Below are 72,089 nucleotides of genomic sequence, written 5' to 3' on the forward strand. Positions count from 1 at the left end.
TGTTTAGTTGTTGAGCTCTCACACACTTTTTTGAGGCTTGAGTTATCTGAACTCCCTAATTTAAAAAACAAAGCAAACCTTTAATTTCATTTTAACAGTGCACAGGTATATGGATATTTAAGCAATTAAGAATTTCATATTCTTAACTCTGTGGGCACTTCACTGGAAAAACTGGTTATTTACTGGTTGCAGGGAGATTTACTCTTAGGGTTAAACCCTGTTATAAAGCCTGACCTCATTACATAAATTACTAATTCACATTAAGCTGAGCATGTTATCTGTTTGCTTGGTGGAGGCAGTTTGCTGAAAACCTTCTTTAGCTCCTTTTGGTGAGAGCGTGGAGCAGTACTTGACACCTTGGCATGGTTTGGAGCCCAGATGCAATGGATCCTTGGTCAGTGCATGCCACCAACAGGAGCTGCATCCACTTGGACTCACTGCTAAATCTAGTTCCCACTCAGCTACCAAGGGTCACCATGGAGACATTTTGTCCTAGAACAGCTCATTTTAAATATTAGATTTCAGCCTTTGAGTGCATATTGGACGTTTGCCGTTGCAGTTGCTTTAGAACATCTGCTTTTTCATAGGCGGGGAAAAAACACTTCAAGGAAGTTAAAAAGCCTAGATTTGGCATTGCATGTTTGTTTCAGTAGTAACCAGTTGCTTAGCAAAGAAGGGTCCATCTACAAATACTTTAATACTATTTATTAAATTATGGTGAATTTTAAAACATACCTAATAATAACATTGAATGTTTCAGTGTTTAACAAGTATACATATTGTTTTAACAATATCTACAAGTTATGTGCTTTGCAACAGCTTGTTATGGCTTCATCTGTTAGGCATTTGGTATGCATTCACTTTATTTATTTCTTCAAGAAAAAAGGAATTCTCTCTAGTAAGATGCAAAGCAATGTAGCTGCATCTAATGACCAGTTAACAAATAGGATCAAGCATTTATGAAAGAAATCGAAATTTAAAGCTGTACTCACATATAGGCATAACTCACTAGGGCTTGTCTTTTGCCACCTTGCTCCAAGCTCTCCTAGCAGCGTGACCTCCTTCAGTCATCATTGCCTGCTGCATGAGGGTGGTGCTGCCAGCTGGGCTCCTGCTCTGACTGGGCTGATAGCACAGCTTTAATGAAGAAATAGAGAAATAGCCTGGGTCCATGGTACCAGGAGTGGTTGGGACTGGCAAGGAATGCATTAAAATGAAGTAATGCATTAAAATGAAGAATTTTGTGTTAGGACACAGCCTATTTGGGTAAGTAATAACTTTTCCAAAGCAGACCCCTACCTTCCTCCTCTCCAACAGGCACTGTGCTCACCAGGCTATGAAGGAAACCCTTCAGTTCCTCTTTGGGAAGCAGCTTTGGGAAGGATTGTAAGGATGTGTTTTCTGGTAAGCTCCACCTCATGAGTGTCAGGCACTGGCTGGCTTCAGCATCTGTTTGTTTCAAAGGAATTTGAGAGTAGAGTTCATTATTCTGTTATCAGCAGATAACCTGCCTTTATTGATATATTGATATATTTATTATAAATATATAAATCTGATGCTCATGAACAGTTCTGTGCATCTAGAGAAAACTCTGCCTGGGGGATTTGTTTCTTGTTTTCTCTCACAAGGCAGAGGCTCACATTTGACATACATTGTTAAACCCAGGTAAAAACACTAATGCTTTCAGAAAAGGGAAAAGTTAGGGAAGTGATTGTTCTTCTTTAGGGGAGTGATTGTGCCCCTGTAGTCAACAGTGGTGAAGCTGTACCACCTCATGTCTGGAGTCCAGTTTGGGGCCTTTTACTTCTTGAAAGAAGTAAAAGAGGTGCTGGAGCATGTCCAGAGAAGGGCAACAGAGAGTCAGGGGGAGAGTCTGTAGCACAAGTCTGATGAGGAGCAGTTGAGGGAGCTGGGGGAGCACAGCCTGCAGAAAAGGAGGCTCAGGTGAGATCTTTTCACTCTCTACAACTCCCTGGTGGGATGGTGGAGCCAAGTGGAGATTGACCTCTTCTCCTAGGTAGCCAGCCACAGGACAAGAGGAAATGGCCTCAAGCTGCACTAAGGAAGGTTCAGGTTGAATATCAGGAAGAGTTTCTTCATTGAAACTCTTGTCAAGCATTGGATCAGACTGCCCAGGGAGGTAGTGGGGTCACCATCCCTGGAAGTGTTCAAGCAATGACCTGAGCTAGTGCCATGGTCTTGTTGACACGGTGATCAGTCAAAGATTGGACTTGATGACCTTGGAGGTCTTTTCCAACCTTAGTGGTGCTATGATTCTTTGAAAAGGCAAAAATTATTTCTGAACATTTAGGACAAGAGTTTAATTGCAGATTATTTTTGCTGAAGTCTTTCCTTTGGGAACATGAAACTACAAGACATTTCATTCTGATGCTTAAATAGGAGATACCAGCCAAAGATTCCCAGATCATGGCAGACAGCAATTTCTCTTGCTTTTAATCCCACTGTGATTGGTGGGACTCCCAGTGCAATGCTGAAGGAGGAGTGCACCTGTGTGAGGAGCTACGGCTAACCAAGCCTTACAACACCTGAAACATCTGATTCCTCCTCTAGCAATCACTGTCTACGCCGTCAAGGTGGGGATATTTGTCTGGGAACTCTTAACCCAGGTATGTGCTACACACTGGCAGGTTTCTGCCCCACCATGGCTGCTAAATAGGGAATTGGCTCTTTCCACGGCCAAGTGTTAAGTGAGGAGGAAACCTTTGGCCAGTAGAAAGGCATAGAGAGGCTAATTGAGGTTTTGTCCAATTTTTCCCTCCCCATATATTTCCACAAGTGGAACACTGTTAACAGGACACCAAGACACCAAACAGTTAAGGCAGAGATTTGTGGAGCAGGGGTAACTGATACTGGCCTTGCAAGGCTGTTGCATTCAAGAGTCCGTGTTTAAGTGCCTGAATATGGATGTTGGTGCCTTGCTTCAGGCGTTTGGTTTGCAAATGCTGGTGTTGGGTATTTGCCAGGAATGGAATTGGAATCTTTTTACTTTGTGGTTTAACTCCTAGGCAGCATTTCTTCTTCTCAGTATACTGTATCCTGTGCTTATTCAGTTGGAGAACAAGCATGATACTTCCAGAGGGAAAATGATTTTTAATGATGAATGAGAATATGTGGAATTTGGGATTCTTGCATTGGACTTTTTTTGATTGCTGTTGAAGAAGGAGTGTTTTATTTTCTCAATTCATCCCGTTCTTGGTTAATGCCCTTTGGAAGAGAGCTCCCTAGCATGGCTCCTTTTGCTGAGTTAATGGATGACTTTAGGGTTTCCGAGCCAGAGAGTGTAACTGCCCAGCCTGGTTTAGGACCTCCTTGAGCTGAAGAGAAGAGCAGTTTCTGCTCTCCAGGGGAAGGCTAGCATCTTGCCATCCCAAAACACAGCATGTCAGCTAGTCTTCTCTGTCTCTGAAGTGGCAAGGAGCACATAGGAACAACTATATAGCAGGAAAGGGCTCCTCATGTCTCTGCCTCTCTTCTGATCTCCTTGGTTTTAGCATGATTTGGTGAGAAGAAGAAAGGAAATAAATTGGACTTCTGGAAAATGACTCTTGTGCCTGGGATAGGCAGTTGCCTGGCAGAGATGCTCCTGGAAAGTTATCTGTGAGAGCTCTGTGAATCTGGAGCATATTCGGAGCAGACTTACCTTGAGAGAATTTTGCTGGAATAAGTGCCTGGAAAATATGCCTGAGCTGAGGGTCTTCTGCAGAATTAGAAGTCCACCAAAAGGAAAAATTGTCCAAAAAGGAAAGGGAGGGCAGCAACAGCAACATTGATACAGGCAATCCTTCCCCAGTGCTATAAATTCTTGCTTCAGAGCATATGGTTGTGAGAACCTCTCCATTAAATGGTTATTGCTTTTTTTTTTTTTTTTTTTTTTTTTTTTTCTATACAGACAAATTGTTTTTCCCCCCTCACTTCATTCTGGGAGACAGCCAAACTGTTCTAACTGAAACTTTCCCAAATAACTCAGCCCAAGACAGAGACATTGGCTAGGAAAATATAGTACCAAGCACAGAGAGTTTGGCAATGTCTTTAGTAAATGAAAGCCGAATTTCTTAATGGAAAGTGTCAGGCATCCTTAACCATAAGTAGTATTAAAATGCAGCCTATAATTATGCAAATGAAGAGGGGGCATCTTTGCCAACTGAGCCCATTTCCCAAACCTTGCATTTACTTTTAAGAATCTGGAGTAGTTGCATGATATATAACAAGGTGGTTATAAAATGACATTTTGAATGTGACATGAGCTGCCACTTACAACAGTGAATAAAGTCTTTGTTGGAAGACAGTAGGTCAAAGTCAGCCACAGCAAGTCCTGGAGATCTGGGACTGTGTGGGGCTTCAGAAAGTTTGGCAAGAATTTTTTTACTGGTAGTAGAAACCAATGATCTGTCATAGTTTTTGTAAGCAAGGTAGGAGTTAACAACTAATGTGTTGTGAAAGGCAACCTTGATAAATGGAGATCAAAAGGGGTAATCACTGCTGCTGGGATTGGGATTTTGTGCTGTGTGCAATGAGCAGGCTAGGAAATACTTTTTTTTTTTTTTTTTTTTTGTCTCTCCTATAAATATAATTTGATCTCTGGGGTGTTTCCTTCTCTTCTAAAGGAGTGGACACAAGTAGTTCTAATGCAGATGGTGAGCTGAGAATAGCCGTTCATACGTCTCACTTATAGGCTCAAAATTAAGGAGCTAAGAAGAACAACTGTGTTCTTACATCCTCCATGCCTTCTTGGGCATGGCGACTGTCAAGGTCCATCTAGACATTTTCTCTTAACTAGGTTTTGGTGATTCCCTTGTTCTGTTCTGCTCTCTTCCTTTGGCACACTTGGATGCATTAGATGTGGAAAAACTAATGCTATTTAGGTTTGTTCCATGCTCTTGGGATCATCTTGCTTAGGGTTTACAGAGCTGCTCAGAATAAACCCTCTGGGCCGTGTGTCACATGGCAGTCGGCCATACACCGTGACACAGATGGTTCCTGCCAGTCTTTTTTTTTTTTCTACAGAAGAAAGATGCCAGCATTAACTAATCCATAAAGCTCCCTCATGCTGGGCATCCACCCAGTTAGAGCAGTTTAAACCTCCATGGTGTCTTAAACGCTCTTGTTGATGTTGTTGCCTTGGTGCTCCGTTTCCTCCCGGCGCTGACTCCAAGCCTTTATTGGAGCGCGGGCAGACGGCGCAGCACCGGGCGATCAGCAGAGATCACGGGGACAGTTTTGTGTTTGGAGTACAGTTTTTGCTCTGGGAAACAACCTGCCTCAGTGGAAGGGCTTCTCTCAGATCTGTTGCTCTGTTTTTTTTTTTTGGGATATGATCCTTGCTAGTGAAACAAAGAGTATCTTTCTTAGTAGTTTTCCGTCTGGGATATGGTGGTGCAGGCTATGCAATGGTTTTTTCAGAGTAGGTAAAGCTAGGATATGGCCTTATGGCTTCTATCTGGAAGAAAAGCCAGCCAAAATCCTTTGGGAATAAGTGTCTTGTGGCAATTGATCCCTGGACAGGAGGCATTAATACTCTGAGCTTGCTGATGGTGGGGAATAACCAGAGCACTAAGCAAGTCAATCACTTGGATTTCTAGAGGGGCAAGATAGAAATTACTGAGCAATTATAAGAGGTGGCAGATGACAAATAGAAATGCCTTTCTCTTAATTTTTCAGCAGATGATCTCATTTTACACCAGATCCTCAGCTGCTGTAGATCAGACTACTCCCTTGAAGCCTGTGCTGATTTGCACCTGCTACAGAGCTGGCAGTGGCATGCTTGATTTAAAAAAGAAAATAATTGCGGTTGTAGTGTAAAATCAGCTTAGTTTTGGATTAGAGAAGCTTTCAGCATTTCAGTCACTCTGGAGGTTGCATGCACCACATGTTTGTGAAGTTGCAGGCTGACACACACAAACTCTTTTCCTGTCTTTCAGGTGAATATATATGTTCATCTGCTTCAGTGGCTGCTTTGGAAAATTCTCAGACTTCTCCCTAAGTGTTTTTCTGCATTATTTATTTTGAAAGCAGGGGCTTTAAAAAGAGCTCTTACCAGACCCATTTGGCCCCATACCCTGTCCTTGAGTTTAAGTCATTCAAGTCTAATTCTGTGAAATCAGGTAGGAATATGAATATTGTGAGACATTGGATATGTTGTCTAATTAAGTTGCAGTTTGAAATCTGCAAAAAGAACATTTTTTTCCCCAGATTAGCTCCTCAAAAATTCATTTATTATCTGGTACAGGGAATGTAATATGGACCCCTGTATTCTGTGATCCCAAGGTAATATTTTGTCTTCTCTCTTCTCTCTCTTTGCCTGTCATAACCCACCATTATTATTTTTTTTTCTATATGCAGCTGAGGAGTCAGAAATGCTGCTGTTAAGACCACATCAGTTGTTCCTGGGGTGCAGGCATATGCATAGACAGAATACATTCAGCACATCATGCTGAGGGTTGCTTAAAACATCCCTGTAATGCAGCTGATTTACACTGGCCCAGGGGAAGAGGTGAACTGGAATCATGAGGAAGCTCTTAAACTTAACCATGTCTTGTTCAAGGCAGAGAAAAATATCCATCCCATCAGATAGGAGAGTGGTGGTTCAACTCCTCCGGCTTTTTAAGAAGGCAAAAACAATGCACTGAATATTTACATGGAATCCCCTTAAGGACATCTGTCATGCTGGAGATTAAACTAAAAGTCTCTCCCCAGTTTAATGTTATGCCTTCAGGCAGTCTAAACCCAATAGATTTAGTTACTCTGCTCCAGATCCTAGATTACTAGCACAGGCAATTTTTATTCTCGCCCTTATTTTCCAGAAGCATAGAACCTTTGCTTGTAAATGACTGGCTTTGTGTGGGTTTTCTAGGCCACTTCCACTTACATTTTGGAACCTGGCCCTATCCTGGATTTGTGGTTAGTGTTTTTTACATTAACCTCTAGCAGCCACGCTTTTCTTGCTTCTATCTCCATGTGGTGCATTAGGTAAGTTATTGAACTAATTTCCTCCCCTTCATTGTGGCACACATCATAGGAGCTACGTTTCCATCCATCACCTTTTATCCAGGAGTTTGCATTGCCTTTAGGACTTGAACTCCAACTACCAGCAAAAAAAAAAAAAACAAAAACCAAAAAACCAAAAAACAACCCAACAACAAAACCCCAACAAAAAAACCCCAAGAAACCCAAACCCTATCCTCCAAAAAAAAAAAAAAAACAACAACAAAAAAAAAAAAAAAACAAACAAAAAACCACCAACAAACCAAACCAACAACAACAACAACAACAACAAAAAATCAAACAAAAACCCCCCAAAAGCTGGCCAAAGAACAGAGAGGAAAGCAACTATTTGAATGTTATTATTTTGACTTCTAAAACCAAGTTTGCTTTCCTTACTCACTCTTGCTGCCCTGCCACCACTGAGTCTACTTGCTGTCTGCAGCAGAGACTCATTTTGCTCAGCCTGTTTGCTTGTTTGTTCACTGTGTGGCCTGAATGTGGGAAGCTTGGCCGCAGCATTTGAAAATACATGTTGATTTGTGGAAGAAGAGAGGATTCCTTTAAAGGAGGAAGCTGCAGAGGTTCAGAGGTTTCCCCAGCAGAGGCATCACCTGGCTGGTTGACTTCACAGCCATAGATGTGTCTCCATTAATGTAATTGAAGGAATACAAAAAAACAGATATTTAGGACACCTTCTGCAGGATGAAATTTCCAGTTCTCAGTTTTCACCAGCTGGTTACAAATAAGCCAGAATTGAGCAGTAACTCTGTCACCAATGTCAAAATTCTCCCCACTAGAAGAAGAGGGTTTTCATCAGGAGCCTGTTGGCAGGTGTTTCACAGAGAGCAAAGGATTATCTCCTTAAAGTGACCATTTATAAATCCAGCTTTACTCATTAGATGTAAAGTTCAGTATTCTGCCAGCAACTTTCACATTTGTGAGCTGAATGTCCCATCTTGTGGCAACTCCTGCATTCTACAGTGTTCCACTTGCCCTTATCCTTAAGGCAATCCCAATAAGTGAGGCAAGTGTGACCCCCCCCCCTTCTCTCACTGTTTATCCTTGATGCTTTTAAGATACTGTATATTTGCAAATCTGATGCATTATTTTGCAGTTCCTGTGCACGTTGCTACGTCCACAAATCTTAGATCAGACACAACAATCTCAGATCAGGCTTACCCAGGTAATTACTTGACTTCAGTCATTAATAATGACAGATGAGCATTGCTCATAACCTGTCTTCCAAGATGCTTCCAGACGAGCAGCCCCTGGTCAGTGTTACAGCTCTGCCATATATACTGTCATTCTTTCCCCTTGCTGTCTGGTTCAGCTATGAAACTTGAACCTCATCAGGCAAGCAGAGAATTTGCTGGGGGACTTGAAACACCTCGTTAGCTATATAAGGGCTTTCAAGGCTCTTAACAGATTTCTCCATTAAACTCATAAATTTCTCCATAAATTCCATTTTATATTTGAATCCTAGTCAGTACCACCAACTGTGGCATCATCAAGGAATAAATTAAGATTGCTAGGAGGCTGTCCTTGCCAGTGTTTCCTATTAAAGCTCAGATGGACTGGATTGCAGTAGGATAGGTGCCCATGCACATGTCCAGAACCACTCTCCTGCATTCTGGCCATATTTCAAAGGGAGTTGCATTCTGTTGGTCCAGCTGTCCCCACACATCTGAAGGGCCCTGTCCTTCCATCATTTTCCTGTACAATGCTACAGTGTGGCTGATTATACTGCTGTCCACGGCATGTATGCATTAACCTCAAAATGGTTAAACTGCATTGGGTTTGAGTTAAAATAAAAACAGCAGCAGCAAAGCTGTGTGTGATGACTCTTCCTGAATGAGCACCCAGAAACCACCCAAAACTCGAGTATGAGAGCAGCCAGTGGGAGTCTGTCCAGTGCAGAGACCAGAGGAAAGGCTTCAGGGGTGAAAATGCTGTCCATGTGATTTGTGCCAGAGGATCCTGGGCTCCATGAAGGTTGTGATCACAGAACTATGAGGACACGTAATCCTGCATAAAGGATGAACTGAGCAGAATTGCCCTGGTTCTGCAGGCCATTTACCTGGATGGTGGGTCCTTCTCTGCATGAGCTATGCCTTGGATAGAAGGACAAACTCAACCTACCTTTCCCCTCTCAATTATTCATAAATTGCACAGAAACAAAGTTTAGTATGTTTAGCAAGAAGGAAACAGAAGTAGAAGGATAATGAGAGCAATGTCTCCCTCATGGGTATCAGCCCACAGAGCTTGTGGGCTGCTTAGGGGAAGAATAAGGTATCTTTTAAGATATATATCAGGACAGCTGCACTCAGCCCCCTCATCCTTTCCAGTCTGGTGTTTTTTTTTTTTTTTTGGTTCCACACTAACTTTTTAATCTTCAAATTCTCCTGTGGCAAGGCATTCCCCAGTTCAGCTAAGCCTTGTCACAGCACTGCAGCTCCAGATACACCTGACAGCTCTGAAAGATGTCTGGCTTTTTGGGAGGGCTGTACTTTCAGGGCACCTACATTTCCCAGGTGTGACCAAGGGAAGTGGTCCAAGTTATAAGGACCTAGCCTTGAGAACAAAGGTAAGGTCTTTAATTTGTAACTGGAAATGCTGAAGATGCTCAGCAAACGGTCTCAAAACTAAAAAGCTGTGACAAGAAGTCTTGATAACTAAAGAGAGATAATTCAGTGGTCCTGAATTGAGAGTAATGCAAACATGGTGCTACATCAGAAATGAGCTGTGTAAATTCCTTGTGGGGATGGGGGTGGCCCTCACCAAATCTGCTTGTATGAACTGTAGAATTTATTCTGTGTGACACAAAGGGATATGGGCAGTATTTTAAGGAGGGAAAGAAAAATTTCAAGGGTTGGAGCCTGCATTTAAACTCAGCCTGCAGGAACAGTTTACATAAACAAAGCTGTGACTGTGCCATTAAGGTGGCCCCTCATGAGTTCCTCCAGTTCTAACTATAAAGCCATGTTATTACACTCTGTGGAAATGTCAGATACAGAATAGGAACTCAAGAGCAGTCCTAGAGGTTTCAGTCTTCACAGTTAGGTATTTCCTTGTTCTGGAATTCTAAAGAGAATGAGTCAGGTAAACAGAAAGGACCTGGCTCTGAATTAAACTCTGTAGCTCTCAAAGTTACGGTGCTTTCATTTCTCTCTTCCTTTCCAATTACTCTAAGACTTTTTTTTTTTTTTCCTTTGAGAAAGATTTAAATATACCAAAGAAGCACTATTTTCAAATTCCAATAGGTGATTTCGAAACCTCATTAGCACAGCCAAGATGTGGAGAGCACATGCTTCATGAGGGGGGTCCGGATCACTGCTCAGTTCAAATCTGCAGAGCTCCTGTGCGTTTGGGAACGCTGCAGATTTGCACCAGCTGGATGTGCAGACTTGCCTTTCCATCAGCACATATGCTAACCCTGGCAGAGAATTGAAGCCCAGATTGTGAACTGCTTCCTCACAAGGATGAGCAGCTACTCGTAAGCAGTTAAATTGACTTCACTGGGCCTCTTAGGTGAAGAGCTCCTTACTGGGGAAGAGTGCAGGGTTCACAATGCAGCCCTTAATTTTTTATCCTGTAAATAGCTGCTGGGTTTGCTCAGTGCTGTGAATGATCATCATTTTGCAATGGATGAGAGTGGATGATGAGATCTGAGACTAAAGGAATCGATACCTGCTAGCACAAAAAGGAGAAAGAAAAATTCCTTTAACCTCAATTCCATTACCTCCCTCTAAAGAGATGTTCCTTCAGCTACACAGCAGCAAAAGCAGATATGTGGTTCTGTTTCACCAAGCCATCAAACATTATAAAAGTCAGTTATATAAACATTTGAAGCTGGTGACATTTGATTCCAGGGCTGTGTGGGCAGCCTCCTTTACAGCAGAGTTTTCTAAACAGGCAATCCAGTTTTCCAGGTAATTAAAAATGTTTGCACAGGCTAGTAGATTTATCTTTTGAAACCATTTTAGCACTAGTGCTCTCCAGAGTGGTATCAGTTGACACAGTGCATAATCTAGAAGAGACTAATTGCTGCATGATTTCTAATTTTTCTGCAGTCATGTAAATGAGCTGGAGCCTGCACAGGTGGAGCCTATTAGAGTGAATGATTTTGCTCTCATGTTGTTATCTTCATTTGCTGTTGTCTTATCAACTCAGAGTAGGGAATCTGCTGTCATGAAAAGCAGGCGAGGGAACAATGTCTGACTGAAAAGTCTTGTTTCATTATTTTTTAATTCATACAGTACTACCTGCCTAATGCAGTTTTCTGATTACCATGAGAGGCAGCCAGTAATGCAGTTTTATTCAAATAAGGGAAGCAGTGCTTTAATTTAAGTTAAGAAATCATCCACATTTCTTACCAGGCAACAAGGATTGTGATTCAATAATACATGAATTTAATAATGCATAATGGTAGACTTTGCAGGTACTAAATAGCAAGATCAGAATGAATTAGTATGCTATGTTGTTCTACGGGAGCCCATCTCCTTTGCGCATGTGCTCTTCCTCTGTCCCTGTTTTGCTTGAGCTGTTTCCCTAAGAGATAGGATAAACAAATTGAGTGTTAGTTCCTGAAACCCTCATTACAGATCTCCTAAAACCCTTTTTAGGCTGTGTAGGAAAGATTAGTAAGATACTGTGTGCAGCTGTCCCGTGTTATGCAGAAACCCAGATCTACAGCAAGAACATCAAGCAATGCAGTTTTCCATGAAGGCAGTCCTCAGGAGACCTGAGCAGTAGGGCACTGCTGTGGCTCCTCTTAGGTGATCATCCCAAGATATGAGTGCTCTTCTAGTTATGGATTTGGTGCTTGTTCCAAGTCTAAATAAACTCATAGCTTTGTGCCATTGTTATCTGTTAATATGAGAAGATGTTCTCTTTCCTTGGGCTTCTACCCCCGTGGATTTCAGATAGCAATCACACTTTCATTGTGTGATGACACTATGTAGCTCTACTCAAGTTAATTTAAATTGATCTGCCTTGGGTATTAATAATATTACATGCAGGTTTCATGAGCCTTTTAAACTCTCTAGAGAAGGGGGAGATGAAAGATGAGAGGAGAATCTGTATTTACATCTTCTAACTCGTGTGGCTCAGTTAGGACACGAATCCCTCAGGGCTTCCCCTTCCATTCTTTAGCACCTGAAGCTGGCAGGACTTTTTCCCTCTCACAGTTAGGACAGTCCTTGTCCTCCACCTCCATTCATCAGGTATGACCTCCAACAAGCTGTCTCTGCACACAGACCTCCTGAGCATCTACTCTTTTCTGCTCCTTGAAAAAGGAGGCACAAGATCCTAGCAAGAATACAAAGTGGGGGTACACCTTCTCACTCAGATTCTCCTATTTTGTGGTCCTTGTCTTCACGTGTCTTCCCTCAGAGACATTGCCCCCAGTTCCTCACCATCTCAATGCCTCTGTCTCACCCAGGCTGCCTTTTGGAAGGGTTTGAGATTGCATTATTTTGCATTTTTTGACAGTTCAATGAGTCCTGCATTCCAGCTGGCTGGCTTTGCTGGTAGCTATCTTTGTTTTAAGTGAGAGGGATGTTGTCACCACAGGAGCACCCAGACCTGAGCTCATCTGGAGGGCTGGCAGTTCAAGAAAAGAGTTTTCTGTAAGAGGACATAAGCAACTGTGGAGCAAAGAGGGAAAAAAAAAAAAAAAAAAAAAAGAACCATGGTCCCCATTCTGCTCTCATCAAAAGGGTATGTTGAACTCAGTTAGTTTCCATTCTGCAGCCCTCAAAAATGTTTCCTCAGTGCAATCCCATTGGTTTAAATAGACTTATTCCTGATTCACACTGTCCTCATATGCTTATAATAAAAATTCTTACCAGAGAGTAAGTGTCATTAATACTCTGCAGATTATTCAAACTGAAATAATTTTTCAGAACAAATTCAACTTTCATCATTTATGCTTTTTGTACAGTCCTTGTATTTCACTCATCACAAGCAATAAAAACTTACTGATCAGTTTCACTTTTATTTACAATCCAATTAATTCCCTGGCACAACGACATCCTGTTTAGGTCCATGACATTGGAATGAATTGGTCTGAATTTTTTTTTTAAAGCAACCTAGTTCCATTACTATTTTTGCCTTTTTGGTTTGTTGGTTTGGTTTTTTTTTTGGTTTTTTTTTTTTTTTTTTAAGTTGATTGTCTCCTTTTATTGGCAGTTTAGGAAATAGAACATTTGTATTCCTTAATAGCATTCCTCCTAATTCTAAAATGCCTCTGGGAAGGCTCTGATTAACTGTACTACATTCAAATGTAGAATTATCTAATTACTGTTCCCATACCAAGAACTTCCAGAGGACAGGATTATGTTGTTTTTTTAGCTCCTTTGTGTTTGAAGAGTGCTTCTGTGTAACATCTGTGTGTACATGCTACATAGAGACGTGTGTAGGGCAGGGTGCACACATACAACAAATACATGGGTGACGAACTGCAAAAGGTGACATTTTCTTGCTTTTTTATCTAGGCTCTTTTGCTTAGTATTAGTTTTCTTTTCAGCAACAAATTTTGTTCGTCCTCTGCGGACAGAAGCTTGCTTGAAGTTGTAAAATAGATTTCCTCTCACATTGTCCCGTTCAATAAACCTCTTGTTCCATTGTGGAATCTGTGGAAGCCTTCTCTGGGGACAAAGCTAGAGTGTGGAATTCATTACGTATCGCCCAGTGCTCCATGTGAAGCACTCCTCTGGATTCCTTCGACACAAAAACGTGCTTTATACCATTGCAGGGGCTTTTGAAAATTTTGAAGTAAATCCATCTCAGAGCTGGTATATCAATGGCAAATCCTCTTAGCTCTGGTTACAGGAGATCAGGATGTTATTTCAGCATTCATATTTGGGAGCTGTTCCATTAACACCTACAACAGTGGATGTGGATATATATTTGGCTGCTGTTTAGGAGGATCTGTTTGATGACTTATCCTGACGACAGGGTTTCAAATTCTGTTCTTACTTGCAGCTATGTATCTCCACGGAGGTTGCTAGTTTAATATTTCCAGCATACCATCATCTCTCTGCCAAGGCAGGGACACTCAGCTCAAAGGAGGCACTCACTGTCTTAAATCATTGGCGCCATATCCTCTTAACATCCTCGTATCCCTAAAATGTCCTTATTCAGAGGTGCAGCCTTTAGATGTGGGTTTATTGCAGGGACTAGTCCTGCTCATTAGCATCAACCCATGCAGTGCCATGTGGCCCTTCTTCTTCCCCAGGTAGCTCGTGGCCAGGCCAAGTAGTCCTTTTCCTAGGGCACTGTCCACAGGGAAAGATGTGAGTAGGGTTTGAGAGCCACCACTCCTTCCTGCTTTGTACAAAGGGTTTGTAGGGTGCCCTCTAAGCAAAGAGCTGCTCAGCTGCTGCTGGGCTCAGGGATGTGGGTAGTGGAGGGGTAACTTGGAAGCCATCAAGGAAATGAGTGGTACAAACGACATCAACAGAGACACAGCTCACGAGTGGAGGGACCCAGAGAGATGGTTTTCCTTGGGAAACCCTGTTTAGAGGATTGTCAAAGCTGAATTATGTCCGTGGTGAAAGTGGTATGTCGTATTTTCTCCCAGTGTGTATGGAATGTGGGACAACTTTCCAGGCATTTTAGTTATAGCTCAGCAGTTTAAACAGTTTAATATTTATCAATTTGTCATTCTTTCCCACTGCCACTGTCCTCTATCAGCTCATCTAAAAGGCTTGAAGGGCATGGAAATTTCAGCTGGTTTCAAAGCTGGCTCCGTGGTGAAGTGCAAGTTCTGCCAGCCCATTTCTTGCTTTGGGTCTGCACTGAGCTTTTCAAAGGTCTGTGTTCTGGGTAGCAGCAGAGATGAGAAAGACTTCTGTGTGTCCAAGCCTCTTGTGGCATGCAGTGATGGAAAGAGCTTTTACAAGGGTGATATTTGGCCAAGTAACAATATTACAGAGCAGAAGAGGTGGCAGGGAATAATGTCGCTTGTGTGATTAGCCATTTATATACTTTAACCACTTCTTAAATATGGGCATCTCTTTTTAAACACCCAAAATAATATGTAGTTTAATTGAAGCTGATATTTTCCTGGTTTTCTGGAGAAAAAAATTCCCTCGTTTTATAGCTTCCCTAATGAGCTGACCTTCTGTCCTCATTGTCAGCTCATCCTTCTTCTCTAACCACGACTCTTCTGATACTTGATGTTTTGCATTTGCTTTCATTTTTTCCCTTGATCTTGCAAATCCTGAAGGCATGCATTCAAAGGAAATCCTCAGTTTTCCCTTAAAGAGCCAGGCCTTCTGTCTATGGAAAAGACCGTGAAGATGTGGCCATTAGAGAGTATCACATCCATGAAAGCGTAAAAAATGAGTTTTTAACTAGAATATTTTCAGTATATCACTCATTCTCAGCTTATCCTATGATTTCTGGGTGACTGTTCTATGATTCTGAGGTGCAAGAGGCTGCAAGTTTGGCTTGTTGTGTGTGTGTGTTAGGGAATGGACAGTGCAACTTAAAGTACTGAATATTTTAAATGGGCTTAAGCACAAATGGTTTGAAGTTTTCTGGTTTTGTACTCTAAAGGAGCTTAATCAGTGTCATTAAAATGCAAAGCGTTGTTTCATTGAGCTTTGAAAGTGGGAGCTGTCATGAATTGTGTTTATTACTGTAGGGCATTTGAGGTCAACGCAGACATCCTTCGCTGCATGAACGTGGAGCCGTAGGTGTCCCTTGTCTTCAGAGATATTCCAGTGGAAACAGGAAAGGGAGCACAGTCAGGGTGGGTGGCAGATGCCCTCAGGGAGCAGCGTGGAGCCCTTTCACTTCCCCACTGTGGGGGAACGTGCTGGATTTTGTGAAGAAGAGGTCAGTTTGAGTTTGTCTACAAGGGAAAAGGTAACAGGGGAGAGGGCAGAAGAAATGAAGGCATAAGGTGGAGGTGAAGATAGGCTGCGGTCAAAGCAGCTTTGGAGGGGGAAGGAGTATTTGGAGGATGTTTCTGTGTGCCCAGAAACCTCTCTCTTGGCAGTGTCTACAGTTGCTCTGCAAGGTTTCTTCTCTGGAATTAACCTTCTGGAGGAGAGGGGCCCCATCTGGAGCTTGGGGGCTTGGAAAGCGGTAAAGCAGCGGCTGTCTCTGGGACTTTTCTGAATCTGTGGGGACAATTAGGCTGTTTGTCTGGGTTTTGATATTCACTTTCCTAATGTATATTTCTTCTGCACCTGTTAATTCTTCTTTCCTTCGTTAGTGTCACAGCAGTGAAATTATGTGATCATGAGCTACTCCTGTCTCAGGTGCTCCTTGGGTACACCAGGAGTGCTCTGGAACAACTTTAAGGATAAAGCAGTCTGGAAGAAGGATGAAGCAGAGCATTATAAAATCAGTGTTAGCAATCTTTTTTAAAGACAAAGGTTTGAGTGACAAGATTCCTTCTTACAGCACAAGTCTCCATTTTATAATTTGCTCTCCAGATGGCTGTAATTATTCTCAATCTGGAAAAAGTATATTAATGAAAAATTTGGGTTTTTAAATTGTATATGATATGAACTCTCTTTTAATTGAAACAATCCTTTTTTTTTTTTTTTTTTTCCATTTTGTTCAACAATAAATTCAATAGGGAATTGTAGACCCTTCCTACCAGAGAGGACTGATGTCATAATCTCAGCTAGGTAACTGCATCATTTGGAAATGTAGGGCAATTTTTTTTTCTTTCAATATCAAGGTAGAAAAGAGAAAGACTTGCTGAAGTTGGTCAGAGCACAAACTCCACAATGGGAGAATTAGACAGTCCTCCATGAGAAGAAGACTCTTTTGTACTGTGTAGAATAGTTGCAGGAAAGTGAAAACCAGGAATACTGGTGTATTGAGGCACATGCTGGACAAGCAGAGACTCTCCTGTCCTGACATCAAGGGAGAGGAAGCCACAGGAAGGAGGCTGGCCTGTTTTGGTAGGAGGGAACAAGAAAAGAACAAGAGTGATTACTCTAAATCTAGAATTCCTTTTCCCTCCTAATAAAGTAGACTATCTCTTACTTCCTTTTTTTTTTCTTTTGTGTGGCTGGGACTTGCTTGATTTTGGTGCCTCCTAACTCTGTCTTCTTGGGAGACAAGAAGATGAGAAAATAAGAATTGCCCAGCTCTCTCTTGTTCTTCCCTCAGCATCTGCTCTAACAAGCCATCCAGAGGGTTCTTCTTTTCAATCTGGCAGGTCACAAAGCTTCTTTGTGGCAAGGCAGGCCCAGTGTCCTGATCTAACTGCTGCAATTCTGCATTTTCCGTCAAATTTGTCAGGGCTTGCATGCACCATGCTCTTCAGCCAGCACCCTCAATGCAAGATGAACTTTTTTTAGTGAGGAAATTCTGTATCATAGCACATCACCCTTGTATCTAGGAGAAACAAGACTTTGGTTTTTTTGTTACATTTTGTCATTTCAGGTGGAAAGAAAGAGAAAATCGTGTAAAGCACATGTTCTTTCCATAAGTGATAATGATGGTGGATTTTAACATCTCATTTAAAAACTTCTCCTCTCTCAAGGCACCTCCTTTATGATGAGACTGAATGTCAGAACAGCACATTTACTGTTTGTTGGGGCAGTACTACTCCCAGACAACTTCAGGAGTTCTGCTTCAGGGACTCATAGGTAAAGGTGCTTTCTGGCTTTTGTGAAAAGGAATTTTGTGAAAAGGAATCCAGCTAGTCCTGTAGGTCAGCCAGTCATCGGGAGCAGAATGACTGTGCAGGTCCAGGAGATAAAAAATTAGTTGCACAACATGGAAACACATGGCTGCTCTTGCAATGGCGATGGATCTGCCTGGAAATGTAACAACTCGTAAGACATGTAACTGAAATTGTATTGTTCAAGAGTGGAACAAATTAATTAGGCTAAATGGAGACTTTGGCTGTCATGACTCCAGTGAGAGAATTCACAGGCTTCCTTTTCCCAACAGCTTTCCTGCTTCTGCCTGTGTGGACTGGGATTTTCTGTGCCTTTTTTGCTCTCTGCCTCTTCGTTCAAGCCTCTGTCCCCCAGCCCCAGGAGCTGAGGGGCTCCTGCTCCTTCCCTGGGTAAAGGACTAGCCGTGAGGAGGAGCTGAAGTCGAGCATGTGCCTTTCCAACCCCTGTGATTACTCACAGAGTCACAGTTTCACCTCCCCGTTGAACTTAATCCCTCCTTTGAGGTCTTTTCAAGCTATTCTTGCTGTGCTGCTCCCTCTTCCATCCCTGCAGTGATGGATGCCTGCAACTAGCATGGTTCTGGAGGGGGGAGAGACCCTCTTAGTTGCTTTCAGGAGCAGAGCTCAGTTTCACTGCTGTGCTGACTGTGATTCTGATGATTTCCTCATGTTAAATTGCCAGGTGGTTGGAGGAATCTTGGCTGTGCTGCTTTTTCTCTTTTTTTTTTTTTTTTTTTTTTTTTTTTTTTTTTTTATTATTATTATTATTTTAAGTTTCTGACTCTTTTGCAAACAGGAATTTATCAAGGGAAGATGAAGGACGTGAAGAAGTAGCACCATTGAGATTAAAGGACCAAATTTTACCAGCAATCACAGCAAATATCAGACTTGCTTAAGTGAAGCCAATTACTGTATTATTGCCTCCTTTTGCACTATGCACAGTAGGGATGTCACTGGATAATGGTTTGCATGTAGAGTTAATCACTTTGATGCATTTCTGACTGATCCCAGCAAATTATGTTTTGGTTCCACTATATTAAACACAAGAGCAGGGGATTATCATTAATAAATCTAAGGCACAGCATGCATAAATCTTGAATAAATCAAATATCAATTACATAGGCAGTATCTGCTGACATCTGCTTTCATCAAATAATATATTTGAAATAGATTTTATTCCACTTTGTTGGAGTCAAAGGAATGTAAGATTGGTGTGCAAAGACCCTTACTCTAAAGAGTTGGGTTATGTAGGAGTGCTATTGCTTGCTGAGCAACATAAAACAGTTCTTTTTTTTTATTATTGCCTTTCATTTTTAGACATAAATAGCACATTGGTTTCATAGAGTAGCTCATACAGTAAAGGAAGGACTTGTACCTTTTGGGAGAAGCTCTTCTGCATGTTCTCTTTTCAAGTATTTTATGAGGGTTGGTTCTGATGAGGCTGCCGAGTACTTGCAACCTTTTCATGTCACAGCTGGCTGGGTGGGCTGAATCTGGCCTGGGGTTTCCCCGTGGGTTGTGACAGGTAGGAAGAAAGTTAGTTAATGCCTGATTTCAAGGGAATTACAGCAAGGGAGGATTAGGTGTGGGCAGAGCTCAGTAGCTGTGGGTGTTGGAAGGCCCGTGGGCAGGGTGAGTATTTATCTCTGAACACATCATCTCCCTGCCAGGGGCAGGTGGGTGTTTCTCTGGCTTGTGGGAACACGCAAAGCAGGAGTTTAAGGCGATGCTGAGTCCTCTTCAGCTCTCCTTCCTCTTCCTGGTTGCAGAAGTGACTCCCTCTATTGTGAGCCCTCCCTGCCTCCCTCCCCTGACTCTGAAGGTACTTGGGACCGAGTCTGCACCCGTTCCTGCTCCTGCATTGCCCCAGGGCGAGGAAGGGCTCCTCCTGGCTCCCTCCCATGGCTGAGCCACTCCTCCACCAGGGCATGGAGCAAGCAAGCAATACGATGTTGGTATATCGGTGTAGTGTCTTCAAACATTTTGTCTTCCCCTTTAATCTCCTTTTCTTATCAACTACCTCTTCACCTCATTTCCAGATTAATGGAGACTGATGTGGTCACCACAGTGACAGGACCCCAGGGAATGGCATAAAGTTGGGTCGGGAGGTTTACGCTGGATATTAGGAAAGGGTTTTTCACCAGAAGGCGGCTGGGCACTGGAACAGGACCCCCAGGGAAGATGTCACAGCACCAAGCTTGACAGAGCTCAAGAAGCATTTGGACAGTGCTCTCAGGCACAGGATGTCACTCTTGGGGTGTCCTGTGCAGGGCCAGGAGCTGGGCTTGATGATCCTGATGGGTCCCTCCCAACTCAGCATTTTTTGTGATCCTGTGACTATGGGCACCCCATAACATGAGAGCACACCCTCCTCTTGAAGAGAAAAACCAAACAAGATGAAACAAGTGTGCTCTGAATACTTCCATTTCCATCTCTTCTCAGCCTGCTGAAGTCCCACGTTGGCCTCAGCTCCATGGAAGCACTCCAGATGTTGGAAATGCTGCTTGACAAGGCCAGTGGATCTACAAGTCCATTTCATGGACTCTGTGGATAGAAAAAAAATCATCTGAAGACCATGGGGACATACCAGAATCTTCTCCAGGCTTTTCTGTAATACAATTAAACTTACACACAGATGTTCTCAAATATGTGCATACACCATATGAAGTTTGAGTACATGTAGGTGGATCTAGTTTTCTAATGTTGGTTCACCATTTGTACAGTGTGCTTCTTTGTGAACAAAATTATTTCTTTTCTGTCTGGACATCTGTTGAGTGTGTTAATTCTCAGAAAATGTGCATATATCAAAACTATATTATGTGATCACCAAGCCAGAAGGAAAGTAATAGATTTTCTTAGATTTTTTTTTGAAAGATCTGTCAGCCTCTAAATTAGTAATTTCAACAACTATAAAATTGCTTTATCTTATGCATTCACAAAAGCAAAAAAGTTGCTATCCTATGGATTTGTATATTTAAATACAGCCTGCTTTCTCTTCTCTTGTGCACAATCCTGAAAGGCACTGGGAGTCTTGTCCAACTTGCAGCCAGTGCAAATCTTTACCCTGATTCCTGTGGTAACACCAGCAGCTCTGTGGACACGCAGCACTCAGAGTGTACAAAATTAAATGTATGTGTGAAGAATTTATAGGACTACTGTCCCTTGGGAAATGTTTTGAAAATCTCTGACACTTGATATAATCTACTGCATTCCAAATGCAAAAAAAAAAAAAAAGTCTTTAGAAGTGTTTTTCTGAGCCCCAGGGATGTCCTCTGGCAGAGATGGTCCAGCTGTAACAAGAGAGGGAGGGACTCCACTGCAACTAGGAAAAATAAATGCAATAAAATGAAAAGCGACATACCTGCTGCTTTTGTTTTTGTGGTGGGAATATTTAACATATTAGGCAAGCACATTTCAGTCTTGTGTTCAAGTCTGATTCCTTTCTTAAAAGAGAATAAATTATAATATGAAGCAATAAATTATCTTCCCATCTGCCTGGTATGATTCCTGTTGCCTCTGCGGACATTTCACCTGTGCAATAGGAAACAGGTTCTTGTTCCCCCTTTCAATTTAACAAGTCTTACTACTGCTGTCAGGTATAATGATCTGAACCTGGGAGTGACAGTATGGATCTGCAGTGGTGCAACCTTGTCTTATCCATGCCCTGTTGCAGAAGGAGCTGTAGTTTGCTTCAAAATAGGCAGTGTTCAGCTTTTGCCTGTCACTTTTACTTTTCTGTTTTGTTCTGCTTTGTTTTGTTTGGGTTTTTTTGGTTTATTTCATTTGGGTTTTGGGGTTTGTTTGTTTGGTTGTTTTTGTTTGGGGTTTTTTTTTACAGCTTTAAAGAAAATTCAGAGTAAGAACTGGTTTGTGAGGCAGAGATCTTCTGTCTGAGGAAGGCATCCAGAATGTTGAAAGAGATGTTGCTCTAATTCTAGAAAAACTGGGCCTGGCCCATGCTACTGCACAAGAGGATCTGCAGGGTTAGATGTCTATGGTTTTTTTTTTTTTTCCTCTCTCAGATGTTTAAATCCTCTTGATTTGATATGGGTCCTGTTGTGTGGCACCTTGCATCTGCTGCATGTACCCATGCGTACGTGTGCCAGGGAAAGAACACCTGAGAGCAGGGAGGGATTTCACAGCCAACATTTGCAGCCAAGTCACATTTCTAACAGCAAGGAGAAGAGCAATTTTAATTTTATTCTTTTTCCTTTTCTCTGAGGAAGGCATGTGCAGCATGAATTTGATCTCGCTGTATAACAACCACCTTGCCCACAAATCAGGAAGGTGGCTTGGTGGCTTTCCATTTACATTTCATACAGTCTCATTCTTTAATTTCCTGCTTTTTTTTTTTTTTTTTTTTTTTTTTTTTTTTTTTTTTTTTTTTTTTTTTGTCTTGCTGGAGTTTCATCACCAGCCACAGGCTACTAGTCTGGAATGCATCAGAGTTTCAAGCTCAGTCACAACTTTGGAAGATGCAAAACAGGGGGAGGTGAGGGGAAAGGTGGAAGCAAGTGCAAAATGCTGTTTCCAACTCCATGAGGTAGATGAGAGCAGCCAGAACTTCCAGCAAGGAGAGCATTGCCCACTGCTGCTGGGCTTCACGTCTCCAGGACAGCCCCACAAGCCTGCCAAAGTACAGAAATGTGGATGAGTAGATAGAGCATGAGAAGCTGCATGGAGCATTCCATACAGCCTGTCCTTCAGGCTCATCCCAGCCTTCCTGTCCCCACATCACCCCATGGGGTTTTGACCTCCCCTGTGACACAACCTACAGGCCCACCAGCACCATTTTCATGGATATGACAGATGTCATAAAAAAGCCCCCCATTTGTCATTGTGAAGCAGCTTAATTTAAGGAGAAACCTTTCCTAAAATGAGCTCTTCCATAAGATTGTGTGTAATTTGAGTTGAAAGGAAAAGAAACACACTGGGATTATGCAAGATAGTGGGAGATTAAAAATACTGCCAGTTTCCTGACCTTGTTTCTTTTTCTGTGAGTTTAATTGGTATCTAACAATTATTTAAAGTGGCTAGCAACTATAATGCAAGTATTTGCAGTTGTTAGCAACTCCTCATGCTGGAAAATAAGCCTATTGAGTATTAAATTAAGTCAGACTGCTTAATTAATACCATCTCATGGTTGTCCTGAAGAAATTTCCCTACCTGCAGGTCTACATGGATGGCAGAGTACACGCTCATAAGCTGATCTGTGGGCTTTGAACCAAGCTGGCATGACGTGTTGCTGAGGGATTTGTGTAGTGCAGGCAGTTTGCAAGGCCTTACTTCTGCAAGGATGAATGTGGCAGGCTTCCCAGATCTTTTATATTTATTTATTTATGTGTACAGAAACATATATAATCTGCCTTTTAGTTAATTAGCTAATGTTTGTAAAGTGCTTTGAGGATTAAGTGCTATGTAAGTGCTAATTATTATTATTATTATCTCTCAGTATGTCTTAGTAGACAAGGTCAACCAAGAAGACACCGAAGAACATTTCTGCTAATGGAGGCTGGATAGACTGTTTGCTCTTCGTTTTTCTTCCCTTCCCTGTGACAGGAGATGGTGTCAGACAGTAGGAAGGACCTCCTTCATGATGCAGTTTGGTGGAACCCTGGATTAGGTTGCCCGGGGAGCCCAGTACGTGTCTGCTATCCTTAGGAACAGGATAGACAAACCCGTGCCAGGGAGGACAGACATGTGGCTAGTCCTGCCTGAAAGGACCATGGTGTGTGTGGTGGTTACTGGAAGACCCTCCAAGACACGGGATATGGTGGCTGCCTTCCACAGTCTGTCAGTTTGGTGCTGTCCTGGGTCCGTGCAGGTTGAAATGGCCAAAAGCTGAACACACAAGGCATGGAGAGGGTTGTAAAGCATTGGAACACATTGCTCAGGGAATGGTGGAGTCACCATCCTTGGAAGTGCTTAAAAATGTGTGAATATGGAGTCTGAAGACACGGTTTAGTGGTGAACATGGTTGATGGTTGGACTTGATGATCTTGAAGGTCTTCTCTGACCTTAATGACTTTATGATTCTAAAATGTGCAGGTGTTTCTGGTCCAGCAGGAAAACTCCCCACAGAGGTGTTGAGGTTTTGCTTGCAATCCTTTTAAAAACACCCACATGGCGAGGTAGCACTGTTTCATTGCCCAGCACCCCCTCTGAGGAGTGTTATCCCTCCCAGAGCAAAGCAGGCAGAATTTCTTCCTGCGGACCTCCAGATCTTGCAGCCCATGCAGGAACACAAGCTGATTTTTACATTTGACACAGATTAATAATGTGCTTAGCACAGCTTTGCTTTGTTTGTCAGGGGACAGCAAGAGGCCAGGTGCCAGCAAAGAAGTCCTTTACTGCCTGGCACAGATTGTTCCTCTGTGCTTTTTCCTTTCACCAAGGAAAGAGGAGTTTTCCTTTTTCAATTCTCCCTGGCTTGATGCCGTGTGAGTGACTCTTAGGTGCAGTAAGAGTGATACAGTGTGTATGCAGAGTGCCTTTTAGTCTTCTTTATGATGTGCAGACATTAAATAGCCCTCATAAAATCTTTTCATGCAGAATGGATGTTTTTATTTAATACACACACATCAATATATTTAGAGAGGTCTATCTGTATGTATCTGCCCCAAAGAAAGGAGTAACAAACCAACACAATAAAAGGTTAAAGACAAGCCTCAGAAACCTCACCAGGCATCAGGCTCCATAACTTTTGGTCAGATATTTTCCATGAGAACAGCAAAGCAAATTACATTTCTTTATTTCTAGGCATCTGACTAAGATTTAATTGCTCTTAGATGTTTATTTCTACACTTGCACGAAGGTACGTCCATGGTAACATGGGTGTATGGTGTTGTCATTTGATGTGGTATTTGGTTAAATATATCTTTAATTGCTGGCAGGTAGTAACTGGTTCTCAAAACTTCTCTTGGCCAAGACCGAACTATTACTCCTTGTCTTCTTTACCAAAAGAAGTATCTGATTTTGGCTTCATGGCATAATTTTATTTATTTTTGTTAAAATTTGTTAAAAATATGTATGGGGAAAAAAGGGATCTTAATTAAAGCACTAAATGTAGCAAATATAAAGTGTTGCTTTCAATTTAATGTGATTTTCTTTCTTTTTCACAGCAAGAATTTTTTATAAATTCCATTTTAGCCTTAGAGTCTCCTAAAATTACCTTAAATAAGCAGGATTAATGTTTTTTGGGGGGAGAAAACAAACAGAGTTGAGAGAGACTGGAGTTGCTACGTCCCTGCAGGTGATTTTCAAGGCTTCTCTCAGGACCAAGCAAACGGATGTGAAAGGGGAAAGAGAGGAGGAGGGAATAGTCAGCACCTGAGACAGAAGCTGTTTTTTTGCATACTGGCTGCTACACTCTCTGCCCTGAGACCTGACAAACTCAGGTCTGCTGGGTTTTTCTCCTCTCTAGAAGAATTGTGTCTTAGTCTGTGCTTTGCTTGTAGTCACAGAAGCCTTGAAGAAGACAGAGTCATGCCTGACAGAGTGAAATCTTTCTTTATCCACAGGACAGCAGAACTCAGGTCAAAGAGGAGCAGAAGCAGGGTAAGGAGGGAAAAGGCAAGAAGGAGCCACCAGAGAAGCAGAGTGCAAGGCCAGTGTGGGTGGTGTTATGGAACTTTTCCCCCTCTAACCTGCATCCTGATCCTGAAAGGGATGTATGTCAGTAAATTCCTAAGACACATTCCCTTAAATTAGGGAATTAATTAATTAAATTAGTCAAAGTTCTGGTTAGTTATAACTTGTATTGTTTATGTGTTATGTAGAACAGGTGTGTATGCATGTGTATAAAAAAGTTAAATATATATATGTGTGTTATGCTTCTATCATCATAGCATTTTACTATATAATTATGAGTTATTACATTATTCAATTATAGTAATTATTGAAAAAATAATATATCATTATGCTATAATATGATTGTATTATTATATATAGGTGTATGTAGGAGCTCAGGAGATACCTTGTGTGGCTGAGAGAAGGTTGGACATAAATGTGAGTAAAGCTCTGTTGCTGAATTGAATTCAATGAAGCCACCAAAGTACAAAATTGACATTCTCTTTTCTTTTTCTATAACTGTGCCTCTATTTTCAGGGTAAATATTTCAGGGTAAACAATAAAACTCTTCTGGTAAATACACTCATGTTAGTTATCAGGACCATCCATTACCAAAGAAAAATTTCCTTTATTAGAAATTTACAGTGAAAACAAAAGCACTGAGAAAGGTGGTGAATATGTGGAATTACATTATTATGAGAGACAGTAAATAGGCTGTATGAGATACTGATTAGCCCATAAAAGTGAAGCTTGGATGAACCTGATAATGGTCTGAATGGTGGGAAATGAGTTCCCAAGCAATGGATTTACTGCTGTTTGTACTACTGGAACTGGAGGGCACTCCCTGAAATAACTAGGCAGCAAGTTGAAATCAGTGAAAAGGAAGTTTTCCTTCCCCCACCCCACTCCCCAACACCCTCAGTGTGCAATTGTAGTGTGAAACTCCTTGTCACAGGATGTTGTAGAAGCCAACAGTATAAACGGGTTCAAGAAGGGATTAGACAAATTCATGGAGGAGAAGTCTACTGAGAGCTATTAAACATGATGGTCCAGATGCAACCTCTGGCTCAGGAAGTCCCCAAACTGCTGATTGCTGGAATCTGAGAGGTTATACCAGAGGAGGGATCACTGTAATTGCCATGCTGCTTACATTTGCTTCTGAAGCACCCAGCACTCCCTGCTAGGGAAAACGAGATACTGGGTTGGATGGGCCATCAGTGACTCAGAATGGCTCATCTATTTTTATGTTCTTAATTGTTGTAAAATAAATAGGCAAGTTACCTCATTTTTCTCCTCTCTACAAGATGAAATTCACTAGTGCCAAGAAATTCAGATTTCCAACTGCTTGGGCCACTTAGGACAGGCTCCTCAGAGCCAGAAATAATGCAGCACAGCACATTAAGTATAACATATTCCATACTGGCCTCTGTGACTGCCTGGGGCCAAGTGAGGAAGGCAGCCCAGATCAATGGCTGGAACCACATCTTCCCTCTGGGTACAAATGCCTATTTGCTTATATGAGTAAAGATACTCAAGCAACGTTGACTCCAAACTTGGGGCTGGAAATTGAGGAAGAAAAAAGAGTATTGCTTGCCCTACCTCCTTCTCTAGAGCAGCTAGGAAGGAATTAAGCAGCAAGGTTGGCAGATGGAGGAAGGCTTACTGCCTGCATGTATAACACCAGAGGTTACTATTCTAAAAGCTGAGCAGAGAATCTTGGAATTGGTGGGGTTTGTGCAGTATTGGCATTGTTTCATCTGTAGTGGTAGAGGGGTGAAGGTACCAGCTGTAGATCCAGAGCTGTGACTTAAGTCCTCGCTCCAGACTGGTGCAAAAGCTGATCTCACCCAGCCTGCCCTGGTAAAGGGGCTTGTTTGCACTAAGGGGTGACTTAAAACCACCTCATTTGCCTGCATAACATTGCCTTGGGAAACAGGAGTGAGTGTGTTGGCCAAAGTGGATTTGGGTAGATCTTTAGCCAGACTGAAATTCGTGTTGAAGAGCTAATAATGGGACTGTGGTTCTGCAGGTTTTCTGTGGGACAGCATCCTCCAGGGTCAAGTCTGCAGGGGGTTGTGTCTGAGGCTGGGTGCTGTGTGATCAGGCCAAGTTATGGTGCAGACTTCAGCGATTGCCCCAGCAAAGAACTTAAACCCAGGGGCCTGGACACAAACCAGCTGAAGTTGGAAGCAGTTTGCAGGTTAAGGTCTGCTTTTCAACCCTGTCCAGTGCATGTGTGTTTACCCAAAGTCATGCTACCCTCCCCCTTCCTCCCCCGCTGGAATCCCCTTTCCCTAATTTTTCATAAATGTTGCCACTGGGGATTTGTATATGAGAAAAAAACGAGGTGAAAAAAGTGAGGGGAGGAGGAGGAGGAGGAGAGCTGTACCTCTTCTGCAAATGCAATAATTCAGACGGGGGAACGCGCTGTTAAAGTTTCTGCCTTGACGTGTGTATGTGAAACGTGGCCAAGTTATGGTTTCTGTGGGAATTGTACGTTTGAATTTTCTGTCTTTTGTGTGGTTAAATTCTCAACCACAACATTGCATTAAATAGTCAGGCTTTTTTTTTTTTTTTATATTAGTTGTTGTACCCATAAAGCTTAATGTTTTGCTGCTTTCCGAAGGTGGGAGGGTATTTGTGTGTTTTTCTGCTAGGGCGATGACATGGCGGTTTACTTTAGATCGGAGTGCAGAGGATACACTCGGATTTCTGCCAAAGCAAAAGGAGGGGGGAGGTGTTGGGAGCTCCTTCTAGTGAGAAGGGATGTCTCAGCAACAGGGGTGCACTGCCAGACCAACAGCAATTAGCCTAGGGGACAGGAACAGGCCTTGGGATTTCCTGTTGTGATATCGAATTTTATCTCTAAGTAAGCAGTTCCAAATTTGCTCCAACTGGTAGAGCCTACCAGTTTTGCTTGCTCTTTCCTGCACCTTCTCTCCTCCAGGTATATTTGCTCTGCAACCTCTGGGAACTGATGTGAGTGACCTTTGTAGGAAAACTGCACTGGCTGTCCAGTAAAAAACCGCTTTACCACCAGCAGTAATTGCTGCTGGAGCTGAGACTCTCCACAGAAACCAAGCACTGATGTGATGTGAAACTTTGGTTTCCTGTCAGCCCCTATAGGAGTCTATAAAAGGTCAGAAGAAGCAGGGGGGGTGCTGGCACAACATCCATTCTGTATGTTTGAGGCTGCCAGTGCTGGACGTTTTAATGCCAGTGTAGATGAGGGCTGTGGTCCATTGAAATGTAAATTAGTAGGGTTTCACAAGACGTGTTTATGTGCTGCGCCAGCAGTAGGCTGAAAGGTGAACGCTTAAACCTGACTAATGTATTTTCTTTTAATCAGTGACCAGCAAAAGAAAATGGATGTTTACAGGTTCTGTGAAACACATTAGCTTGGGCTGGGTTCGTTATTGCAGCCCTGAGCAGCCTTAGGGAATCAGAGACATAAGAAATTGTCTCCTGTAGTGCTGAGGGACGTGGGATGGGCTGGCAAAGGGAGGGCACTTCTCTTTGCTTCTTTGTAGCTATGCCTTTTTTGGATACTGTTACCACACTTTTTTTCTTTGAAAACAGTGGTTCCAACTTCCTGGAGCTGCCAAAAGTAGTTACAGTTTTCAGACCCTGGTCTTGGTGGAAGTCAGACGAAACTTGGAGCTTTGTTGGGCCTGTTGGAGATGGAGGTCTGGGAATAAAGGGAAACCAAATCACCGAGGTGGTTTATTCTTTGTGGTAGTTTAAACCATCCTCTTCCAGCCTGCTGAAGGTTATTGTCTTAATGAAAGGTTATTATCTTCTATATGGAACACGTTATCTTACCTATCATTCCTGCTTCATATGCCCAGTGAGTCCTACCCCACACCCCTGGTATTTTTTGCTTTGGTGTTCCTGTACGCTTCTTTCCAGCCAAGAAGCAATGATCCCATATTTGAAAGCTAAAGTTGTCCTTTTGATCTTCCCACTGTGTCTTCTCTCTGTGTTTTGAATTTCCACATTTCCTATGGGCACAAACTTCCAAACCAGATGGAGGTGGAATTTCTTTGCTCTTCCTTTTCCTCCCATGAAAAGCGTTTGGGTGCTTTTGACACCCTGAGCCTGAACAGAGGTGGGTGAGGGCCATCCTGCGAGTGTAAGTCAGTGTTTGTCCCCACAGGATTTGCTCAGGGCTCTGTTCTCAGGCCTAATGGGTAGGTAAAAGGCAACTGGTTTTAAAACTCCTGTAGAAGAATGTAAATATATTTTCTGTTTTGACCCATCAGGTCCTTGAGCAGCTTGTGATGTTTTCACAAGGCAAATGTCCAATTTCCTTCACTGTCCTGAGAGCAAAATCCTGTCCACTGGGGTGGTGTGAGGTTTTCCTTGGTCTTTAGGAGAGAAGGGCTTCAATCTGCATCTGTCCTGGTAGAGACAGTCTGGGTACTTCTATGGGTTTTCCCCCTTGATGGGATTTTCTGGCCTGTTGGAAAAACTTTTCTTCTCACTCTGCCTCTGACAGCTCTAAGGGCACAGGCAAGGACGCTGTCAGCAGGGAAGCTGACTTTATTGGCTTCCTATCCTGTGATTTGGTTACTTTCTGCCCTTTTTTGAAACAATTCTTTGGTTTTGAAAGCAAATGGTGTCTCTAACATAGTGAATTGGACACTAAATTTCTATTAATTCATAAAAAACTAAAATAGAATCCATTAGGAGTAGTTTGGTATTGGTGTGAAAGGAGATGTAAATTATCTACTGTCATGCTTGAAATGCAAAAGCTAATCATGTTTGGCACCAGGCCAGCTACCATTAAAGTAATTATTTTTAATCATCAGCTTTTGGTGACATGAATACTCATATTTGTTGATTTACTGTGGAAAGCACTTTACATTGTAAATAAAAAGCTGAGAAAATATACATTTTGTTTCAATGATAATAATAATTATTCAGATAAAAAGACATTTGATTTTATGAAGCCAAAAGAGTCAGTTTCTGTCCCCACATCAGTTGATATAATCAGCCTGATCTAATGCCTGTCATATTAAATGGGAATTCCACCAACTGCAGGAGGGGTTTGGATCCTATTCCCATGTGAACACTACATTTTTTTATCCTTTAAAATTACTAATAATTATTAGTAACCCAAACCACTCCTGTTGAACACCTTTTCTGTTTAAGTTGACGTAAATTCAAGCAGGGGTTTCCTATGTGCAACCTATATTTGATGCTAAACCCCATAAAATATTGTAAATGGTCTACATGAACTAGGTTAAAATTCCTAATTTTACCTTGTTTTCATTAGTTTTTCAATGAAGCTGAGAGTCCTAATTTCCTGTATAAGTAGGGAACATATAAGAATCTTGCTTAATTGGGACCACTGGATATCACCTGTCTTTTGGAGGAATAAAATTGCATATGCTGGCATTGCATGACAAAATATTACTATGAAATTTAGAAGTATAAAATAAGAGGACCTGCAAAACATTCAGGAACAACTTGTGGATATGACTAAAAGTCTGTATTTACCCCAGTGGTCCATCTCCCCAAAATATGTATGTCTGGTTTGCAGAAAGTATTCCTTGATTTCACAGGCATAGGATCTTATGGTATGAAATATACAGCATTTAGGTGAAAATTACTTAATTAAGCAATTAGGGAGTTCGAATTCAGCATGTAGTGACTGGGCAGGCAGTGAATATATGCAAGCAATTCAGGGAGGGGAAGGGGTTATTAGCAGGTAAAGCAAAAGCAGCACAAAATAGTAAGTGTAGGGCTGTTTGTTTTTTTAAGCAGAGTGGCTGGTTCCTGGTTGTTAATTGCAGTAGAATAAAAAGCTTATTACAGGGTGTGAGAGGGCGTGGGACTAGCGTGTGCTCGGAGTCTCAGAGGCAATTCCACCACATGCATCTTGACAGAATATTTTGTACAAGCCCAATTATAAAAGAACCCAGTAACGCAGGCAAGCGAAAAAAGGAAAGCAAACAAAAGCTCATCTCTGGATTCTCTCCTTAGGTAAGCAGTTCCAGCCAAACACAGGCTGTTTCCAAAGCCTTGGCAGCGCTGCCACGCTAGCCGAGCTGGCCACGTGCTGGGTGGCTTGGAGGACCCGTGGGAGTGTTGCCACCAGCAGCTCCACGTCTCAGCAATGTGGGTACTGATTTCGTCAGACTTCGAGTAGCTTCCTTTTCCTCCACTTTTTGACCACTTTGCCAAGTTGTGTTGCTGAGCGCAACACGGCTTGGCAGAAGTTCCCCGCATTGCTATGGAAGAGGTTGTGCTCCACTGCAGTTCTGTGTCCTTCTGTCCCCACACGAGTTCCATTCCCAAAATCTGGACCTTCTTTGGGCCTCTCCTTTCTGAAGAGCGTGGTCTGTACGACCAGCCCTCGTAGGGTGATGTCTGTTTTTATCTGGAGTGAGTTTTATCTGTCAGCCTGCTCATGTGAAGCTCACAAACAGCGACCAAGCCCCAGGATAAAGCTGCCTCTGTACATCTACAGACCACAGATGTGCGTGGAAGGCTGTCCACACAAACTTTTTTTTTTTTAACACTGGCTCACAGGTTAGCCTAGGGCTTGAATTTGGGTCTTTATAGTCTAAAAATAGGGTACAAGTGCTTAAAAAAAAAAATACATCAGTAGGCTCATGGACTTCCTTGCAGAAACATGCTCTGTGAGAGTTTCTTTAAAGAATAAAACCCTGACCAAGCAAAAAAAGATAAACTCATTGTAGGAGGAAGTTTAAGAACGCCTAGCAAGTGGTTTAAAATAACTTAGGTCAAAAGTAGATAACAAAAATTAAAATATTGGTTGTGAAAATAATACTCAGTTGGATTTTTCTGAAGGCCTAAATATAAATAGATAATTGAAATGTTTCCCATTAAATTAAAATGTTTCCCATTTTTGTGTATTTAAATTCTTTTTTCCTTGACAAAGCCATGAAAGTTGAAGATGTATTCTTTTCTGAAAATTATTTAGTCCTATGTGAAACAATAATTTAGGTAACTACATACTTTACTAGCAATTCTTTGGGAATGTTTCCCAGACAAATAGTTCTTTAACTATTGTGCCTTTTCTTTCAGGCAGTTCCAATATCAGCTTAATTGATTTCTCATCAGAATTATAAGGGAGAAAAAAGAAGTTCTGCAAATTTTTCGTGAAACTCTTAGGGAAAAAAATACTTTCTTTGAGGTTTTTAATATTTGGCTTCATTCAGAAAAGCATTGTCCATCAGTTTCAAATTTTTCCATCAGCAGGGCAAAAAAGGGACTTGGAAATGTTCCGTTTATAAATTTACAATGCATATTACTAACTCCATTTTGGGGGATTTGTTTTTACATTTCACATAATAATATAATTATATATACTAATTGTATTTAATTTTATATGATCTATAAAATTTTATATAATTATTTTGTATAATAATACAGCATTATAAAATATTGAGAAAGAATTTGCTTTTAGAAAGGAAAATTCTAAATCTTTTACTTTGAAACACTGTACTCTTCTGAACTGTTCACCCTACTGTATTTTTTTTTTTTATATATCTACAGGAACACTTCAGCAAGTCGTGCATGAAATTTTTTTAGATTTTGTTTGACTATCAGATTATTCTCTAAAGTTTTCTAGGCACCTTCCACTAATTTTGTGGCCCTTTCTTAAGTTTTCTGCACTCAGTTTTGCTTCCACAGTGTTTTTCTCATCTGTTTTCTCTCTGACATTCCAGCAAAAAATGTATTCTCATCCATGTCCTGCTCTCACATTTTCTCAGATTGTTGGACAAGGTACCATTTCATTTGTTTTATAAAATTTGCACTTGTCCTTCCCATGGCCATTTATATAATTTTTATATTTTTTATCAGAAAGGAGCTGGTCCCTCTGGCTCCATGTGAAACGCTCGCTGCGCTCTTGGTGCTGCGCTGAATCCGCCTCCTCCTTCCCCTCATCCGCACGCGGCTCCGGCTTTGGGAGCCTCTGCAGGCAGGAGTGTCGGTGTGGGTTACCTCTGCTTTAGCTAGATGGTGCTAAAGAATTTGTGCTTGTCATCGCTGAGGAGACCATTTGGAGTCCAAGCCTCCGCTCGTTTCCTGGGCTCGCGATTGACAAGAGGCGCTTCTGCTTTGTCCTAAGCGCTGCCTCAGCTGCCACTGGTGCTTGCAAGGAGCCCAAACCAGTGAGAGACCTGCTCTGGGGCACTTTATGAGCAAGGCCTCTCGGCTTGGATGACTTCAGTGCGCTGTGGATCAGCCCCAGCAGCCTTACACACATACTTTGACATAAAAGAGGTTTTGCCCGCAGAGGAATCCCTCCCTGTCCTGTGCCTGTTTCCGATCCTCCGGAGCAGCGATGGGCTTACAGCAGCAGGCAAGCGCTCCGCGTTTCACTCTTGCTGTGCCTGTCTTGAGAGAGGAAAGGTTTCCTCTGCCTTTCAGAGCTGAACCCTGCAGCAGTTGGGAAAATTTTTAGAAGCGAATAATTTAGAAAACAAACAAACCCCAACACCACCCCTCCAACTCGCAGTAAGTGCTCTTGGAGCCCAGGTTTCTTTGCTGTTTGAGCGCTGCTGTTTTGGATTAACAGAGCCCTGGCTCTGATAAATACTAACAAAGTGTAACGAATGATCAAAGCTGCATTTACAACCCAATGAGCTTGAAATGATTGATCTGGATGACATAATAATGATAACCAGTGAGATGAGGCATGCAGGACTCTACCCCTCCAGGTACTGGGAGGAAAGAGCAGGTATTAAAAATGACTCCACTTCTTAGGTCATCAGGTTGTTCCCATTCTGATATAAGGGGAAGACAAATGCAAGACCCTTGCTTTCCCCTAGAAGAGCCCTGCAGCTGCTTTGGGCTGTTCATAGTCTTTTGATAGTAATTCATTGTTTTGTACAGATTACAAAGTTTGACTGATTGTGGAGTAAGTAAGACTGAGTCGTCTATGACCGTTCCTTGTGCTGCTGGGGATCTAAGCCTCTTTCCTGTGGTTCAAAGTGTGGTGTAATCTCAAATGTTGCTCTTTGCAAGGCCATAGTCACAGATGTGAAAGGATATGAATGTGTCTACAGCATGGATTTTGCCATCTGGAGGTTTCCTGTTATCCCCCAGAAGACTGGCTAGAGAATCAATGATAAGACAATGTAGACAAACCATAACTGCAGCTATGCTTTAGAACTTGGCTGCTTCTGGTCCCATGACCTGTCCAACAGCAGTGTGCCTCCTTATAGCCTTCCAGAACCAAACTTCCAACAGACTTCCTTTCCTCCTACAAAACAGAAGTGCCTATCTACTGGCCTTAGACCTGGCAGATGAGAAAGAATTGAGCCTTACTTGATGTGTTCATTTTTGTATTTTTTCTTCCTTTCACTCTTTGATGGGAAAGATTGTCTGAATATGTGGAATGTTCATATTCCTCAGCATTCCTTAAAGACAACTCACCCTTCTGTAAAATCAGCATAACCTGCTGTTTATTTCTAGCAGGTTGCTTTTTCCAGGTAGGAACAAAAGACTTTGTACCCCCAAAGCCAGCAGTTGAGGGTTATGGAGGAAAGTCTATTTGTGCATCTAGAAGATGATCTCACAATGTTATGAACATCTTTGCTCTACAGGTCTGATCCTGATGCATGTCCCTTGCTCTGGATTTACAACAGGCAAGGATCCCTTTAGGGACAAGTCTTCTGCTGCTGCTGTACCATTAGCAGCCACCAGCTACTTCTTCCTTTCCTTTTGTCTCACACACAGAAAAACATATGGCAGTCAGAATAAACTTGTTCACACAGGGGCCAAGGAGCATTAGCATTTTTAAAATACTGGTCTGAATGCTCAGCAGCATTAAAGTAAACAGTAACATCTTTGGAGTCAAGAGAATTTTTCTCTTTTATCATCTGAGACTCTTTTTCAGTATGATACTAAGAGCATATTCACAATATCTACACATACAGGAGGACTTCTCCAAGCTGACAAGGAGACAATCAGTTGCTCTGGAAGGCAATTAGAGTATTTAAATATGAATCTGAATTGCTCTGTGGAAGAGACTATCTTTTATTCTCCCCTTCCACTGCCATCCCTTTGCCCCTCACTGGACCATTAAGACTCCGCCAGGTTAAGCACCTGAAGCAAGGTGCTTAAAATTTGGCCAGCTGAGTATCATCTCCTGTCATCACTTTCAGCACTAACTACAGCAGTTCCTTGAGGAGCTCCCCAGAGCAGCTCCATCTGTTTCCCTGACCTAAAACACCCCCCCACATTAGAAGTGACAGGTAGGACTGACAAGTATGTGGACAGGCACGAATGCTTTTCTAAAGATTTCTAAACTACCCCAAAGTTCTTTTACCACAACAGTGTTACCGTCTATGACAGCTGACCTCAGACTTGGTTCTCTGAGCAGTGAGTTCAATTAGCCTTAATACTTTCAACATTTAAATAGTTAACAGTAAGCAAAGTTCTTTAGAAGCGTAGGGGGGTGGCTACATGTGTGTCTGCTGAAGTTGTCAGGCAACGATGGAAAAAAAAAAAAAAGAAATTTTAAAAATCTCTAATTGCTTCCAGACAATGCCTTTTGGATAGGGCTGTGAGAGAGCAAGGGGAGAGCTCATGCTCTGACAGAGGGGCTGATCCCAGCCAGAGAGGAGTCAGCTGCAGCCCTGACATCTCTCCAGTCCTGCCTGGTGACCTTCTCAGTGCCAGTGGAAAAGCTTTGCCCAAAACAGTCAGGTTCTCCAGCTCTCTGCAATACCCCTGGCTGACAGGAAGCTTGTGGAAAGTCAAATGTCCAGGGAAGTGAGCCAGCAGATCTGGGTCTACTGCTTCTACTGGGTCTTTCTTCACAATCCTGTCACTGACTCTCATGCTCACTGCCCATAAAATCTGAGATAAATCTGAGCTGTTGAGGGCTGGGCTTTGGTAGCTAATTTGTTCAGGTCCTAAAGTAAGAAGTGGCATTGCCTCACTGATATAAACTCCTGCAATTTTCAATGTATTCTTAGCTAGTAGTTAGTATTTCTAACACAAATCTTCCTGCTTTGCTATCTTCCACGTTATTTTCTGGAGTTGGTTCATCTAGGTGTTGGCAGAAAATTGAATTCACATATTTTCTGCTGTAATTGGAAAACAGAAGCAGAAGGCTGGGAGAGATGGCAGCAGAGAGCACTGAGGAAACTTCACTGGCTGCAAACAGCATCAACAATCAGTGCCAGAACCGAGGGAGGAGTAATAAGGTCATATATTCTGTGATGACAAGTGGGAGAGCTTCTACTTGAACTACCAGGACTCAGCTGAAGCAACTCCTGCCACTAGTCCAGCCCTGGCTATGATAACCCATCCTCAAAGGTGACTTTTCAGGAGAGCCTAATTTCTGAAGAAGCACAGAAAAAAAATTAGGTGTCACAAAATTTAGCTCTTACTAAATTCCACAGAAGGGATAAACTGTTCTCCAAAACCTCCACAAGTTTTTTTGTTACTACAGTCCTGCCATTTACTCTGCTTTGGCTCAGCCTCAGACAATTATTTATCAGACTTTTCTGATATTTAAATGCTAGGCATTAGAAATTCATCTTAAAATGAAGATTTGAGCTTTGTTTATGGTGGCGTGAGGTGGTAGTATTGAGGTTATTTCTCTCTGGGAAAATCTGTATTGGTGCTTGTCAGCCCATAATGAAGATACTCATTTTATTACTCATTCAAGTGACTGACTATGTCCAGTGGATGCTGTCCTGTACTGCAACCTTTTGCCATGTCAGAGTTTTAAAAGTCTTACTGTAGAGTTGAAACCACTTAAATATTTTATTACAGAAAATGTAGGCTCAGCATGTAAGCTTAGCAGTCAAACTATATTTATATCTGTGCAAATATACATGCTTTTACAGTCCCCAGGGTTTTATTTTACCCTAACTAATATGAGAGTAAATGGTTGGATTGCAGTGGAATTGTTAAGGGTGTATAGGAGCATCATTTTATATCAGGACTTGAACAGGTCTCCAGTAAAGCAGTATTTTGGTTTCTTGCAGTTGGAAAGATCAGAGACTGTAATAAAAGGAGTCCATAGAAACGGATGGCCCTACCAGCAAAGAACATCTTGAGTGAATTCATTGCTACATGTTGACATCCAGTGGAGAAATGGTCTCAGAAACCTCCTTTCATCATTTATACAGCAACCTTAGGCAGAGGCCCCTGACAGTGATGTTGCTTAACCTGAAGTTTTGTCTTTCAGATGGATTTAAAGAATTTAAGTCACTGTCAACAGTTACTGCAGGGAAGGCAGTGGAGATTCAAGATATTGGTAAAGCACCACATTTCATCTGGAGCCTTCTCCACTCATGGCTGAGCTGGTGTAATTGAGTTTATGAGGAACCATCATCTGTTTCAGTCTAAAGTCAGCTGGGTTAATTTAAGGCAGGGCTGACTAGCTGGCGGGGGAGAGCACTTTAAACCTACCCCAGCCATCACTGCTGCAGCCTGGCCTGCTGCCAGCACAGAGTCTACAAGGAGTTGGAGTATATTTAGCTTCAGCTTATTCTCTGCCCCCTCCACTTACATGCTGACCCATGCCAGCTGTGACTCCAGCCTTCCTTTTGCTGACATCCTCCAACCTGGCTGCTTGTTTAGAGTCACGCTGTTTGCTGGCCTGGTGCTTATCTTCCTCTGTGAAAATCTGACCGGGCAGCTGCCCTGCTCAGACACCTTGGGCAAGTCTTTTAATCCCTCATACTTAGCCTGCAGATCTGCAAAATAAAGGATTACTCCAAGAGTCCTGAACAGGATGCTGTAAGATGTAAGGATGCTGGATTTTTGTGCACCGCTCTGCTTTCTCTGTAGAAAAACTGAATGTATTTAATATATCATATATTTGTAACATTGGCAGAGCAAGTCAGTCAAGGACTTTGTGTTTATTACTCCAAGAAGGGATACAGCCCTGCTGTCATTACAAAAAATTTTAGCTCTTACTGTATTCATGGAAAAGTGCACCAGATTATAGTTTTCTCTACCAAACAAGCACTTTTTTTTAATATTGGAAGCTACTTTTTCATCCATTCCAACTTTGACTTCAATTTTTCGTGGACAAAAAATGTCAGGCAGCTTTATAGGATTTCCAGTTACAAATGATACAAGTCTTAGCACATCTCATAGGCAAGGGAATATGATGTACTTTATGATCTGATAAAAGTAAACCTGAGGGAGCTATTCCTAAAACTGCCACTCAGGGTCAAGGATGAGATCACATCTGAGAAGGCAGCAGTGGTATCAAACACCTTTTGTAAAACAATGACATAAAGGGTTTTAGAAAGCTGGCCTGAACTCAGGGGTCTGGATTGGCTCCTAGTGATGTCAACTGTGTGCCTATAATGCCCAGAAAATGTCTCATTCTTCTTCTTTTCTAGGAATAATTACTCCTTAATGACAGCAACAAATGAATTTAGGTGCCCCCTGTGAGCTGATTATTATGTGCTCCCAATTTTGCTTCCACAACTGGTGGAACTGAGGACCAAAGAGTTTTTGTCAGGCAGATTTTGCACCTTGGACATCTTTCTCACCCCATCATAGCAGCATCGACACCTTTTGGGCTGAGGTTCTTTACCTGCCTTTCTTGGGGCTACCAGAAGGTTCATTTTCAGTGTGGTCTCATTTATTGATATTGACCCCTTTCCCTAGAGCAGGTTGCTCAGAGCTCCAAACAAAATCTGGCCTTGAACAGTTCCAGAGATGGGGCATCCACAACTTCTCTGGGCAACTTTCTTAAAAACCCACTAAAGGCTGCAGGGAATTACATTAATGGCAGGTGGGAAACCTGTTTCATTCCTGGGTGTGTGAGGTAATTAGGTACTGAATACCAAATATTTGAAGAACTCCACCAAGGCTCTTCCTAGACAAGTGTAACTGCAGTCTTGTGCCTGACTTCTTTCATAATCAGGAATAGCGAGGTCTGAGATTTCCATTGCTGTGTCCTGAACATTCATAAATAAAATTCATTCATAAAAACAGGGAGCAAACTCCCGGTTCCTTGTGTAGTCATGTATCACACTTGTGTCTTTAGTAAAGGTCTATCCCTTTACTAAAAGTCTGTGTGAAATAGAAGACTACAGATACTGGGGATTTGGTTCACTATCTAAAGAAATAATTAAATTGTTGACACAAGTTTAGAAAGAGAGAACTGAAAGGTTCATAGAAGAATTAAGGGGTGTTTAACAACATATGCAAAAGGTGGCCTAGAGACCAGGAGATGTGTATTTTCACTGTTTGATCTGCATGTGACAAAATCTGACCCTTTTGCAGATACAAGTGTATTAAACAGATTCTCACATAACCTGAAAACAGAGGAAGAGCATTTCTTATAGCAGAGGGAAGGATGTGAACATGTAGGGAAAATGGGAGGGTGGAAGGGGAGTGTCGCCAAAAGATTGGTTATCAACTTCAATTTTACTTTCAAGTGTATTACCAAGGCCTGTGCTCCTCCTCATGCTCTGCAGCTGGTATTTCTGCAGGTAAAGAGTGTGTAAATTACAGCAATTTACACCAGTTTGGACACTGATCTGGCAACGTTAATTTAACAGAGCCACTCCAAGCTCTGCCCACTTGTTGCAATTGGAGAGTGGTTCACTTGTACCCAGGTGTCCATTCCACTTGGCAGTGATCTCAGATCCTGGCAGGAATACCCCACCCACCGCTGCCCCACCAGTGTGAGCAGCCCTGGAGTAAATGCTGTTCACCTGGCAGCGTTGGGAAAGGAAGCACAAGCTAACAAGAAACTGCTCCAGGGGAGTTGCTGAGAGCTGTGCTGCTCCTGATTGTCCTATCCTTTCCTTCTGATTGGCCAGGAAATTGTACCTGACTGGCTGCTGCCTCCTGTTGCTCGCAATGCCTCTCACTGACCCTGGGTTTGGGTTTGTTTGATAAGCTGAGATCTGTAAAACTGCAGTCTAACGATTGCACCACTTGTTCTAATTTAGTGAGGGGTGAGAATTAACAGATGGTGTCATTATCAAAAGCTGTTCAAGTGTTGAAACAACATAAATTCCACAAATACAGAAAAACAAATATAAACTGTTGTAATTTTTCCAATATTGGTTGAATTATAATCACACTTTGCATTTATACAGGGCTTTTTAATCCACAGCTTTTGAAGTGCTTCCAGATTGTACCTAAAGCTGAGCCCAGATCTGTGAGAGAGGAGAGTATAACATTACCTGCTCTACTGAATTTGGAGGTTGGGTGCTGAGTGCTAAAGGCTTACATTGGATATCTGCACAGAGGCTCTGGCTTCTTCACCTGCCTCTGCTGCTGCTCCAGCTGAATGGTCCAGTGTAAGTAGTTTCATTTCTCCATAGCTGAATTTCTGTTTCTAAACAAGGAATGATAATGCTTTGCCTCCTTTGGGAAGTGTTCTGTTTCCAGTGGATGAAAAGTGCTGTGTTGTAAGGTGTGGGTGTTGTTGATATCATCGCTGTTGCAGCTATCAAAGAACAGATGCTGGGAGGGCTTAATGTGAAATACATGGTCTAGGTTTCCAGAGGGACTGAGAATAACAGGGTTCTAACTGAAGTTCTTCTGAAAGCTTGATTTTTTAAGAGTCCTATAGTGAACACTGTAAAACAAAAGTAAGGGTTTGCTGGTTTGTGTTTTTTTTTTTTTTTCCCCTCTCCTTTTTGTTATCCTTGGTAGTTATTAAAACTTCCCAGGACCTTTCTATTTCAGCTTTCTGCATATTCCATCTTCACAGTGTACCAGTGTGTTGACTTTCTCTTGACTGTGCTCCTGCAGGTGTGAGGGATTCTGCAATTAAATTAGGCAAGTAATTGTACTCAGGAAAAAGGTTTGAAGGTTTGAGCTCACATTCTTGCACACTCTATTTTTGGACCTTAATATGAGCTCATGATTCAGAAATAAAAAAAAACAGATATAGGGAAGATGATCTCTTGTTGGTAAATTGGGTGTTAAGACTACATAACACTGGTAATGGATTTTATAAAAAAAAAGAGATTCGTCTATGATCATTGAATTTCAGTGTTGTGTGTTTCAGAAGATAATATTTATGCTGTTGATTATATTTATCTTTTGGTTGGCCCAAAGGATTCAGTGATGCTTTGTGATAGATGCTTTGAGGATCTGCATTTTCATAATACTTGTGAGTGAGGAGGGAGGAAAGAAAGAACAAAAAAAAGAGGGTGGAAAAAAAACCCCAGCATTTTGGGAGAGGAAGGTCTCAGATTAATCATGGGAAGTTCTAGCCCAAAAAACAGACTTAAATGTATTTAAGATCCCCTTCCTCACATGAATGCATTCAAATGAGTATTGAATTGGGAGGGACCCTTTGCAACCTTCGCTAGATTTGAGTTGTGGATTTGTTCTCCTTTCCTTTATGCAAATATCATGGTATAGCTCATATCCACGCAGTCTGAAATCTTTACCTCCCACAAGGAGTCAGCAATGCTTGAGTGGCTTCCTAGGAGCAAACCCTGGCCTGTGGCACGCCCTGAACTCCACTTGGCCCTTGGTAAGGAGGGAGCAAATCCATCCAGGCTAGAAGTGGGCCAGAAAGTGCCACTATAGCAACAAAAAGAGGGCAGTGCTGGAGCCCACTCTGAGCCTGGCTGTGTTCACAGCTGGTGATCGTGTCCTATAAGCTATTCCTATAAATAAATAAATTCCTATAGGTTACAGTTATTCCTGTAACCTATAAAATCCCTCTGAAGGGCTGGAGTCTGTGCTAATTTCTAGTTGTGTGCAGGATGGGTCTGTTTTGAACATACACTTTTTTTAAAGAGACCACATTTCACACATTTCTCCGAGCTGCTTTTGTGCTGAAAGATGACTTCTTCTGCTGGTGGACTGATGATGGGGTAGGAGTGACAATGAAGTGGCAGAGTGGGGGGTGTTGTGTTGCCCTATTGAGTTCTACATGGAAAAACCTGGTGGGGACTTAGTCCTGAGACCAAAAATTCTGTTGTCTCCCTTTATACACCAGAATGTTATGAATGGTTTATTTATTCATTCATTCATTTATTTATTTATTCCTTTGGTCTTGGTCAGATAAAAAAAAAAAGAAAGAAAAAAGAAAAAGAAAGGACTACTTGAGACTTGTCTAGCTTTGACAGCATTTGAGGCTTTATAAATGTGGGTTTCAGCTGCACTTGATGGAAGCAAACTGGCAAACCAGACTGGAAGCCAGCACAAGACAACCACAAATCTGGCAACAAATTACCACTGCCAAATGCCTTTGCTGTTCCTTTAGCTTTCTATGGATTTGAGGCACTTCAGTTGTCTTTATTTATTTTCTTATTTATTTATTTATTTATTTATTTATTTATTTTTAATTTTGGCAATACTCTCAAAGTAGAACGCAGGGTTTTGGGCTGTCTAGCCAAAGTTTAGCTGTCCTTTTGCATCTCTGCCAAACTTCCTGTTTTCAGCAAAAACAATTTATTATCTTGCTGGTTCTTTAGACCTGAAAGGATTTTCAAGTACAAATAAACTTTTCGTGGTCTTTTGGGATTTTTTTCATGGCCTTTCAAAGAATAAACTCACTTGTTTCCTCTCAATTATGTGGTCTATGCTAGCAAAGAAAAGTACTTAACCTTTGGGCCACTGGCAAGATTCAGAAAATGTTTTAATTATGCAGAACTTCTGCACTCTGAACTTTTAAAGTACAGATAATTATTTTTTCATATGCTAGAAATCTTTGTTTTCATGTGGTTGGGCAATAGCATCACTTGGCCACATGCATGTTAAAGGAGTTTGGAGTGAGTTAAAATTGAAAATCTTTGTTCTAAAAATTTCTTAAGCCTTTCCTAAAGGTTTATTCTTGGCAATCCATGGACATGTGGTAACAGAACAGAAAAATCTAAGACAGGTAGGCAGTAATCCTCCTTCTTACTGACCAAATGAGTCCTGAAGTAAGAAATTAGGCAGCAAAGTTATCCCTTGTCTTCATGGAGGGAAATCAAGAAGTCACAAACCCAAGCCCTGCTGCAAAGGAATTGGAGAAGAATCTCCTCTCTAAAAATAAAGTATATGTAAGTTATCCAAAAAGGGAAAAAAAAAAACCAAACCCAAACTAGCAATCTGTGTCATTAATCCCCAGTGCCTCTGTAGTGTAAGGGAATGGAACAAAAGCATGTTTGCAAAATTGACATTGGCAAAGGTAGGGCTGTGGAGGGGGAGATGGTAACTTGCCATTAGACAGCTCCATTTCTGTGTGCCTTCAAAAATTACTGCACATTACCTGCAACTGTTGGGAAGATGTTGGAGACTATTTTTTGTATTGTACTTCAAAGGTTTTGCAAATTCTTTGAAGGTGACTTCATGACTTAACAGCTATTAAATGATACTAGAGGAGAAAAAAAAATCGAAGTCTTTCCAAAGAAGAAGTTTAAAGGATGTGTTTAATATTAGTGTTGGAAATGTGCTATAAATCCTCGTAGTTTATGGGTGTCACCATCTCTGAGATGGCATTTATCACAGCAGAGGGAGAAGGAACAATTCACAGAGGAAAGGATCTTTTAAGAGTTTTATATGTTCCTCCCTATGTCACCAAAAGAAGGGAAAAAAAGGACATTTGAGCAGAAGCCCTCAGAAATCCTTGAACAGTTGTAATGTCCAGGCTGTATGACAGCAGGACACTCCTGCTGTTTTCCTTAAGGAAAACTGTGGTTTTTGCCTTTTTCAGCAGTTTGTTGTCTTTCATAAGGTAGTTATAAAACAGCAAGAACCTCCCCGTGCCAAGTAACATGAAAAAGTGAAAAATGTAATTTAACATGTGGAAAAAACCCAAAGTTTGAATAATGAATGTAAAAGTTCAAATGCTCTGAATGGGATGCTTCTGTTGATATTTTCTGTTCTAGTTCTATAAATTAGTTCATGTAGGAAATTCTAAGAAGAGAAATGCACTTGTGATTTATTAGTTGGAAATATGTTTCTCTAGAGTCAGTTTTAGTTTCTTGCCCCTCTAAAAACCCAAGCTAGGAGTTTCTGTATTCATCCTTTCAAAAGTGAAAGCGTTTAAAGGAGTGTTGCAAGTAATCTCTGATTCCACTAGCTTCAAAAAAGTTAACTGCATTTAGTGTCCTTAGCTTTTAGCTTTATTTGTTAAATCAGGCTGCTTCTGAAATTTATAGCAAAATTATTTTTCTCTGGGGAAATAATTACTATTCCTCTTACTGGTGTGTGTATGTGCAGCTGTTTGTCAGCAGAGGAGTTGGAGTTTAAAGGAAATGTTTCGTTCAGTGGCACTGAGCTGTTATCCTAACAAGAAGGGGAAGCTGATCTATAGATTCTTGACTATTGGGGTTGTGCCCTATTGATGGGAAATTCTGCTTTGATAGTTTTCCTGCAAGTGAAACCTGACTGACCTGTAAGGGGTTGTCAATGAAGTAGGGCTGGTTCATTCTGGGCTTCCTGTGCACCTTGCCACAATGTGGAGATGGGATTTTGGCTTTCAGGGCTATCACTTGATGGTTGTCAAGCTAGGAAGAGGTGTTTAGTATCTGACAAGGCTGAGCCTGCATTAAAAACCTAAATTTTGGGGGGTTTTAATGAAACCATTTCTCAAAAGAAGGGATTAAATTAATGTGGGCACCTTGAAGAGGCTTTGACAGAGGGAAGTTCTGGCAGACCTACCTGGCCTGAAACTGCATTGACCCTCAAAGGAAAGGATTTTGGTGCTATGCTGGAATAGACACATCCCATCACCCACTGAGTCTCATCCAATTGAGCCCCTGTCCTGATACAGAGTTAGGGATCAGAGAATTTCTCTAGGTTTGTAGGCACATAAGGGTTTTTTTCCAAACTGGGAAAGGCACTTACTGGGGAATTTGGGACATTGCCCAGAACCTCCAAAACTGGAGCCAGGTGTTTCAGTGGATTCCATGTCTTATTTGTGTTGTCACTAATGCATGTAAACCTTCTTGCCTGGCCATGTGCAATACCAGGACGGGTACAAATGCAGGCAGAGCTTTCTGTGATATGCTCTGAAGGAAATGGTCTGCATGGTTTTCCATCATCTGAGCTATTTGATGATGCCATGTTTCTTTCCTCCTGAACCATGCAGCATATTATGGTTTTGGCTGAGAAGAAACTTTGCCCTGAATAGTTTGAAGTCTCAGTTCAGAAGTAGAAAGCCATCCTGGGGGCTTTCTTACATCTTCACTAGGTAAATTCATCAGTGAAATGAGAGCTAGATGGATTTAAGTGATTGTCTGCTGCAACGCTGCATCTTGCATTGCATGGAGGATGGGGAAAGGGTGGTGGTGGCTCATCAGCTCCTGGCTTCGCTGTCTGCTGCAAGAAGCAAAAGAATAAAGTTTTGTCAAATGCACCAGTGGCTACAACTGACAGAAGCTGGAGCTTCCAAGGCTTATAATAAATAGATGAGAAGCACAGACGGTGCTGTGCTGCCTTTTGGGATGCAGCACAGCCCTTGGACAGGTGCTGCCTGCTTAGTTTTCCCCTGGAGAAAGTGAGGACCAGGATGGTATCTCCAGTAGCTTGGAGGCTGCCTTGGCTCTTGGCTCAAGTCAGTTTTAGATGCACATAAAAGACTGTTTATGCTGAGCTCTTTCTTTTTTAACGCTTAACCAGTGTTCCTAGTGAATCCGAGGAATTGCCTATAAAAGTTCCTACATCTGTTTCCTTCCCTAGGCTTGTCAGTTGTTACTTATATCCCAGTCGTGGCAGAGAGGAAATACTGCTTCTCTTTATTCAATGTGTCTGGAACCCACCCTGAATTTAAAGCACCTCAAAAATTTTTAAAACAAGCCATTAACAAATACTAGATATTTTGTACTTTGGTTCATCCTTTTTTTTACTGGAGCTGGTTTTTTAATGAAAAGCCTTTTTCCAACAAAAAGCCAAACACCTTGGCACATCAGCAGAAACCTGCAGCCCCCTGAAAGTGCTCCATCCCGAGGCTGCTGGAAGACACCTTGCAGTGGCCTGTGGATCTAGCTATGAAAGAAGGTGGAGTAAAATGTGTGATGTAAGTTTTGGGAAACTAGAACTGGAAGTGCATTTCACAATGCACTTTAGGACCTTTAGGAGATGCTGGGTTTGTGTGTCTTTGCTAAGTTTAATCGTTTGAGTGACGTGCTTTCCAGTCCAGCCATCTACTTTAGATCACATTTCAGCTGAAGCAATCCCAAAAAAATAGGGTTGATAGGGTGGAGCAGTACAGGGAGAAGGTTGGAACAGTGTACTGCAGAAGTAAATGGAGAGGGGGGAAAGAGAGAAACACCCAGTTCTGGTGGTATTTTCTTTAAAACTCTATGGCACACCCATGTTTTGGAACAGAGGCATGAAAGCTGGCAACAAACTGACTTTTGTTTCAAGGATATGCCTTTTGCAGTTTTTGTCAAAATCCACACCGATTTGGCAAAGCTGTCAAGCTTTTGACCATCCTGGTTCATGCATATTCAGCAGGAAGGAATTGGATTTGAGCAGTGCCTAGCAGTCTCTGCCCAAAGAGAGCCGGCCTCAGACCAGAGGTGGGAGCACTGCAGGGTGGAAGGGGAAGAAGATCCACATTCCGTGTGCTCCCCGTTTCCTCAGGGCTTTTAGAGGATGGCAAGCTCTTGTGCTAGGAAGCCTAAGCCTCTGTGCTGGTTTCTTTCTGCCAGAGCAGCCTTGAGGGCTTTCTGCTCTGAATGTAGATGAGAGGAGTGGCAGGGAAGGCAGCCTGAGGGCAGAAGCCTGGAGTTTGGTTGGAAAGGTGAAGGACTGGGAAGGTGGGAGAGGAGGAGCAAAGAGACAATGAGCCCTGGTGAGGACTTGGCAAAGGGCCAAGGCCTTGGACTGTGGCCAGAAAGATGAAGGATGAGGCCAGGAGAAGGGGCTGGAGCATGGAGGGTCAGGGTTGTGAATTAAAGTTTGAAAGGGTGAGAGCTGGCTGGGGAGGAGAACAGAGACAAGAGCTGGGTTGAAGTAGGTGAGGCTTCTGTTATTCTCTCACTATAAACTTCATCTGTGCTCATTCCAGGCTAAATGTGCTAAATAAAAATGACAAGTGCCAGGATAAAGTCTGCCCCTCAAACTGAAACATCCCTGCCTTTGATCATGTTCCCTTTCCTGTGTCAGCACATAGTCTTCAGGAACCAGTATTTAAGTTATTTGGCCAGGTTCTGAGCTGGTGACACCTGCTTTAACTTTATCAATAGCTTCCTACAGATTTATGTAGACAGCCTGGTCCTGTAAGCATCTTCCCACCTCTGTTATTTCCTAACGTGGCTTATAAAGATAATAAAGCTGTGGACTCGTACTCTCAGATCTGTCAGGAGGCTGAGTTTTCTTATTAGTAGCCAAGAGCAGAATCTGTCTCTTCCTCTGTAAATTATCTTCATTTTACTGTGTTTTAAAATGCATCACTTGAAAGTCTAAAATATTTGACAGTCTGCAAATGTATTCAAAATACTGCAGAATTTAGCAATGGTCAAATATCTAGCTATACATTACATACTGTCACATATATCCAATATATGTGCAAAAATGTCACCAGACAGAATAGTTATGGGGAAAATATTGTAATAAATGTAAAAATTGTCATCTACTGATGAAAATGACCCTAATTTATTTGGAGCGCCGACATGCACATATATCTTTACTCTGACATTTTTTTTTTCTATAGTTTTAATAAATAACTTAGTTTTTGTACTTGTTTTCATCGTGTGTAATGTCCTGGGATGAGGTGGAAGTTGGAATGCAGAAGGAATCAAGTGAAAATTACTAGGTGGTGCCTTTTGTTTTCCAAGAGTAGTGAAGTAAAGTTTGAATGTGTTTTAATATTCTTGAATATTTAAGTGCCCTGGGGCATCTTGTATTTAGAAGGAATTTTTTTTATTAGTTTCTTTGTGTATTTTCTGTTTTTTTTCTTCCCTGTTTTGTATAAACTTCAAAGGTAATTTTTTGCTTGTGACTTTCTATGAAATCCTGGAAAATGTTCATAGGGTCAAATGTGTTGTTTTGATGTGGTGTTTGGATGTTCATTCTCTCATTGTTTTTGAAGTAAATAAGGCTATGTTAACATAAAACCGTGTAACAAGTTGGTTGTATTAACTAGCTGGTAGACTGGAGGAGGGGATAGATTTTAATTCTTTTTTCTTATTGGTATCTCTAGTCCCCATTTGATTGCAGATTGCTGTGATATTATCTAGGGACAAAATCCATCAAACTTCCAAATACTCTCACAGCTGCTGTGGAGTTCACACGGGAGGTCAGTGGACTTTGCAGACTCTGGGTATTAAAATACAAGATATCAGTGAACCTTTCTGAATGGGAATGAGACTTGTAATATTAGTAGCAAAGTAACAGCCTTATTTTCTTCTGGTAATTTCTGATCATTTCTCAGCCCACCAGATTTAACCACCTTACTAATGTGCTCTACAATGTTCTGTACCAAATATTAATATCAGCGTTATTACAGTGTCAGCACTTCTCTGGTGTTAGCAGATATATTGTTTTCATTATATAAATCTGGTCCCCACACTCCCTGCTTTCCAGTTTAATTAATCCTCTGTCATACCAGTGCTGCCAAGAAACCTGTAGCTATTTATAGAAAGGCATCATATTTTAATATGCAAAAGATGAATATGACTTGGAATGTTACAAACTGTGCTACAAGTGGGATTTAAAAGTAAAAAATTAATTTGACTCAATAATGAAAGCTATAGACTGCCTTTAATGCTTTTCACCCTGTGAAAAATGTTAACTCTGATTAAGCAGATAGCAGATTAGCTCTAATTTTGAGTTTTTTGACCTTGAGATCTCTTAGATGAGTCTCCATGTGTCACACTCAATCAGGGAAAAATAACTTCTCGTTATTTTTTGTGCTCTTTGCAGCAAAAGCAAAAACCACAGGGATCAGGTGATAAAACTTCTCTGTAAAGAAATATTTTTGGGAAACAGTTTTTGTTTGCTATGTGGAAAACTGGATGGATAAGTCTTCACTGGTGAGTCACCAGCATTTTCCAAGACCTGCCATATGGCAGGGAGTGATATACTCCCACATCTCCTCAAAAGTGCCCCAAGATTCATGATTCTGGCTGTTTGAATCAACCCCCTGCATATAAATGTCCCAATAGGGGAAGAGAGGCTTCAAAGAAAACACAGAAATTAACCTCAAAATATGGGCAGAAATAGCTTACATGCTACGAGTTTGGAAACTTGCATTCATGCCAAAACAGTAACTCTCTGGTGGTATTGCTTCAGGCCATAAGTTTGCTGGCTAAAGGCACCTGGAACTGGCCAGGGCTTGTATTGGCTGCATCTTTGTTCCTTCTTCACATCCCCAAATCTAAGCCATGACGTTCTCCTAAAAAAAGTCATGTTGGCTCTTCCCCAGCTTATTGTGTTTAGCTTTATCTCGAATGATTCTGTTCTTTACAGTTTCTGCAGCTTTAGCCCTGAAATTACTTACTGCCCTATATTTCCTGCAAACTATTTTTTTTTCCTGGGATTGATTGTATGTTTGCCAACTGCAATGTCTCTGGCACCAGGTGGATATAAATGGTAGAGTTACAGTACCAGTAAGCAGTGTTTTCATAGTCTGGTATTTGAATTCCTTTAGAGTTCTTTGGGGAAGCCAAAGATATGAGAACTGATGTGGTCACTTGGCTACTGTGCCTTTAAGAACTGAGAAATTTGGAGGCTTTGTGCAGATGACACAGTGCTGGACTTAGCTTGTCCTGTAGTCTTACTCTACAAAGGCCACAGGGGCTCTTAAAAGAAGCTGAGTTTTCCCTCAGTATGCATTCTGAAAACTTTTGCAAATGTTGGGTTTAAAACTAATGATTGTGTATTTACATATGCAAAATAAAAATCAATTGTATTCTTAATAACAAATATATGCAGTAATTCTGTTGAAAAAAGTGCTTGTGGCACACTCTCAATTTTTTTATTTAACATCCCAGATGTTTTACTAGTCCACATTTTTCTTCAAAATACTGAAAGTGAGAAAACCATGTTTCTACATAAAAGTGCTTGAAACTATTTTTGATTTAACTCAAAGGCATTCAGGAGCAAGCAAATGCTGTCAAGTGTCTTCAGCCAGTAGATTTCAATTTGTATTTAATACTTGCATAACTTAAACATTAGCCAAGAGAATTTTAAGCATTTTTTTCCTTTAATTTGACTTGAAAAAAAAGTAAAAAAGACTCCTCCTGGACTGAGATCTTGTATCTCAAGTTTCAGACTGAAGTAAACTTTTACAGCCGAGTTGTAAAATAGCAGTTTATGAGACAAACTCTGCCAAAACTTTAACTATAACTGTGCCAATGTGCCATTATAATAATCCAACAATAATCATGGTCCATTATATTAAATCACTCACACAGACAAAGACTGCTAACCTTTCCAAGTGGGGAAAAAATGTTCTTTTCAGATCAGGGATAAATTCCAACTGAGAAGACCAAATGCTGCAGCCTTTAAGTAGTGAATACATTTACTTCTCCCCAGGGCTCAAATAACCCAACATTTGGTAAATGTTTAACAAGGATGAATTCTCCCTCCCATTTGCCCTTTTCTCATATACACTAGATTAACAAATTTTGTTTAACAAGATGATCTGTGTTACCCCCTGGTATCCCCCAATTAGATCCTTCCTCCTGTTATTGGCATATCATCCCAGTCCATTTGTTTGATAAGAGGACCCAAGGTAATTAGCTGTGTGGCAGAAAGTATCTTCCACCAGCCCTGCTTCTTACACAGGCAAGTCTCCCCCGACATGAGAATGTGCTTTTGCTGTTGCTCTTTCCTTTTTTCATGTTTTTTTCCTTTTTTTTTGTGTTTTTTTTTAAGGGGGTCTCCTATTTGCAGCATTTTGCAGAGGAGATTAAGTGAGCATGGCGTGTAACTCTTGACTCCGGTTATGCCTCCCCTGCAGCTTGTCAGGAGCTAAATCAAAGCCTCTGCAGGAATTCACAAATCCAGCTTAGAAATCTCATATTTAGTCCTGGATAAATGAACATTGTTGAGGACAGAATAACTGTCGGTGCTCTGGCAGGTTCAGGGGGCAGTGACAGGCTGTGCCTGTGGTGTCTTTGTGCAGTCACCAATTCCTCCGTTAGCCTTCTCTGTTTTCAGGTGGGTTTTGTCACATGCAGATGCACTGTTGTTTCATGTTGTATCTGTCCAGCTGGATGGATGGCAACAGTATATGTTTTGGGGTTTTTTTGTTTGTTTTTTTTTTTTTTTAATCTGTTGGGTCATTTTTGGTTTTGTTTGGTTTTTCTTTCCCTTCAATTTGTAAAGTTGTTAGGCTTCTGCTGTAAAAGGAATTTGAGGCTCTCCTGTTTTCTTGGGCATGCATTAGCAACTTCAGAGCTATCAACTTTGTCATTCTTAGAGCTTAATGCCTGCAAGGCCTGGGAGGAGAGCAGAGTTAGGCTGGGAAGGACCTGAAGCCCATGTTGGTGATCTGAATCGCACTGAGCAGCTGCATCTAATTCCAGAACTAGAGCTTCTACCTACGCTTAACACTGGAGCAGGGGTGGTGACAGCTGGGAAAAATCTCTAATGCTTTTAACAGCCATCAGTGTCGCTGATGAATAAAGCACCTTCCCGTGCCTTGATCGGAGGAAGGGCTTTACCTCTGTTACTGAAACCTGCCTGGAGGATTCTCCTGCACGACTGCGTGCCTGTGAGTGCCATTGTTGCCACAATGGTGGTGTTTTGTAGGATTTCCCTCCCATCCAGAAGTGAAGGCCTGGTTGAAAGCTGGGCAGCGTTGTTGGTGTGCTGGAGGAGACCCGAGGCAGGAGCAGTGTGGTGCTGCTCGGAGTGCGCTTCGGCACCGCAGCGTTCCTCCCTGAGCTGCTGAGTTTTGTCACTTTGCTGGCACGAAGGGCTCCACACCTGCTAGTGCTCAGTGACTTAAATATCCTTGTCAAAAGAGCCCTTGGATGAACTCAGCACTGTGGCGATGACAGATGACGAGGACTGTGGTGGTTTGCTTTATGGCAATATCCTGTTATTTGGGTTGGTGGGTCCCTAGCTGAGCACCAACACCCTTCCAGGTGGCTTTTTCCTGGTTTCTGACAGACTAAACTTCGGGAAACATTCATTTTGGGACTTGCTTTTGTCCCATTTCTGTCTCTGACACCTCAAATTAGGTGATGGCAATGTCAGACTTTTGTCAGCCTGGCCATTGAAGCTGATAGTGAATATAACTTTCTTCTCGTGTGATATCCATCACCAGGGGCTCACTGCTGAGCTGCTTGCTATAGCAGGTGGGAATTGCACCATCTTCTTTGTGGGAGAGGTCTCATATCCTAGGAGAGCACAGCCATGTGTTTCTTCCAGCTTCACGTAGAGAGTGGTTTGGGACTTACCCTCAGGTAAAGCAAGAACTTTGCCTGTGTCCATGCATTATCATTTTGGCTGTGATTGCTAAGGTGATAGGTTTGGGGAAACTCCTCAGTGGAAAGGAATTTACTCATGAGCTCTGGAAATAGGTTTGCTTCTGAGAAGATTTTGCCTGAAAGAGTCTCCACATGAAGGTGTGTTTTATTTTGCAACTGCATCCTTTAATTACTGGCAAAGGAAAAATATTCTCACTTGTTTGTGTTTTTATTAATCAAGCTAAATAGAATAACTCAGCCTAGGTGCAAGAAGGCACCAGAGGATTCATTTGGATAAATAGGACTCTTCATTCTTGAGTTATTTACATAGTCATTCTGCTGTTCTTAGGCACAAGGAAGAAAGAAAGAAAGAAAAAAACACTCAAGTGCTTCAGTAGCACCAAGAAAAATGAGTCAGTGGGAGGACTATGTAATAAAACTGTGTCACAAGATAATCACTCCTTGCTGATATACAAATGCTACAGCATCTGTCATAAAGATGCAATTACCAATGTCTCAGTAGTTTGAACAAAAGGTAAATACCCAGATGATGGAGCAAAGAGCCAATAGTTCCATCCGCTCCTTAACCATCTCCTTATGTATGTGCGTGTAATACTTCCCATTTTTCTCCACAGTCTTTCCAAGAAGAAGAAAAAAAAGTATTCCTAAGTGCCTGAGAAAAGAATAACCCTTACAGAAAACCATTTATTTAAGGAATTAGTGAAATAAAAGATGATATTTTCTGGGTTTGACAGACTATTTTCTCTTTGGGGACTAATACATAGCAATGAAGTCAGATCCCCAAACTACTAATTCTACAGGTTCAGGCATTTCAAGGCACTGAAGTGATTTCTTTATTGAAGTCAGTTTTACCAATTCCTGTTTTCCTATCTGGCTGAGATGCTCTTTTAATACAGGTTCAAGCAGTATTTGATTCTGCAAAATGCCAAAAATGGTCTGTAAGTCCTCAAACTCCAGTAAGGTTTGCAAATAGCACAAGAAGTACTCTAGACCTTGCAAGCTATTTTTATGGATCTTGAAATGGTCTTTAATCTTACCAAGATCAGGAAGTGATTTCTAGGCCTGAGACTTTGCTGCGGCTCAGGAACGTTGGGAAGGTTGAGAGCAGCCTTGCAGGAAAGGACCTCTTTGGTTAGGATGGGATGATTAGCTGACAAAGCCTCTCTTTATTCTGTTTGGCCCACTGATTTTTAGCTATTTTTTGAAAGTCAATTACTGCAGTTTCTGTTCTGATAACATCTAGTGATAGAGCTAATGAGTGTCTTTGGAGCTGCTGATGTGTTACTGGCTGTTTAAGCAGCAGGTTCAGTTCTGGCTGAGTTGGGGCCCCTTCAGATGTGCCTGAAGTCACAATGTGTTCAAACAAGCTGTCCAGAGCTGTCTGCTTCTCCTGAAACTCACTGAGTGGAGCCTTAACCCCAGACCAAATGCTGATCTGGTGTAGTGGTGTAAGATTGAGGACACACTGAAGGAGTGTTACTGAGCCATGCAGCATCTTGTGTTGGAGCTACAGTCCTTGTGGAGGTACAGAAGGGTCAAAGAGATCTGAAGCCTTACAGTTTCTCCAGAGCACAACATTTCATTGCTTCCCCTAAGAATGAGCTGTGCTCTGGTGGTGCAGCCTGGTTCTGGGAACAGCCATGAGTTTTGTGCCATGAGGCCAGGCCGATAGGAAAACTTGTGCCATAAGGCTGCTCTTGTGGCCAGAGAAGGTGCTAGAACCTGTGATCATCCAGAAAGACTGACGGAAAGTTTTCTGGTTCTGTTCAGAGGTTGCTTAAGTGCTCTCCCATAAAACTGGGTTTTGTCTGAGAAAATGGTGCGAACGATCTGGAGGGAAAGGCAGACTTTCCACTCTCTCTGTGTCCTATATAAAATGGCAATTTTCCAGTGTCACTTGTAAATCTTTTCCTTGGTGTGCAACTAGATGCCAGAGAATTTGGTGTAAGCTTTTGCATTGTGCTGAAGACTATAAAACCATCAAAATCTCCTTTTTTGGTTGCAAGAGAGCAGCTGTCTAGCTTGGTGGGTAAGGCTGGCCCATCTTTGCCTGGTTTTATGAGTCTCTTTTTAGGTAGAAGTTCAAAAATATCTTCCTCTTAACTACTTCCAAAAGGTCAGCGGAAAGTGCTGCTTTACCAGTTACACAAAACACTTTGGGGGTGGGGAAGAATCAGAAATGAGTTGTCCTCTGCTTTTCTCATGGCAAATATGTTCAAGACCAACCACTTTCTCTCTGCTCTGCTGTGCAAGTGCCATTAAACTAGTCTGTTTGCATCCTTTCTCTCCTGCTTTGATACATGATTGTGATGCAAACCCATATTTTAGGCAGGTTTTAGTACTGGCACCACATCCTGCTGAAACCTTGTAGACCTCAGCAGCACATCACCAGCCACCTGAAGGCATGGGAAGCCAGGGCAGCCTGGGAGCAGGGATGGAGCTCTGTACTGCTCACAGCACTTTTACATGGCTCTATTTTTGGCTCCTCGCTTGCTCAAATGAAACTGTCTCATTAAGTAACACATAGGAAATAGATTTCAGTCCAAGTCTGAATCATCGAGCTATTAATTTTTTAAAAAGTGGTGTTTTTTTTTTTTTTTTTCCCTCAAAATCCATGCTCGCTCCTTTCCATGTTAGTTTTCCCCCAGAGGGACACTCGGGAAGTTCATTTGGATTAGGTGTGAATTCACAGTGTATGAGCTGTGTAGACACCCTTGTGCAAAATGAAAGCTGCCTCAAGTTGGCTTGGCTTTGAAAATGGATTTAGTCCACCCTAGGTCTCAGTAAGAATTTTCTTGCTGAGATATAATTAGCTAATTAGCTGATTTAACTAATCCTTCTTTAAAATTAATTTCGATTACTTTCCTTGGCTGTCCCCAAAGAGACAGAAGTGCTTAGCTCTCCTAGTAACTAATATCATCACATTCTGGGAGGGATGCAGTACTTCTGCAGCATCCCATGTTTTGAGTCCATTGGGATGGAGAGCAAAGGACTTGTATTATCTAATCGAAACTTGCCACCCATTCAGTCTCTGCAGTTCACTACCAAAGTTATTACTGGAGCTGGGACTTGTAGTTTGGGTACATCTGACCTTTTTCTTGAGTGGTCGAGGCTCTAATTTCAAGAGAAGCCATGAGGTGTAGGTAAGGTCTTTGAGTTCTTCTTAAATTGCCAGGCTTAAGTGCTGGCTGCACAACTAGATTCTCTGATGTCTTTGGTAATTAACATGCAGTCCAAATCAGAATATTTTAATTAATAAATACATTTGATGCAGCATCAGTGAGGATGTCAAATCTCAGCCTAGACCAGGGGAGTAAGAAGTATCTAGACAGAATGGACCTTGCCTGCTTGTGTAGGGTCTGATGAATTGTAGCTTTTGATCCTGCTCCTGAACCATTAGGTTTTTTGGGGTTTTGGTTAGTTGTTTTTCCTTGGATTTTTCTGAAAATGCACTGAAAATGGACTGGAAAAGGGTGGATGGAATACATGTACTTGAGTGGAGAAAGGAAAAGAGATTAAATCAGATGAGACTCCTCTGAGTTAGTTAATTGTATCCCAAGTATTGTTATCAGCATTCCCCTATCCAGTTGGAAGAATGTGATGTGTAATATTCCACAGCTATCTGTCCTGCTTCCATCTCTGTTCAATGTTCTCATTAATGACTTGCACAGTGCAGTGCAGAATATGCTTATTAAATTTGCAGACAACATGAAGTTATAAAGGTCTGCAAATATACTAGGGGACAGGATGAAGAATTTAGAAAGGCATATAGAAATTGAAGAACTGGTAAAAAAAAACTAACAAAAATGAAGAGATAAAATTCAGCTGGGGACTAAGCTCACAAGTCATTGACTGCATGAGCATGGGATGCATAATGTGCAGGTGATGACACTTTAGAAATATTTTGGTGAATTATAGTTAGATCACAAGCTGAATGCAAATTTAAACCCTAAAACCAGTCACGTCATGGTATTGCAAAGAAAGCCAGGCCTTGTAATTGGAACTTAGTAGCATTCACCTCTCAAGACACTGTTATGTCACTTGGCACTGATAAGGTGTGGACTAGGTTTGCTACTATTCTTCAAAGTTGGAAGGATTTTGAACAAACACTGAGAATATTTATGGGTCTGGGAAAAATGGCTTAGGAGAAGAAATTGGAAAAACTAGTTTTCCTGTCTTCTAAGGGACACTGAAGTTAGGCATAAATACTCTTTAAGTACATTAAAGACTTTTAAAAAAAATTAGGTTGTTACCTCTTTTACAAGTTTGTGTTGGGGCCAAAATCACAGCAGGAGAATTCCAGATTAGATGCTAGGAAAGTTTCCCCAGAAATAATGGTAGCATTGGGTTAGAGCAGATTGCCTGGTGAGGCCATGTAGTGTCTGTTACTGGTGGTCACTAGAAACAGTTGAGAAATGAGTTTATCAGCAATGAAATTAATATAATCACCCCTGTCTTGTGGGATGACTGAGGACCTCTTGGGGTCTTTTTTGGTCTGGGGATTTGAGAGCAATCAGTGCAGTACTTGGAGTAGTATCCAGGGGCAGCAGTTACTCAGGTGGATATTTATGCTACTGTTTTAATCTTTGCAAGTAATTAGTTTAATTATTCCTGAACTCTCTATGAGTAGCTGGGACAGGATCAGGACCTTCTGAGAGCAGCTCAGTTGTTTACACAGGGATACCTGCTTTTCAAATGCATGGCTGTTTTCTATGAAGCTTTATTCCCAATTACACTATAACATTCCAAAAAGGATCCTGGACTAGAATTTGGAAATATTAGATTAGAGTAGAATTTGAAATATTTTTGCTGTCAAATACAGGAAATCAAGTCATATTAACATATATTTTTTCTGTATTAAACACATCTAGAGCAATATGCCAACCTCCTTTTTCCCTTATCACATCCCTTCCACAGCTGTTACCTCTGAACAAAACTACAAGGGAAAGGTGGGCAGGTAGGATGGAGGATCCCCCCAAGTCAGCTTTTTCCCCTGTGATGTCAAGCACCACTGAAGACAGAATCCTCTCCATCAGCACACATCTGGAAAATGCATTGCAGTGTTTTGAAAGAAAAGGCTGGGAGAGAGGTCACAGTTATAAGGCAAATGCCAAATTATATTCCTTAATTTATCACATTAAAACATTTAAAAACTTGTAAGTTTCCCAAATTTTTTATCATCTTTGGAAATACTGTTTTTTTTACATACTTAAACATTTTCTTGGCTTTTACATATTCAGTGTGGACAGGCAGTTTACTGCTTTGGACAGCATTTAGGAAGAGGAGACCATTTTTCTGCATTTTGGAATAGTGAGTGAGTTTGGAACAGTCATCTGAATGGTTCATTATGTGTGCATGCACCTCTGTGTCTAAATAATCATAGTGATTTCCTTTATTCAATTCTTCAAAGTCCCAGATGAAATCTGGATTTCAGTACAGTTAAATGCATGTAATTCAAGATACAAAAAAGGGAAAGAAGCATTTACTGTACAGATGGGGAACTGAATCACACAGAACTAAGAGACTGTCCAAAAATAATACAGAAAAACTGAGGCAGAGCATGGATTCAAGCCTGAACTTTGTGATATCTCACTCAAATCCCTAATTACAAGGCTGTTTTAAAATTTCCAAGTTGTTCTCTTATACATCACTTAGGCCTTTAACTATTTTGTTGCTAAATTAAACCTTTCTTCGCTCTGCTGGAACACGGAGCTGGAACACTGGTGTGACTAACTGGGAAATGGTGATTTCACACCAAAGCTGGGGAGATGTGGCCAAATGGATGGGAACCAGTCTTGCATCAGGCTTGACCCATTAGGTGTCACGTCAAGAAGTTCCACATTGCTGCCACCTTTGTGATGTATCTCACACTTGTCGCCACAGCCCTCGGCGTGGCTCTTGCCGCAGTTATCGCTCAGGATCCCTGGCTTGGGACACGGAGGCCAGCTGTGCTGTCAGAGAAGTGCCATCGTGGGAAGCTGGAGCTGCAGCCAGTGTGGCTGGGATATCAGCACTGCTTCTGACATTCCTGGACCCCTCCTCTTTGCTGTTCTCCTTTTTCCCCCACTCTCACTTCCCCCAGATAATTTAAACTCCAGAGATCAGATGAAAATTCCTACTCAGCAATTTTTTTTCCTCCCCTTCCCCCCACGCTTTTAATCATAGGAGCTTGTTCAGGGAGAAATATGTGCTGTCTCAGAGACATATGTGGGTGTGAAAGAGTGAGCTTAGTAAGGCCTTTCTTCAGGTTAAGAAAACAGCAGACTCGTTCTGTGACATTCTCTCATCCTCCGGTGACCTGTGCAAGGCACAGGGAGTGTTGTGCATACACCTGAAGCTAAAACAAAGCTGAAAAACATCTAAAACGCTGCAGTTGTTGGGTGGGGTTGGAGTGAATGAGCAGGTGCATACCAAAGCAAAATTATCTTGGGTTGTGTTCCTGTCTTGTTTCATAATCATTAAGCAGGTTTGGGGGTAGAAAACTTCCAAGAAAAAAGGAAAGAAGAGTGGGAAATGGCAATTCAGAAGTCAGTGGCTTTCCTGCAATCAGCCCCAGTAGTTGCTCCTAGCTGCCCGACTGCCAGGTTTTGGCAGAGATTTAGAAGCTGAGTATCTGTTGACTGTCAGGCCAGTGCTGTCAGTCACCTACGTTCAGGTTAATGCTTCAGGGAGCTGGCCAAACTCCAGGGGATAACTCGCCTAAATAAAGATATCATTGCTCTTTTCTTGGAACTAGATGTTCTTCCCTCCTCCCTCAGTCTTTTTGCTCCTTCTTTGTGCTGTGTAAAAATGAGATGGCTTTGCACAACTTGGGGGATGTTCAGATACAGACAAAAATTTCCCATCCCTGCAGGAAAAAAAAAATACTTAAATCTAGAAACCTTAAAATTAAGAAGTGACCCAGATTAATATGTGTGTGTGTGTTTTTCAGAACAGGATGAACTGAACAGATAGGCTGAAAAATGCAGTGAGTAATATGTGTAAACTCAAGCCTTTGGTATGCAGCTTAATCTGGCACAGCACCCAACTTGCCTGACTAATCTGCTTTATGTCAGCGTGACAAGGTTTGTTGGAAGTGATGATATCTTTTAGTAGACAAAGTAATTTAGTTGGCTATCTATTAGTAGTATTAGACAAGGTTTCAGGCACATAAGTCCTTCTGCAGGCCACCTGAAAGCTTAAAAGAAGGCGTCACCTTTGCTTTTAGCTGACCTGTGGAAACAGTTGGGAGCTTAAAGCTTGCCTGCTCTCTCAATCTTTTCTGCTTAGTCTTATGAAGGATTTATTCTACCTTGTCTACATGGTGTCTAGAGACTAACTTATCCACCCAAGAGTATAATAATTTCCTTCTTTCAAATTTTACTCTGTATTAACAGGAAAAATTTCAGAACAGCTGGGCATGGGGAGGGGGGGTTAGGTTTCGGGGTACCCAGATTTTCTTTGCTGGTCATCTGCTCTGTGCTGTAGATAATCTGTATTGTCTTAAAATCAGAGCCTCTTGTGATGTCTGAATTTGTGTATCCAAAGGAGATGTTTAAAGTCAGCAACCACTATTGAAAAGCACAGATTTTGAAGTTAATTGTAATAAGATAAAGGACAATAAATTAGTTAAGTTTCTCTTCCCCTGTGCTATTTGCCTTCAGCGAAGAAGAAGAAGAAGAAATGAAGTTACTTAGACACTTGCCTGTGTTGTGGATTAGAAGTGATCCATTCAAATAGCTACCAAATGCTTTACAAAAATATCAAAATCTAGCAAGCGAGTAAAGGAATCGGAATACTCAAACTGAAGCCGAAAAAGAAAATAATGAAAACCATCCTCTCTCATGAGTAGTTTTGGTCCTCATTATAGATTAGTAGTTTTGTGAGATGATGTAGAAATGTTCCTTATTATCACAGCTTTATTGCCTACCTCTGTACATCTGTTCCGAAATTCATTTCAAAATGGCCAGACATTTCAATAATCCAGTGTGGATTGGAATTTTCATATTGTTTCTGGTGCGTTAAAATCTGGATGGAAAGCTGGTACTTTTAAATTTACAATTGCACAGACCGTACAACATCTGGGTAGCTTTGCTCTATTGCTTTCCCTGTTCCTTTAAATTTAGACTGAAGTTATGATGTGCATGAAAGGCTAAAGACCTTGTGTGTGGCAGGTGTTATTTCAAGCTGACAAAAATTCAGTAATATGTTCATTTTACTTTGATATGGCCTTCTACAAAAATGCATAAAGCTCTGATTCAAACCTTGGCAATATAGTTTTATTTTTAAAAAAAGGCAAATGGGGCATTTTCTGGACTAGGAGAAATTAACAACCAACTTATATATGTGCATGTGTTTGTGTTTATTTAAAAATATATTCATGAAATGGTTCCCTAAGAAGTTATTTATTATTCCCCACAATTAAAGCTTCTCTGTTGAGATGCACTTACGTACTTTCTGGAGGATCAGTAAAATGTTTTGGGCTCTTATTTTCCAAGAACGATAACACTGAGGCAAATTGCAAACTTCTTGTATATATTATATATGATATATCACACACATTGCATATATAGATTCCTTAGAAATGTCTTGATTGTTAGTCATCACTGGCAGTCCAACAGCCATAATTAAAGTGATCTGTACAGAGGAATCTTTAGCAGAGTGAAACATCCTGGTTCTAGTGGTCCATGCTGAGCTTTGCTGCTTCACATGAGCCAAGACATAGTTGCTGTTCATATGGCTGTTCTGCCCAACACATCCATGGCATCCTAAATATGATCTGTATAAGAAGACGTCTTTAGCCTGCAGGGTCAGTACTTGTATTTCTGCTTAAACAAACAAAAAATTCCAAACCAACAGCCCCACACCCTCCCAACCCTCCCAAAATCATAATTCGTAAATATGGGAAAGGATGCAAACTTTATATGCATCATCCCTGTGTCTGATTGAACCAGAAATCTTCGGGGAGATTTTTAAATGCTGCACACCTGAATCTTCTGAATGAGTCCATGGGGTTTTCTGTATTGTTGCTTGTGTTGAGCAAGAGAAAAAAGAATTTTGGGGAAAACCGTGCATGTAACTAAATCCCAGCTTAATGGTTTTACTCCTTAATCCTTTGGAGTCCCTGCAAACTTCTCTGAGAGACGCGTGGGAGGGTGCTTGTGGCTGGAACATTGGTTAAAAGCCCCATCCCAGTTGTGTTTGGCATTACTCTTGAGGTGGGTAGAGTGCTATTTTGCCAGAACAGGTCTGATCAAACTGCATTTTCAACCTGACCTTCTCCTCACCCCTAATAACTTCCTGGTTGCTTGGTCAGAGGGAGATTTATGAGCAAAGACAAAGTGCGATGTGTCTGTCCCAGCAGCGAGGGAAACCAGAAAACTTATTAAGAGAGAAGGGAGGGGGAAAGAAGAGAATGAGAAGGAAGAGAGGCTGAAAGCGAGTCTGGGTTTCAGACAGAAGCACTTCAGCTTCTGGTCTACTGTAATTACCCAGCCACTGAAGAAATAAAACGTTGAAAAATCAATTTTATAAAAAAATCAATGTTTTAAACAATTTGAAAAGCTCTCATAATTTTAAATCCCTCTGTGATGTGCGTGTTCAGAGCCCTGATCACCTTCAAAGTGAAGTGCTCCCAAAACTTTAAATTGTTCTGCACAGAAAAGGCTCTGAACCCCCATTTCACTCCCAAATGGAAGCAGTCTTGAAAATGTGAAGCACACCAATAATTTTTCAATAAACCTCTCTGCCCAACCTTGCCCTTGCTTCCATGAAATTCATACATCTCAGAGTTTCAGTGTTTTATTTATATTGAAAAAAAAATCTGCTTATAGTCTGTAAAGATGATTTTTGTCTACTATAATAAAAGACGTTTTTTAAAGTTAAAAATATGAAGGCCTTTCTCAGGTTTTTAGTTACTGAAATGGTGTTTCCCATTTTTCCCATTAAAAGTTTTTCTATTTGTTCCTGTATTTAGTCCAGACAAAAAGTACAAATTGATGAGTATAGCTGTTATCATTTCCTAACTTACAGCTCTGTGCAGAAAGTGATTTTACATTGAATTGTAATTTCATTCACAAGGGCTTTAGACCTTATATAATTAAAATACCTCAATCCTCTTCAAATTAGAAAAGCAAATTGTTACATATCATAAGTAGGTGCTTTTCACTCTAATGACAGTCACTTAGATGATTTATGACATACATTATTTTATATCAAAGTACAATGAAATAGGCATTACCAAAGGTAATCTCAGTAATGTCTGAAAAGGGATCTCAAACCTCAGTGCAACAATGAATGCAGTATTTAAAATGCAAAACCCAAAGACATTATTATGGTTTTGATTTCTTATGCCACAGCTTCTCCTGATCTGTTATATTAGTACAGCAATACAAAGGGTGTTTTGGATGTATTTTGCTAAGATAACAGACGGGAAAAATGAAATATAAAGTCAGGTTTTATGCAGAAATTGTTATCAAAGGGATGATAAAGTAAAACTGCATAATCGCAAGGAAAAACAATTGATGATGTACAAACTGAAATATATTGAGCTCATGGAATATGCTCATTTTCAGCTTTTAAGCCCTTGCATTATTAAAATGCATAATAAAATAAAATGCTTGGCTAATGTATAAACAAATCAGAATAAAGTAGCTTCTTGAATATGATTATTTTCATACTTCTGTATTCTGTATGAAGATTATCTCTTCTCTCCTCCCCCACTCCTGCTGCAGTGACCCATTCCAGAGTCAATGGTGAGAATCCCAGTGTCCTCAGTGTCCTTTGTGGCAGGCACATGCTAGGCTGCAACACTGCATCAAAACAGGGACAAATGGCTATAAATGAGAACAAATGGCTGGATGTTGGCCATGGGTACCTTTATGCTGGAGATGAGAAAAGAGTGCTTAACCATATGAAGTGTGAGACTGGAGCAAACTTCCTGCAGGTAGTTTGAATTAATTGAAATTAAAAAAAAAAATTAGAAAGCTACATGGATTTTAAGTGAGAAGCTGAGATTTGAGGTGGTTACCTGCAGTTTTCTAGGACCTACAGGGCTGCTTGTGGGATCCATCCTGCAGCAGCAGCCTTGCAGAGATTTTCCTTTGCTGGTCGCTGAATGGATGTACTTGTCTGAAGCGAGGAGGTCTTGGTGTGTGAGGGTCCAAAAGTCATAAAGGCTGATGGAAAGGGTGTCTGAATAAGCAAATAAATGCCAGAGATGCTTGGTTGGGGATGAGTAATTGTCAGAGTTTCAACAGTTCTGGTGTATGAGCTTCATGAGGACAGAGGAGTGAGCATCAGGGAACCCACAGAATGACTAAAGGATTGGGAAGCCTGATGTACTGTGAAAAGCTTAGGAAAGCCCAGCCTTGTTAGCTTGAGGATTATGGGAGACTCAATCACCTGCTGGGACAACACGCAGGGGGAGCACAAAGCCCCTGTTAAATCTGCCAGACCCCAGTGCAGTCCTCAGAAAGGGTTCTGAGAGACTTCCCAGCCTGTCATTCCATTCTCCCCCACTCCGTCCCCTCATGCCCAAACAATATTTGGTGGAGCTAGACCCATTCAGCCTCAAAATGTAGCGGGATGGAGATCATGAACTTCCCGAGGGCTGAGAGGGAAAGGCAGCATGTTGTTCATCATGGAAAAATGCTCAAAAGGAGATGTCAAGTTTTCTGAGAGAGATCTTTCCCAGGAATCAGCTCTCAAAGCACCGTGGCTGTGCCAGCTGAGCATGTTTGTCCCTGATGGCTGCATAATCGATGGCGTTGTGGTCTGGTGCTCACTGACTGAGCCCCAGCCTGAACGTGCTCAGCAGTTTGCCTCTCATTTGCGTCAGCGTCTAAATAAAGATGAATACCATTTTTTTTTTCCTCTTTTCAAGATGGGCTGTTAATTTTATAACAGAAGAGCAGTCTAATGACTTATATAATTAGGAGCATGTTTTTAAAAATTTCAGGAGACTTTTTTTTTTGGTTTTTTCACTGTTCATCAGCCATAATTAGGGAGAAAATTGTAAAATTATCTTAACACTGAGATAAATTCAGGGTTAGAGCATTGTACTAAATAACACCATGGCTGTGGGTTTGATCCCCATATAGACCATTCACTTAAGAGGTGGACTTGATGATCCTTGTGGGTCCCTCCCAGTTCAGAATATTCTGTAAAATGGCAGCAGTCAGATTTCAAAAGCATCCTGAACAGCAAGAGTTCCCGTTACTCAGAAAATCTGGTCACAGTTTTACATACCAAAATGGAACCTTGGGGGCTTAAAAACAAAATAAATTCACATTTCATTTTGAATAGAATTCCTTTCTAGTGCCTGTGCTTGAAGTGCTGCTTGAAATAAACACTGTTGGCAGGAAAAAACCCAACATCTATCTTAAGGCTAATTTTGTATTTAGCCCTGACAAGCTGTGGTCAGTCAGTCCGGGCTCATTGTGCCACTACAGTCTCAGCTAAGAAAATGGAGTTAGTAATCTACAGGGTTTCAGTCTGGCACATGTTCCCTGCTGCTTCACAGCTGGAGTGTCAAAAGCTCTTCCCCTTCCCCCGATTTTCCCACCCAGATGAAGGGGATGAGCATACCATACTTACAAAACCTGGGTTTTGGTCAGTGCTGGGAGTGGGTGAAGGATGTGAAGGCAGAAGCTGCAGTGCTGCTTCTTGGTGGGTGCAGAAATACTTCCATGTATCTCAGAAGCATTTTCCTACTTTTGGTGGTTAATATTTTGATCTGCTCAACTCGATCAACATTTCCTGCTTAGGGAGTGTGATAATAACAGGAAGAAATTCTTCCCTGTGAGGGTGGTGAGGCCCTGGCACAGGTTTTCCACAGAAGCTGTGGATGCCTCATCCCTGGAAGTGTTTAAGGCCAGGCTGGATGAGGCTCTGAGCAACCTGCTCCAGTGGAAGGTGTCCCTGCCCATGACGGGGGTTGAAATAAGATGATTTCTAAAGTCACTTTCAACTCAAGCCTTTCTATGACTCTGTGAAAAAATCAGCTTTATAAGCAAGTGGTTGTGCTTCTGGATGAAGTGTTTTACCCTGAGGACAGCTGGGAAGAAAGTGAAGGGGGGCTTTCCTGGATAACAGCAAATGGTCATGATGGGCATGGTTAGAGATCCAAGCCTGACCAGTCTCCATCTGCATTCATTGGTAGATCTAAGTTGGATTCCTCCTTGTAACTCTTTTTGTCTTGCTAGGAGCTCCCCTACTGTGGCAGGTGTGGGATTTTGAATGGTCAATGGTTATATGAACAAACCAGCAACTATAATCGTGGCCTTGTACTTAAAAAGAGAAATGTTTCCCTACCCTGCCATTGCCTGAAAAGCTTCATTGACTGAAATGTGTGCTCCTGAGCAGGCATGCTCTTCTGGGATCTCCTGATGATGATGGTGTGGGAAAGAGCCAGGAAGAAAACTCTTGGTGGGTGTGGGGGGAATGCAATGGTAGGGTAGGTAATAATTTAGCTTGTAGAACTGATGAGTGCACCTCGGAGAGCAAGAAGAGGGGCTTTTTAATAACAATGGTGAACCAGTTTGACATGGATAAACTGGATTTTGGGGTGAGGGGGCTGCTATCATTTAAAAATAAACCATTTTTTAAAAAAATATTCTCTTAAGTGAGGTTTTCCTATAGTTTTCTGTAGAGACATTACTTCTCAGTTGCTGGTTTCCCTGTTTAAAACTATTTTCTTACTTAAGACTATGAGATTCAGTTCCATTGCTATTAGTTCTGTAAAAATTCCTGCCAGAGAAACATGGTGGTGTTTTTTAAGATATGATGGAATATGGCAGATGTGGGAAAGCATAATAAGGGTTTCTCTTCTATTTTACCAAAGAGGAAAAAATATAGCAATGAGCAATTGGGGTTAGGATAGCATTTGGGATTGAGGTTGGAGGAGGGATGACTGGTGCTTTTCCCAGCCATGTGACAAAGCTGAAGTCAACACTTACCTAATTCAGCTGCTTCTGTGGGGAGAAGGATGCTCGTGTGCCAGATGGTGGGTCCAGAGGTTCAGCACTGCCTGTCCTCACACAGAGGCACTTTGTCAGGTTCATGCTCTGCCTGGGTGCTTCTGGGGCATTTCCTGTTTTTCCAGCATGGACTTACATGATTCTTTGTCGAGTTGTGTTTGGCATTGTGTTTACCATTGGATGGTCCAGGAGCAGAACATACCTCTATGCTTGGTGGAAGTCACCTATTTATGACTTTTAATTAATCAGTACTGTTTTACTTGTTTTCATTTTATTATTTTTCATGAGCTCATCTGCTCTATATGTAACATCCTAACCCTCCAAAAAGGTAAGTACAATAAGCCCAGAAGATTGCTTTGAGCAGTGAAGTTTTGTGTTTGTAACGTGAGACATCCTAAATAGCCCGATGTCCACGTGGATTTCCTGGGCACTGCTCTTCCTTGTGCAGCAGAGGTTGGGGTCATCTCACAGCTGGCTACAAAGCCTGTGTTCTTTCTTACTTGGTCCCAGCTGTGTCTGCAGGCACTAGTTCCTATTTTCCACCCATCTCTTAGCCAACTACTCTGTACTCTGATCTTTCCCCAAGCCCTCTTTGGCTCCTTGTCCTCCAGCCATGCTTCCTGTAGGGCAGAGAGCAGAAGGGGAGGCAGCTGCATTGGTTCTTCTGGCATTCAGGGTGCTCTGGCTGTTCTGTCCTCAATCTGCTGGAGGGGATGTCCCCCAGAGGGACCAAAATTCCTTCCTCTCCAGGTTATTCCAAAGCTTGCTTCTTCTGAGCTGCACCATACGCTGCAGAGGAGGGAGGCAGGTCATGGAGAACCTTCCAGTCTGTCTGGTCCAGGCCTGCTCTCACTTAGGAAAGGGCTGCTGGAGAGTCATGGAAAATCGGTCACTATTCGTTGGCCTGCATTATCCCTGGAATTTGGGAAGCAGTTTTTAATCTGCTTCAAGGGCACTGGGCTACACCCCCCTGGCCTGTTGACTGTGGGCTTTGGGGAGCATGTGTCACCACAGAACCCAGGAAGCAGAATGAGTCTCCGTGGAGTGGGATCCCTTCATGGATGGGGGATGGCTCCATGATTTCTGTCTTGATATAGCACTATTCCTCTCACCTTGCTTGGGTGCCATGCTGCAAGTGATTTTGAGAAGAAATAATAGTGTTCTTGCTCCAACAGGATATAAAAATGACTTTATATTAGACAGTCTATATTTTATTGAAGTTTGCTTCATATTAGTGTCATAGAAGGCCTTGATTTCAATATAACAATATGGAAGTGCACGTGTAATTTGTCCTCTGATCACATTAATGCTAAACCACTGTACATGGTAGTAATGTTAAACTAATGTGACAGAATAATACAAGTATAAAGTGATGTAAAACCATTAATATTATAGAAAGCTATTCATTTTATACAAAGGATTCTAAGGAGTAATTTGAATAAAATTCTTTGTCTCTTTCTCTGATCTAATTGAACTACTTTGATCAAAAGATAAGCCTGATCAACAAACTTACCATTAGCTAATTTCCATACAATGACTTCTTGTTCTTACTTCTGCTCATGCCTAGCTCAAACCCAGCTCGCTGCTCTCGGGAGCTCTGCTCTCTACAACATCTGAGGAACGCAGAGAAGAAATGTGAGATCAGAGGTGAAGCAATTTATTGGTAACCTGGTCCACTTGGGCATGCACACTTCCCCAGTCAAGTTTAAAGGGCATGTAAAGCTTTAGTGAATTGAGCCGTAAATGTTTAATTGTATGAGTTGCTCCTTGAATACAATAGTGGGGCAAGTTGCAACCACTAGCAAAAATGACTGTGTACTGAGTGTAAAAGCAACCTTCTTTCACAGCAGATTTCAGTTTTGCTCAGAGAGCTGTATAGCATTTATTTTAACTCCCTGCAAACTTTAGGTCTCTGATTAAACAAAGTAGGAGCTGGATGATATCAAGACATGCTTTCCCCTCATTTAATCAGATCATTGAGGACAGCCAACAAGAATAAATAGTATGTGAAAAGCCAGATTTCCAGTGAAATTAAATGAAAAGTTATAAGGCTGTGGTTTTAGGAACGTCCTCTCTTTTGTGGTTTTTGGTTGAGTGTGTTTGTCAGATTTTTATAAGAACATTATTGCTTTAAGAAAAAAATTTAAACCCTGAGAAATTACTCTCAGTCTAACGAGTTCTTTTCCACTGACTACAGACATCATTAGGGGATGGCTATAGCCTGAGGCTGTGCATGAACTTTTTCTTCTAACTGTACACTTTATGTATAATTTAGCTTTCTTGCCTAAATTATTCAAGCAAATAGTGAGTGAAAATAATGGAGTTCACTGAAACCTTCCACAGTATTAAAATAAAACAGTTTTTTATGTTGATTTGAATTTTTAAGCTTTTTAATCACGGATTTCAAATGGAATACGCATGTCTTCAGCTCTTCTCTGCTTGTCCCCCTGTGCCTTTTTTTAGTAAAAGGAAAGAAGAAAGGAAAGGGACTTCAGCAAATACCCCATTAATTAATAAATGTTACTTACAACTACTTGAAGTAATAGTAATTAAGCAAAGCCTATAGATATAGAAAATGCATTCAGCAAGTGTTGAACTGCAGACAGTTATCTCTTTCACCCCAAATAAGGTCAGTGTTTAAATACTGTTGAGTTGCTTTAAGCTGCAAAATACTGTTAGGGAGCTCTACGTAATAAGGCTAAATGCTAAAAGCTAACACAAAAGGCTATAATTATTTCAGATAGTAGTTTTGTAGCTTGATATCACTCTTCAAGAAAATCTTGCTTTGAAACCCAGGGGGTTGATCCTATGATAGGAAATTGGTACATTTCCAGGAAACCGTGCAGATTTCTTCCAGGTGAAGAATCAACACTTTAAATATTTACTATTGTAGCCAGTCCTCTGCAAGATTGTGCCTCAAATTCCTTTTATAGGGTACTGCTGATGCTAAGACTAGTGTGGTAAGAATTATATCTAAATCTGAATGGATTCACTAACTGTGTGCCATCATGAAAACATATCCTGTGAAAGTTAAGGAATCTTAGTAATATCTGCAAGGAGACTCTACCGTTCCATAGCTTGGGTACATTGTGCTTTCACTGGAGGTCTGTTAGAAGTAGCATAATGATGATTTTCCATATACAATGGGGAAGGAGCCATGTGTAGGCACCTGCTATGGTTCAAGATGGAATTGGACTCTGCAATAAATTGGACTCTCTGATCTTGCAGGTCAGCCATTAGTGAGGAATCTCTGTGGGATTCAGACCATGCTCTCAGTGAGAAGCATGACAGTGAGGCAGAGATGTAAGTATAGCTTTAACTGATTTCCCCCATGCATGCACAATAATTAATGTCTGTGGTTTGTCAGTGGGCTTTGGATTAATCCCAAGTAGTCAAATGTCCGACATCTCTCAGTGCCTGATGTTGCTACTGTCACCCAGCTCTGCTCTTGTGCAGTATGTCAACTCCTGGATCTGCAGTGCTTCGTTGTTCAGACTGCAGAAATACCAGGCCATTTGCTTCAGGAGCTTTCCCCAAACTGAGGTTGTACATAGAATGTATTCCCACACCTGAAAACAAGGTCAGATTGTTTAAAAACAAAATAAAACCAACAGTGTGTCTTTGGTGACATTTTAAAATTTATGATTTTATGGCAAAGAAATACCCCAGGAGGAACCATCTTCTGTGCTTGGTCACAGCCCCTCTCAAAAATCCCAAAGCAAACCAACAGACAAGAGTAAAGACAAGTTTGGTGAACCCTTTTTGTGAATTTCTCAATTCTCCTGCATTTTTTGGCAATTATTGGCATAGCACAGGTAGCAGTAGGCAAAGATATCTGGAAAATAATAATAATAATAATAATAATAATAATAATTAATAATAATAACAGAATTCCAGAATCAATCAGCTTGGCAAAGACCTCTGAGGTCATCTAGTGCAATCTATGAACACAGTGTCAGCCAGACCATGGCACTGAGTGCCACGTCCAGTCTTCCCTTAAATACCCCTGGGGATGGTGACTCCACCACCTCTCTGGGCAGTCCATTCCAATGTTAAACCACCCTTTCTGTGAAGAAGTTCCTCACAGTATCCAACCTAAACTTTTCCTGGCGCAGCCTAGGACTATGTCCTCTTAGCCTAAATGGGATTTGTTCTGTGGAAACCACTTTGAAAAAATAGTCACTCTGGATTAATTATTGCTGTGATTTTTTTTTCCTTTTATGACTTTCTTTAAAGGACATCATCATTTTCTGATAAGAACAGATATTTTTTTACATTTTGTATTTATTAAAACCTGCTGCCCTGGTTATGAGGGTATTTTGTGGCACTGTTGGGCTCATTGTGTCTCAATTGCTTGCAGTCACTCCTGTGTGTATATGCATCAGGGGTAGTTGCATAAATTAATTAAGCCAAATAGTTAAAATTTAATTTCATACAATTCATAGGATGTACAATCTGTGCTTTTGCTGAAGAACTTTCTGAAGTGAGGCCTGGTGGTTTTCTGTAGCGATGGCAATTAACTGTAAACTTAGAAAAGGAGCAGTAGAGTCATATAACATGGAGGATCCTCTCATGTTTGCATTTTGGTCTTATACTGTGAGGTGTTTGGTGTGGCACAAGAAACTAATACTCACTTTTTATGCACAGTACACCAGTCTTTACCCCTCTAGGTAATAATACAAGTGATGATATGCAATCCTGATGTAACGATTCCATGGGAATTACCTTTTTACTCATCTACTTTTATTTGGTTGCTCTTGAGTCTTCAGTACTTGGGGAAAAAAATCAGGTAGAGAAAAGAATTACAGAACTGGGAAGCACTTGAAACTGAGCTGCTCAGTTAATTACCCTGTAAGGTCTAGACTGTGAAATCCTTTGACAGTACAACATCCTTTTTCCACTGAATTCATGTTCACCAAAGCCCAGCTCAGCATCACATGAGAAAATTCTCCTTTTAGGGATGTTGGGCATTTTGTAGAACCAGAAGATCAGCACAGAACTACTCAATTCCCTGTTTGTGTCAGGAGATTAAAACACTTGGTGAAACTGAAATGATTTCTCATTACATCTTGCAGAATAGCTGCTTCCTTTCCTTTTTCTCCTTATGCACTTCTATTTTCCTTTTTTTTTTTTTTTTTTTATTTTTTAATCTGTTTGACAATAGGCTTTGGGTTGGTATGCCATAGCAATCTATCATTTGACCACCCAATGCATTGAACATTCCTGACTCAGACTTGTTCTCACACCATAGAGGAATCTGTGACTTCCTCATCTGGATTTTTTTTAACAAAACTTCCACCCGTTTTAGTTGCGTGGTGGATTTTATGAAGTTTGTGACCCTAGAAAGGATCTCTGGCCCTTTATAGGCTGTGGTAGCTGTGGTATTGCTCTGTGCTTGCTGTGTTAATAGCCAGCTTGCCTAAAATTGAATCTGCCCCCTTCACAGTTTCCCCATGGATATTTTGTCTGTGTGTGTATTTAGGGGAATTTCCAGACTTTAGGCAGAACCTAGGAGAAGGAAAAGCAGCTTTCCTGAGGTGTCCCATGGACATGATGAAGTACACTTACCAGTTCATCCAGCAAATGGAATTTTTA

This window comes from Vidua chalybeata, chromosome 3 (assembly GCF_026979565.1).
Source record: "Vidua chalybeata isolate OUT-0048 chromosome 3, bVidCha1 merged haplotype, whole genome shotgun sequence".
Taxonomy (NCBI): Eukaryota; Metazoa; Chordata; class Aves; order Passeriformes; family Viduidae; genus Vidua; species Vidua chalybeata.